Source organism: Staurois parvus, unplaced genomic scaffold (assembly GCF_062004578.1).
Source record: "Staurois parvus isolate SC_StPar_1 unplaced genomic scaffold, SC_StPar_1.0 ptg001747l, whole genome shotgun sequence".
Classification (NCBI taxonomy): domain Eukaryota; kingdom Metazoa; phylum Chordata; class Amphibia; order Anura; family Ranidae; genus Staurois; species Staurois parvus.
The window spans coordinates 117,952-190,040 of NW_028319543.1; the positions used below are offsets into that span (position 1 = coordinate 117,952).

Below are 72,089 nucleotides of genomic sequence, written 5' to 3' on the forward strand. Positions count from 1 at the left end.
TCCCACTGACACCAATGATGGGGCACTATTCCTCCCAATGACACTAATGATGGGACACTATTCCTCCCACTGATACCAATGACGGGACACTATTCCTCCCACTGACACCAATGACGGGACACTATTCCTCCCACTGATACCAATGATGGGGCACTATACCTCCCACTGACACCAATGACGGGACACTATTCCTCCCACTGACACCAATGACGGGACACTATTTCTCCCACTGATACCAATGATAGGGGACTATTCCTCCCAATGACACCAATGATGGGGCACTATTCCTCCCACTGACACCAATGATGGGGCACTATTCCTCCCACTGATACCAATGATGGGGCACTATTCCTTCCACTGACACCAAAGATGGGGCACTATTCCTCTCACTGATACCAATGATGGGGCACTATTCCTCCGACTGACACCAATGATGGGGCACCATTTCTTCCACTGATACCAATGATGGGGCACTATTCCTTCCACTGACACCAATGATGGGGCACTATTCCTCCCACTGATACCAATGATGGGGCACTATTCCTCCCACTGACACCAATGATGGGGCACTATTCCTCCCACTGATACCAATGATGGGGCACTATTCCTCCCACTGATACCAATGATGGGGCACTATTCCTCCCACTGACACCAATGATGGGGCACTATTCCTCCCACTGACACCAATGATGGGGCACTATTCCTCCCATTAAAACCAATGATGGGACACTATTCCTCCCACTGACACCAATGATGGGGCACACTATTCCTTCCACTGACACCAATGATGGGGCACTATTCTTTCCACTGACATCAATGATGGGGCAATATTCCTTCCACTGACACCAACAATGGGGCAGTATTCCTTCCACTAATGACAATGATGGGGCACTATTCCTCCCACTGACACTAATGATGGGACACTATTCCTTCCACTGACACCAATGATGGAGCACTATTCCTCCCACTGATACCAATGATGGGGCACTATTCCTCCCACTGACACCAATGATGGGGCACTATTCCTCCCACTGATACCAATGATGGGGCACTATTCCTCCCACTGATACCAATGATGGGGCACTATTCCTCCCACTGACACCAATGATGGGGCACTATTCCTCCCACTGACACCAATGATGGGGCACTATTCCTCCCATTAAAACCAATGATGGGACACTATTCCTCCCACTGACACCAATGATGGGACACTATTCCTCCCACTGATACCAATGATGGGACACTATTCCTCCCACTTAAACTAATGATGGGGCACTATTCCTTCCACTGACACCAATGATGGGGCACTATTCCTCCCACTGACACCAATGATGGGGCACTATTCCTCCCACTGATACCAATGATGGGGCACTATTCCTCCCACCGACACCAATGATGGGGCACTATTCCTCTCACTTAAACTAATGATGGGGCACTATTCCTTCCACTGACACCAATGATGGGGCACACTATTCCTTCCACTGACACCAATGATGGGGCACTATTCTTTCCACTGACATCAATGATGGGGCAATATTCCTTCCACTGACACCAACAATGGGGCAGTATTCCTTCCACTAATGACAATGATGGGGCACTATTCCTCCCACTGACACTAATGATGGGACACTATTCCTTCCACTGATACCAATGATGGGGCACTATTCCTCCCACTGACACCAATGATGGAGCACTATTCCTCCCACTGATACCAATGATGGGGCACTATTCCTCCCACTGATACCAATGATGGGGCACTATTCCTCCCACTGACATCAATGATGGGGCACTATTCCTCCCACTGATACCAATGATCGGGCACTATTCCTCCCACTGACACCAATGATGGGGCACTATTCCTCCCACTGACACCAATGATGGGGCACTATTCCTCCCACTGATACCAATGATGGGGCACTATTCCTCCCACTGATACCAATGATGGGGCACTATTCCTCCCACTGACACCAATGATGGGGCACTATTCCTCCCACTGACACCAATGATGGGGCACTATTCCTCCCATTAAAACCAATGATGGGACACTATTCCTCCCACTGACACCAATGATGGGACACTATTCCTCCCACTGATACCAATGATGGGACACTATTCCTTCCACTGACACCAATGATGGGGCACTATTCCTCCCACTGACACCAATGATGGGGCACGATTCCTCCCACTGACACCAATGATGGGGCACGATTCCTCCCACTGACACCAATGATGAGGCACTATTCCTCCCACTGACACCAATGATGGGGCACAATTCCTTCCACTGACACCAATGATGGGGCACTATTCCTCCCACTGACACCAATGATGGGGCACTATTCCTCCCACTGACACCAATGATGGGGCACTATTCCTCCCACTGACACCAATGATGGGGCACAATTCCTCCCACTGACACCAATGATGGGGCACTATTCCTCCCACTGACACCAATGATGAGGCACTATTCTTCCCACTGACACCAATGATGGGGCACAATTCCTCCCACTGACACCAATGATGGGGCAGTATTCCTCCCACTGACACCAATGATGGGGCACTATTCCTCCCACTGACACCAATGATGGGGCACTATTCCTCCCACTGACACCAATGATGGGGCACTATTCCTCCCACTGACACCAATGATGGGGCACTATTCCCTCCACTGACACCAATGATGAGGCACTATTCTTCCCACTGACACCAATGATGGGGCACAATTCCTCCCACTGACACCAATGATGGGGCACTATTCCTCCCACTGACACCAATGATGAGGCACTATTCTTCCCACTGACACCAATGATGGGGCACAATTCCTTCCACTGACACCAATGATGGGGCACTATTCCTCCCACTGATACCAATGATGGGGCACTATTCCTCCCACTGACACCAATGATGGGGCACTATTCCTCCCATTAAAACCAATGATTGGGTATCGCTTACTTCCATTGATGGCATGACATTTTCTACACCCACCAGCCACAGTCTGACCCCCTTAAGCCTGAAGGACAGTAAAATGGTCCTTTGTTTAGATGGGGTGGAAACATCTGGCAGGTTTTCTTTAGCCCCTTGTCTACTAAGGTATGTTCATAAATGTCCTGGTATTCAAGGGCCTAAAACAAGCTGCAGCAATGGCTGAGAGCTTGGTATCATTGGTTTCATCCAGTTCTCTCCTTTCATATAAAAGTGATCTGGGTGGCTATAGAACCAAAAAGCGCTGCAGTCCCCCCCCCCCCCCCCCACCACCACCACCACACCATACCTCCTGCCATGGTTCCTGGGCTCTCCTGCTCCCTCAGGGGGCCCGGATCACAGTGTTGAGAGTGATCTCCTCTGAACACGGAAGTGCTAAGCTGTGAGCATTTCCAGGTTCAGGGCTGTCAATCTCCCATCTCAAATGCCGGGTAAAAAGACTTTGGGGATCTAATAGACCCCGGATGTCTCTGGAAAGAGAATCACCTGCCCAATGATATCACATAGGAGGCTACAGAATAGAAAGAAAGTCAAATGAAGAAGAAAAAAAAAAAGAAATTAAATTGTAAATTATGGTTAGGGTCCATCATTCACGGCCAAAACTTCTTATTTTTTAACATTTAACTTTTTTTTTCTCCATTCTAATTGTATAAAGTCACGATTCATTCAATGCCAGACTTCTATGGAAAAACAAAATTCTCCAAAATGCCTCGATGACTAATATGGTTGGATGGTGCAAATACCAACTTTTGTAAATTGATTCCAGTAATTTGAAACTCAAATATTTTTCTAGAAAAAAATGCAGATTATAACATGGGTGCAAAAAGTGTAAAAATGGCCCCAGTGGACAAATGGTTAGAGCCCTGACCACACTCGTACACTGGAGATCTAGTTGTGATCCGATCCCAATTAACCTTTGATTGTGTTGTTGGAGGAACTCCGCAAAAGTATACCCAACAAACTCCATGCAGATAGTTCTTTGATGGGAGGACAGAAATATGAAACAGTTGCCAAGTATTTATCACCATGCAGTCCTACTGGAAATATGTTGGGCTGGGGAGCCATCTCATAGGGGCTGCTTGTCCTCCAGAAGTATTGACCCACCATGGACCCATCCAGGGGCGGACTGACAACTCATGGGGCCCCCGGGCAATAGGGGATCATGGGGCCCCTGTGTCCTTGCCCAAACTCAAAAAAGCCCATGAAAAAGGTACCAGGGGCATCTCATGGGGGCCCCCTACTGACCCCGGGCCCTCGGGCAGTCCCTGAGATTCCAAATGGTCAGTCCACCCCTGGACCCATCTCTCCCCAACCAGTACAGGAGGGAAAGGATTGTTAGAAGCTAAATAACATGAGTGCAAAAAGTGTAAAAATGGCCCCAGTGGACAAATGGTTAGAGCCCTGACCACACTCGTACACTGGAGATCTAGTTGTGATCCGATCCCAATTAACCTTTGATTGTGTTGTTGGAGGAACTCCGCAAAAGTATACCCAACAAACTCCATGCAGATAGTTCTTTGATGGGAGGACAGAAATATGAAACAGTTGCCAAGTATTTATCACCATGCAGTCCTACTGGAAATATGTTGGGCTGGGGAGCCATCTCATAGGGGCTGCTTGTCCTCCAGAAGTATTGACCCACCATGGACCCATCCAGGGGCGGACTGACAACTCATGGGGCCCCCGGGCAATAGGGGATCATGGGGCCCCTGTGTCCTTGCCCAAACTCAAAAAAGCCCATGAAAAAGGTACCAGGGGCATCTCATGGGGGCCCCCTACTGACCCCGGGCCCTCGGGCAGTCCCTGAGATTCCAAATGGTCAGTCCACCCCTGGACCCATCTCTCCCCAACCAGTACAGGAGGGAAAGGATTGTTAGAAGCTAAATAACATGAGTGCAAAAAGTGTAAAAATGGCCCCAGTGGACAAATGGTTAGAGCCCTGACCACACTCTGGACACTGAAGATCTAGTTGTGATCCGATGCCAATTAACCTATGATTGTGTTGTTGGAGGAACTCTGCAAAAGTATACCCAACAAGCTCCATGCAGATATTTCTTTGCTGGGAAGACAGAAATATAAAACAGTTACCAAGTATGTATCACCATGTACTCCTACTGGAAATATGTTGGGCTGGGGAGCCATCTCATAGGGGCCGGTTGTCCTCCAGAGGTATTGACCCACCATGGACCCATCTCTCCCCAACCAGTACAGGAGGGAAAGCTAAATAAAGTTCTGGTAGGTTTTCTTCTTTTCGTAGCCCTTTACCACCCACCCCAGTGTCCCTTTAAAAGGGTTTGAATGCCTGGGGAAGGAGGGGCAGGAGATGAGAAGGACTGTCAATCATATGACCACTACGACATGCTCAGGGGTCAGTCCTGCAGGCTACCCATCATAAATGGGGACAGAGAGCTGTTGCTGATAGCTTGGTCTCTGTGGTGGGAGGGTGCAGTGAGCCCATTCTCGGCCCAGAAACATTGGCCATCCAGTGACGTGTATAAGCAGGTGCTTCCAAAAGGTTCAGTGTGTTTAACGTTTTTTTGCTTCCATGTCCATGCTCTGAGGTTAATGTAGAATTGTTTCACTTCGGTGTCCTTAGGTTGGGACCTGCTGAGCTGGTGGCTCTTGAGAAGGAAGGGTTAACACTTATGGACAGGTTTTCCCACTCTTTTCAGCAAGGTTACCACTCTCTGCAGGTCATACCATATAAAAAGGGTCTCAATAGTTCCATAAGAAGTCACCTAGACTGTCAGAATGTAGTTGTTCTTCTGCCAATCTGAGCCACCCCTTGAGGGGAGCCCAGCTGAGGTTCCCAGTGAGGTCTAGAACCTTTGGACTTATATAGACTTGCTCTACCTTAAGCTGGACCCTGATATGGATCGTTGCTATTTCTTGTGGATCTACTTGTGGTGTGGGTTTCCTGATGGTGACCACAGTGGACCATACCTGCCTAATGTGAGTTAACATTATTATTATTATTATTATACAGTATTTATAAAGCGCCGATCGTTCGCTCAGGGCTGTACATTACCAAGGGGGACAGAACATGTGACAGAACAACAATACAATGCAAAACATGAGGGGATCGAGGGCCCTGCTCCTTGGAGCTTACAATCTAGGAGGGAGGGGATGGTGGCACAGGAGGAGATAGCTGTGGGGGATGGAGTGGTAGGAAGAGTGGAGGAGGTCGGCAAGTTAGCAGGGGGTGGGGTAGGCTTCCCTGAAGAGATGGGTTTTCAGGGTGCGCCTAAAGGAGAAGAGAGTAGGTGATAATCTAATGGGTTGGGGCAGGGAGTTCCAGAGGATGGGTGACACCCTGGAGAAGTCCTGGAGGCGGGCATGGGAGGAGGAGACCAGGGAACTAGAGAGAAGGAGGTCTTGTGAGGAGCGGAGTGTGCATGTTGGATGGTACTTGGATATTAGGTCAGTGATGTAGTTCGGGGCAGTATGGTGGACGGCTTTGTATGTCAGTGTTAGGATTTTGAATTTGATCCGTTGCGCAATCGGAAGCCAGTGGAGGGATTGGCAGAGGGGGGGTGGAGGACACTGAGTGGAGACCAGTGGAGGGATTAGCAGAGGGGGGTGGCGGAAACGGAGCGGTTGGAAAGGTGAATGAGTCTGGCAGCCGTATTCAGGATCGACTGAAGCGGGGATAGCCAGCGGCGAGGCAGGCCAGTGAGGAGGGAGTTGCAGTAGTCCAGTCGTGATATGATGAGGGAGTGGATGAGCTGTTTAGTGGTTTCTGGGGTTAGGAACGTGCGGATTTTGGCGATGTTGCGGAGGTGGAGTCTGCATGTTGCGGAGGTGGAGTCTGCATGTTGCGGAGGTGGAGTCTGCATGTTGCGGAGGTGGAGTCTGCATGTTGCGGAGGTGGAGTCGCACGAGTTTGTTAAAGATTTACTTGGGGCTGGAAGGATAGGTTGGAGTCCAGAATGACACCAAGTACTCTGGCCTGCGGGGCGGGTTTGATGGTAGCATTGTTGGATGTGATGGAGAAGTCAGTGGGGGGTGGTGTCCGGGCTGGGGGAGGGAAGACAAGAAACTCAGTTTTGGAGAGGTTCAGTTTAAAGAAGTGGAGTGACATCAAGTCTGATATGTCGCTCAGTAGGTGTGTGATTCGGGCGGAGACCGAGGGGGTGAGGTGGGGGGTTGAGAGATAGATTTGTGTGTCGTCGGCATAGAGGTGGTAGTTGAAGCCGTGAGAGTGTATGAGTTGGCCACTTGTAATCCCCCTCTGAAGCCCATGTGACAGGGTGACAACGCAAGAGCACAAGTGGAGAAATGACTCAAAGCGTTGCCACAATTTAATAGGAAGTACCTGAAGAAGGACAGCCATGGTACAATTATTTTAATGCGAGCTGTGGATTTAAAAATATTAAAAATGAGATCTCAGTGATTGGGTTTACATCTAGTTTCATTAAAAATAAATATTGCTTATATCAATCATTTTAATTTTATAAAGTGATGACTCATTCAGTGGCAGACTTCTATGGAAAACCAAATCGGGTATTACCTTCTCCAAAATGCCTCGGTGACTAAGCTGATGGTGCAAATAGCAACTTCTGTAAAATGATTTCAGTAATTTGAAGTTAATCTCCGGGCAAAAATTAACCCTCCACTTTCTCCCCAACAACTGGCCTGCCCTTTTTTTTTCTTAGCTTGTAAAGCAAGATAAATCCATTAAATCCATTATATAATCTTGTAAATCCATTATCTAAGGCCCTCACCAGTGCCTGGATGCAGATTCTTGATGAGGTTGACTACTAACCTAGAGTTGGTGATGTCTCCTGACACTAAAGTTACTACTGCAGACATGTCTTCTGGATACCGAGAGGACTCCACTGGTGGACAGCCAATAGGAACAGTGCCTTGAAAAAGTCTTCCTTCCCCTTGAAATGTTCCCCATGTTGTCATGTTACAACCAAAACCGTCAATGTTTTTTATTGGGATTGGATGTGATAGACCGACACAAAGTGGCACATCATTGTGAAGTGGAAGGAAAATGAGAAATGGTTTCCAACATTTTTGACCAATAAATCTGTAAAAAGTGTGGCGGCATTTGTATTCAGCCCCCCAGAGTCAATACTTTGTAGGACCCCCTTTGGCTGCAATTCCAGCTGTAAGTCTATTTGGGGATGTCTCTTTGCACATCTAGAGAGGGACATTTCTGCCCGTTCTTCTTTGCAGAATTGCTTAAGCTCCGTCAGATTGGATGGAGAGCGTCTGGGAACAGCAATTTTCAGGTCTGGCCACAGATTCTCCATTGGATTTGGGTCTGGACTGTGACTGGGCCATTCTAACACATGAATATGCTTTGATCTGAACCATTCCATTGTAGCTCTGGCTGGATGTTTCGGGTCGTTGTCCTGCTGGAAGGGGAACCTCCTCCCCGGTCTCAAGTCTTCTATAGAGTCTAACAGGTTTTCCTCTAAGATTGCCCTGTATTTGGCTCCATCCATCTTTCCATCAACTCTGACCAGCTTCCCTGTCCCTGCTGGAGAAAAGCATCCCCACAACATGATGCTGCCACCACCATGTTTCACAGTGGGGATGGTGTGTTCAGGGGGGATGGGTAGTGTTAGTTTTCCTCCACACATAGCGTTTTTCTTTTAGGCCAAAAAGTTCCATTTTGGTCTCATCTGACCAGAGCCCCTTCTTCCACATGTTTGCTGTGTCCGCAACATGGCATCTCGCAAACTGAATACGGGACTTCTTATGGCTTTCTTCCAACAATGGCTTTCTTCTTGTCCCTCTTCCATAAAGGCCAGATTTGTGGAGCGCACGACTAATAGTTGTCCTGAGGACAGATTCTCCCATCTGAGCTGTGGATTTCTGCAGCTCCTCCAGAGTTCCCATGGGCCTCTTGGCTGCTTCTCTGATGAATGCTCTCCTTGCCCGGCCTGTCAGTTTAGGTGGACGGCCATGTCTTGGTAGGTTTGCAGTTGTGCCATACACTTTCCATTTTCGGATGATAGATTGAACAGTGCTCCATGAGATGGTCAAACCTTGGAACAACTGGAACATCGACCACAGCTTTAGGTGAGTAAAAATAGACTCTCTTTTTTTTGGTATGCCAGTGATCAGTTATAGGGGGATGGGGAGGGACAGAGATCTGATTTAATGTGAATCCAAACCCAAAACCAAAAATGTAATATATTGCAGCTTCCTAGTCCTTGGTGCGGTGTCTTCATTCTTTCAGTTTTTTTCCCCTTTATGTTCACCTGGTAAACCTGCAGATAACACACTTCCTGTCCCTGGGTGACTACCTTACTCATCCTCTGTATCTATGGAGGGAGCAATGGTTGTCACCCTAGGTTGCTCTCTTGATATGGACTGCAAATATTGCTGTAGTTCTTCATTTCCATTTCATGGGGGGGTTCTCCTGGTCCTGTTTCTGTCTCCTGCTCCGGAGCCAAGCTGTTCCAGCATCCTGTGCCGAGGACTGTGACTACCAGCTCTACCCACTTACAGAATGGACATCACCAACCAGCTACTACGGCACTCCTTGCCCTTACACTGTCTGTTTCCACCTTCAGGAGTGTTGGGCAAGAGGTGCAAGAGAGGCTTCTGCAACATTCCAGTCTTCACCAGGTACGTGATAAATAGTCCCATTACTGGTTTTCTATGCATATCCCAAAAACAGAAGGTATTCGTGTCTAGTTCAATAACCTATCCTACACCGCATGCAGCCTCATGTCTAGTTCCATAACCTATCCTACACCGCATGCAGCCTCATGTCTAGTTCCATAACCTATCCTACACCGCATGCAGCCTCATGTCTAGTTCCATAACCTATCCTACACCACATGCAACCTCAAGTCTAGTTCCATAACCTATCCTACACCGCATGCAGCCTCATGTCTAGTTCCATAACCTATCCTACACCACATGCAGCCTCATGTCTAGTTCCATAACCTATCCTACACCACATGCAGCCTTTTTAGGTGTTTGTTTTGCCCGTCATCACTTGTATGGTTATACTGACTCAGTGGGTCTCGAGCCCTACTCCATAGAAGTCATGTCTAGTTCCATATCCTATCCTACACCGCATGCAGCCTCATGTCTAGTTCCATAACCTATCCTACACCGCATGCAGCCTCATGTCTAGTTCCATAACCTATCCTGCACCGCATGCAGCCTCATGTCTAGTTCCATAACCTATCCTGCACCGCATGCAGCCTCATGTCTAGTTCCATAACCTATCCTACACCACATGCAGCCTTTTTAGGTGTTTGTTTTGCCCGTCATCACTTGTATGGTTATACTGACTCAGTGGGTCTCGAGCCCTACTCCATAGAAGTCATGGTTTCCATAAAGTGCACTGATGGTGGCCAAAAAATCCTGAAACAGCTGCATGTAGTTTATTTAGGACTTTGCTGGTACCAACATGGCACCATACTACCACATGTATGGCCCCATGCAGTGGCGCCAAGAAAGGAAAATTATGATAAGTATTTGATGCAATTTTCCTGACACCAACATGGCAGCATACCAGTGGTAGTATGTTGCCATAGATTGGTGCCAAGAAAGGAAAAGTATGGCGAGTATTTGATACAATTTTCCATTTCCCTGGTGCCGACATGGCAGTAAACATGTGATAGTATGTTGCCATAGACTGGTGCCAGGGAAGGAAAGTATGGTACGTATTTGATACAATTTTCCTTTATCAATGCCGATGTTTCTGGATGTACATCTGGCCAATTGGGTGACAAGCAATGAAATGAGGACCAATAATCTCAATTTTGGCACGTGTGATGGTAATGAGACACGTGAATACCTTTTGTTTTAAGAAAACTCTACTGTGCTACACGTGGTAGAGAAATGAGAGGGTTTGTGGTCATTGGCACGGCAGGCATAAAAAGGAACCAAAGTTTCAGAAGAAATGGCAGGAAGTGTGTGAGGTGTGCGGAATTTACAAAGAAAAGTGAACTCTACATTAATATCACTATAAAGTTGTCACGTACCCAACAAGAACAAGAACAGGGCACCCAATGGTAAGCCAACAGACCCGATCGAGGCTTGCAATGACTAACAATGGAAGGAGAGATTTGCATCAACAAAATTTCAGAAACAAGTGTTAGGGTGAGTCATAGGAGCTTTTCCCGACAAGAGAGCCCCCACCTACCACCGCTCAACCTCTAAAAGAAAAACATCTGCATTGACTTCCAAAATGAGATGAAGAAAGGAAAATTCAGCACACCCATCCATCATGCAACCAAGTATGGGGCTACATGGTCTCTGCCAAAGCAGAGGATCTCCATTTTGAGATGTCCTAATAATGGATTGCTCCCTCTACTGGCGGGATGATGAGGAATTCTAGAAGAGATGGCATTTTTCTATCTTGACCACCTTGGTTCACCTATGCAACCTACAGTTTTGGGGTGCACAATATTACCGTACAATACTTTTGTAATAATACACATGCAATAAACAAATGAGCTGAATACCCATAGGGGTTTATTTACTAAAGCTGGAGAGTCCAAAATCAGACTCCCTTCTGCATAGAAACCAATCAGCTTCCAGGTTTCATTGCCAAAGCTTCATTGAACAAGCTGAGGTTAGAAGCTGATTGGTTTCTATGCAGAAGGGAGTCTGATTTTGGACTCTCCAGCTTTAGTAAATAAACCCCATAGAGTCTGTACCTGTGTCTAAAACATGATCCTTTTTTGTATCTTTTTGCACTAGCATTAAAAATGAACTGAAATTCCTCCAGTATGCAGCTAGGTTGAGTCATGTGAGCTTATCCCACTGAAATAATGCCTTCAAAAATATATTGCAGACTTCCAAAATTAGAGGGAGAAAGGGAAATTCTGCATATATATCACATGACTGGTCACATGGTCTCTGCCAATGCAGAGGATCTGCTGGGTCTGTTTCAAGGTGCCTAAATTGGGGGTTGCTCCCTCTACTGGTGGTCTTCATGACTAGCTCTAGGAGCAGTAGCATGTTTCCATCCTGAGCACCTTGGCACTCATGGGACCTACCCTGTTCCATCAGGGGCCCCCGTGACCATATGGGTATCCTGGGCATGATGTATGAATTCAACCCAACAGCAATAACACAAAATTGAAATACTGTTTCCTGTTGGGTTGAGGCTTTCAGAATTTGCTGGAAGCACCTTCATCATGATGAAAGGAGGGGGTGTGCTGCAACACACCGACAGCAATCCATGGTGTCAGAGGCCAGGAAATGGCTGATGTACCAACAGGAAACCAACCCTGCACATGACCCATACACAGCATCGTTCAGGCACCGATGAACAAAAAGAGTCAATGGGGGGGATTTACTAAAACGTGAGCTCTCAGAATCTGGGGCAGCTGTGCATGGCAGCCAATCAGCTTCTCACATCAGCTCGTTCAATGAAGCTTTGAGAATAAAACCTGGAAGCTGATTGGTTTCTATGCAGAGGTGCACCAGATTCTGTCTGCTCCAGTTTTAGTAAATCTCCCCCCATGTTACTTGCCGGTGCTAGACTATTTGGTGCACCCCCCCAAAAAAAAGAAAACTTCACCTATAGTTCTAATTCCCCCCCCCCCCCAAGCAAACATCCTCTTTCCTCTTGAATTTTCAACCCTAGCACAAATCCTCTCCCTCAAATCCCCCCCCAGTGTAAATCCTCCCAATCCTACCTCCGAGCACAACCCTATCTAAGTTACCCTTCCTCCCCACCCAAATCTTCCCTCCTAGCACAAATCCCCCCCCCCCCTCCTAGCACATCTGCTCCTAGTACAATCCCCCCCCCGCAAATCCCCCCTCCTAGCACACCCCTTTATTCCCCCCTCCTACCACAAATCCCCCCAATCCTCCCTTCTGGCACAACCCCCTGACCAATGCCATCTCCTGGCAGAAAATCCCGCAATCTCCCCTCCTAACACACATCCCCCCAATCCTATCACCTAACACAACCCCCCCCAATCCCTTTTCCTAACACAGATACCCCCAAACCCCTCTCCTACCATCACTCCTCTTCCTTTAATCCCTCCACTTAGGACAAACTCCCTCAAATCCCTCCTCTAGCTAAACCCCCTCCGAATTACCCTTCCCAGCATAGGAAGGGACCTCTCAGACAGAAGCTGCTGCCCAATGCTTGATGTAAACCACCAAAGAAATACAACTTTGAGCACAACTGTATATATTATTATTATTATTATTATTATACAGTATTTATATAGCGCCAAAAGGTTTGCTCAGCGCTGTACATTGTAGTGGGGGACAGAACATGAGACAAGACAGTAACAATACAATAAATGAGGGGATTGAGGGCCCTGCTCCTTGGAGCTTACAATCTAGGAGGGAGGGGATAGTGGTACAGGAGGAAGAGGCTGTGGGGGATGGAGTGGTAGGAGGAGGGTGGGGTAGGCTTCCCTGAAGAGATGGGTTTTCAGGGTGCGCCTAAAGGTGAGGAGGGTAGGCGACAGTCTGATGGATTGGGGTAGTGAGTTCCAGAGGGTGGGGGAAGACCTGGAGAAGTCCTGCAGTCAGCGTGGGAGGAGGAGACCAGGGAGCTGGAGAGTAGGAGGTCCTGTGAGGAGCGAAGGGCACGGGTAGGGTGGTATTTGGGTATCAGGTCTGTGTTAGTAGTTTGAATTGAATGCGTTGGGCAATCGGGAGCCAGTGAAGGGAATATATATATATACTGGATTTCCCTTTTAGTACTCGTGGTCTTGACCATGGTGACCCTGAGCACATCTGGATCATTGATGTGACTTGTTGGTGGAACACTCGGCTATATACACCCTCCCATGCCAGGCGCAGATAGAACACAAGTCCCATTACCTTGTTACGCAGGTCTTTTGACAGTTCTTTTCTACTCCCCGTGGCTCAGTATCTAGCCTGCTCAGTGCATCCACAGGAGAGCAAACTCATTGACTATTTACACACAGAAATTGCAATTTAAAAAGCCACAGATGTGGGAAATGAACCTTTAATTGCCATTGTACCCCGTGTGTGTATCCATATAGCACAACTGTATCTATATATATATATATATATACTGGATTTCCCTATTAGTACTTGTGGTCTTGACTTGGGTGACCTTGAGCACATCTGGATCATTCATGTGGCGTGTTGGTGGGGGGGCTGTTAGTAGAAGTGCTGACCAGCTCTGGCAAGTGACGAGAGAGGCGGTTGCGCATGTGCAATCTTGATTGAAATAAGCAGGACTGGTAGATCGGAGAACACTCGGCTACATACACCCTCCCATGCCAGGCGCAGACAGAACACAAGTCCCATTACCTTGTTACGCAGGTTTTTTGACAGTTCTTTTCTGCTCCCCATGGCTCAGTATCCAGCCTGCTCAGTGCATCCACAGGAGAGCTAACGAACTCCTTGACTATTTACAAACAGAAATTGCAATTTAAAAAGCCACAGATGTGGGAAATTAACCTTTTCTGCTCCCCATGGCTCAGTATCCAGCCTGCTCAGTGCATCCACAGGAGAACTAACAAACTCATTGACTATTTACACACAGAAATTGCAATTTAAAAAGCCACAAACGTGGGAAATGAACCTTTAACTGCCATTGTACCCTGTGCGTGTCTATATATATATATACTGGATTTCCCTTTTAGTACTTGTGGTCTTGACTTGGGTGACCTTGAGCACATCTGGATCATTGATGTGACGTGTTGGTGGGGGGGGGGGGGGGTGTTAGTGGAAGTGATGAGCATCTCTGACAAGTGACGAGAGAGGCGGTTGCACACGTGCAATCTTGGTGAATGTTGAAATAAATAGGGCTGGTAGATTGGAGATCACTCGGCTACATACTCCCTCCCATGCCAGGCACTCAGCACTCACAGACAGAACTCACAGCACTCAGTACTCACAGCACTCAGCACTCACAGACAGAACTCACAGCACTCAGCACTCACACAGACAGACAGACACAACCCAGGAGGACTTTTTCTGCAAGACATCCAAGCTTTACACTTCTCTGCAAATACTAGAGAAGATTGGGAACCATCTGGACCGCACGGCACGGGACTGTACAGCACAGCACAGGACGGGACTTGCCGCCACATTTTACTGGATTCTTCTGCGAGATCCTGAGTTAACCCTCCGAGGGCAGCCACTGGCACGATGGAACCCAAAAAGGTACACGCCGTACTTCTGACTCTCATGACAGAACGTTTTAAAGCCAATTAGGGCCACGGCATGCTGCCGAACCGCATGGCAGGGCGACCGCAAAGACCGGCGTGGCTCATTTATTCGTTGTTACATTTTAAATGAAGCTGGACGCGTTCACTTTTATTTCGTTTTTTTTTTGTCGTGGGCCAGATCCGGACTATTGCAAGATTTTATCTGGCCCTCTGATGTTAAAAGGGGGGGGGGGGGCTCTGATGGGGATTCTGACTTAAGGGGGGATTCTGATAGGGATCCTGATGCAGGGGGGGCTTTGATGGTGATGATGTAAGGGGAGACTCTTGATGGGAATCTTGGTGTAAGGGGTGACTCTGTTGGTGACCCTGGTGTTAGGGGAGACTGACCCTTATGCAAGGTGGACTGTAATGGTGACCCTGATATCTGGGGGACTCTGTTGGGAACCCTGATATAAGGGGGGGGGGGCTTATGGTAGGGGAGACTCTGATGTAAGGTGGACTGTAATGGACATTCTTCCCACTGACACCAATGTAAAGGGCATTCTTCCCACTGACCCCCAATGTAAGGGACATTCTTCCCACTGATCACCAATGTAAGGGACATTCTTCCCACTGACCCCCAATGTAAGGAACATTCTTCCCACTGACCCCCAATGTAAGGGACATTCTTCCCACTGACCACCAATGTAAGGGGCATTCTTCTCACTGACCCTCAATGTAAGGGACATTCTTCCCACTGACCACCAATGTAAGGGACATTCTTCCCACTGACCCCCAATGTAAGGGACATTCTTCCCACTGATCACCAATGTAAGGGACATTCTTCCCACTGACCCCCAATGTAAGGAACATTCTTCCCACTGACCCCCAATGTAAGGGACATTCTTCCCACTGACCACCAATGTAAGGGGCATTCTTCTCACTGACCCTCAATGTAAGGGACATTCTTCCCACTGACCACCAATGTAAAGGGCATTCTTCCCACTGACCCCCAATGTAAGGGACATTCTTCCCACTGATCACCAATGTAAGGGACATTCTTCCCACTGACCCCCAATGTAAGGAACATTCTTCCCACTGACCCCCAATGTAAGGGACATTCTTCCCACTGACCACCAATGTAAGGGACATTCTTCCCACTGACCACCAATGTAAGGGGCATTCTTCCCACTGACCCTCAATGTAAGGGACATTCTTCTCACTGACCCCCAATGTAAGGGACATTCTTCCCACTGACCCCCAATGTAAGGGATATTCTTCCCACTGACCACCAATGTAAGGGACATTCTTCCCACTGACCATCAATGTAAGGGACATTCTTCCCACTGACCACCAATGTAAGGGACATTCTTCCCACTGATCACCAATGTAAGGGACATTCTTCCCACTGATCACCAATGTAAGGGACATTCTTCTCACTGATCACCAATGTAAGGGACATTCTTCCCACTGATCACCAATGTAAGGGACATTCTTCCCACTGACCACCAATGTAAGGGACATTCTTCCCACTGACCACCAATGTAAGGGGCATTCTTCCCACTGACCACCAATGTAAGGGGCATTATTCCCACTGACTCCCAATGTAAGGGACATTCTTCCCACTGATTACCAATGTAAGGGACATTCTTCCCACTGATCACCAATGTAAGGGACATTCTTCCCACTGACCACCAATGTAAGGGACATTCTTCCCACTGACCACCAATGTAAGGGACATTCTTCCCACTGACCACCAATGTAAGGGACATTCTTCCCACTGACCACCAATGTAAGGGGCATTATTCCCACTGACCACCAATGCAAGGGACATTCTTCCCATTGACCACCAATGTAAGGGACATTCTTCCCACTGACCCCCAATGTACGGGACATTCTTCCCACTGATCACCAATGCAAGGGACATTCTTCCCATTTACCACCAATGTAAGGGACATTCTTCCCACTGACCCCCAATGTAAGGGACATTCTTCCCACTGACCACCAATGTAAGGGGCATTCTTCCCACTGATCACCAATGTAAGGGGCATTCTTCCCATTGTCCCCCAATGTAAGGGACATTCTTCCCACTGACCCCCAATCTAAGGAGCATTCTTCCCACTGACCCCCAATGTAAGGGGCATTCTTCCCACTGTCCCCCAATGTAAGGGACATTCTTCCCACTGACCCCCAATGTAAGGGACATTCTTCCCACTGACCCCCAATATAAGGGACATTCTTCCCATTGATCATCAATGTAAGGAGCATTCTTCGCACTGACCACCAATGTAAGGGACGTTTTTCCCACTGACCCCCCAATGTAAGGGACATTCTTCCCACTGATCACCACTGTAAGGGACATTCTTCCCACGGACCACCAATGTAAGGAACATTCTTCCCACTGACCACCAATGTAAGGGGCATTCTTCCCACTGTCCCCCAATGTAAGGGACATTCTTCCCACTGTCCCCCAATGTAAGGGACATTCTTCCCACTGATCACCAATGTAAGGGACATTTTTCCCACTGACCCCCAATGTAAGGGACATTCTTCCCACTGTCCCCCAATGTAAGGGACATTCTTCCCACTGATCACCAATGTAAGGGACATTCTTCCCACTGTCCCCCAATGTAAGGGACATTCTTCCCACTGTCCCCCAATGTAAGGGACATTCTTCCCACTGATCACCAATGTAAGGGACATTTTTCCCACTGACTCCCAATCTAAGGAGCATTCTTCCCACTGATCACCAATGTAAGGGACGTTTTTCCCACTGATCACCAACATAAGGGACATTCTTCCCACTGACCCCCAATGTAAGGGACATTCTTCCCACTGACCCCCAATGTAAGGGACATTCTTCCCACTGATCACCAATGTAAGGGACATTTTTCCCACTGACCCCCAATGTAAGGGACATTCTTCCCACTGACCCCCAATGTAAGGGACATTCTTCTCACTGACCACCAATGTAAGGAACATTCTGGCAATGACCACCATACCATCCCCCATGCTGTGTACGAGGGTTATACTGTCTACAGTTTCACTTCAAAGTGGTCAGCAACTGAGACATCCCGTGACAGTCACAGGATGAGAGAAGTTATTTATCACAAGGTCCACTCATGTGTGTATCAGGAGCACTAATCAAAGACTTCTGAAGGAATGGAATCCGAGTGACAGGTCCTCTTTGTTGTTTAGGAATGAAAGCCAACACATTTCAGGGGTCCTTCATCAGGGCTCACCTTGTGGAAACACTTGTATTGGTTTTGGGGTTCTGCAGTGAATGTCGTGAAGAACTCACAGAAATATATTTGAGGACCAATAGGGAGCTTGTATATACAATATGGGCAGCATTAGCAACTCGGCCAAGTGATTGCATGCAAGGGGTCCTGGGATCAATTCCCACCAATTCCCTCCTGTGTAGGGTTTGGAAGGTGAACTGGCAGCTACCCCCAAAACTGGGTAGCAAGCACTCCCTATGTGTAGCTAGCAGTGCATTAGATTGTCAGCTCCTTTGCACTGATGTAACATTGTCGGTGTCAGGGCTTCATAAATGAGTAATAGAAGGTAAATACGGGTGACAATGGGGCATGTAGCAAGGTTCTCGTTGGTTCCAGAAACATGCCCATGCTGCTAATGGCAACACTTGGAAGGTTGTGAACAAAACAAATATTTAATTGTAATCCTAATAGACTTTCAGATTCTTCGCCAAAATTCTCAACGCCAGCAAGAGCTGAAATGTACACCTACAGCTCCACCTACTGGTGGGAATGCATTTTATGAACCTGCGTGATTGCTGTTGAAATGATTGGACTGGTGACAGGGTCTCTTTAACAGCTTCTGTTCTGCTCTTCTAATAGTTCAGTCCATCCATGGACATTGCTGTAGATTGTAGGTCAAAGTCTATGCAGACAGACACTATGTTGCCGAAAAGTATTGGGTCGCCAGCCTTTCCACACGCATGACCTTTAATGTCCCCCCAGTCTTAGTCCGTAGGGTTCAGTATTGAGTTGGCCCCGCCCTTTCCACACGCATGACCTTTAATGTCCCCCCAGTCTTAGTCCGTAGGGTTCAGTATTGAGTTGGCCCCGCCCTTTCCACACACATGACCCTTAATGGCCTCCCAGTCTTAGTCCGTAGGGTTCAATATTGAGTTGGCCCCGCCCTTTCCACACACATGACCTTTAATGTCCCCCCAGTCTTAGTCCGTAGGGTTCAGTATTGAGTTGGCCCCGCCCTTTCCACACACATGACCTTTAATGGCCCCCCAGTCTTAGTCCGTAGGGTTCAATATTGAGTTGGCCCCGCTCTTTGCAGCTATAACAGCTTCAACTCTTCTGGGAAGGCCGTCCACAAGGTTTAGGAGGGTGTCTATGGGAAGGTTGGACCATTCTTCCAGAAGCACATTTGTCAGGTCAGGCACTGATGTCGGGGGAGGAGGCCTGGCTCGCAGTCTCCGCTCTAATTCATCCCAAAGGTGTTCTATGGGGTTGAGGTCAGGACTCTGTGCAGGACAGTCAAGTTCCTCCACCCCAAACTGGCTCCTCCATGTCTTTATGGACCTTGCTTTGTGCACTGGTGTGCAGTCATGTTGGAACAGGAAGGGGCCATCCCCAAACTCTTCCCACAAAGTTGGGAGCATGAAATTGTCCAAAATGTCACCTTAAGAGTTCCCTTCACTGCAACTAGGGGGCCAAGCCCAACCCCTGAAGAACAACCCCACACCATAATCCCCCCTCCACCAAACTTTACACTTGGCACAATGCAGTCAGGCAAGTACCGTTTTCCTGGCAACTGCCAAACCCAGAATGTCCATCATATTGCCAGACAGAGAAGTGTGATTGGTCACTCCAGAGAACACGCCTCCACTGCTCTAGAGTCCAGTGGCGGCGTGCTTTACACCACGGCATCCAACGCTTTGCATTACACTTGGTGATGGAAGGCTTGGATGCAGCTGCTCGGCCATGGAAACCCATTCCATGAAGCTCTCTACGCTCTGTTGTTGGGCTCATCTGAAGGCCACACCAAGTTTGGAGGTCTTTAGCTATTGACTCTGCAGACAGTTGGTGACTTCTGCGCACTGTGCGCTTCAGCATGCGCTGACCCCGCCCTGTCATTTGACGTGGCCTACCACTTGGTGGCTGAGTGGCTGTTGTTCCCAGTTGCTTCCCCTTTGTTATAATCCCACTAACAGTTGAGCGTGGAATATTTAGTAGCCAGGAAATGTCACGGATGGACTTATTGCCCAGGTGGCCACCTATCACGGGACCACGCTTGGAGTCACTGAGCTCCTGAGAGCGACCCATTCTTTCACCAATGTTTGTAGAAGCAGTCTGCATGCCTAGGGGCTTGATTGTATACACCTGTGTCCATGGAGGGGATTGGAACACCTGAATCACATGATATGGAGGGGATTGGAACACCTGAATCACATGATATGGAGGGGATTGGAACACCTGCATCACATGATTGGGAGGGTGGGGCCAATACTTTGGGCAATATAGCGTATATGAAAAGCAGATTTTTTAAAAAAAGTTCCCCTTAGCACGTATTGAAATACCCTCCCCCCACCCCCTCTACAACAAGGCTGCCCCCTGCAGACTCACCAGATTAGGGATCCAGCACCTTTTGTCTTCCAAGCTGAAGAAAGCCCAACATCATTCAACTTACTACCTGTGAGCCCAGGTTGTCAGAGACACGTCCTTTGGCGGCACCCTAGAGGAAGGCAGTAGAGAGAATAATGAGGTGACGCTGCCCCCTGTGGCTTTTTAGACTCCACCCCCTCCTAGAGGAAGAAGTGGAGGAAGGGGAACCATGACATCATGTGATACCCCTGCAAAAATATACCTAGGAAGAATTTTTTTTATTAAAAGGGTGCTCCAAGGGGAGTGGAGGGTCTCAAGCGGGGAAAGAGCTGAAGTAACATTTTATTCTCAACTGCTTATTGGCTCATAAAAAAAACATTTTCTAAAACTAAAACAAAGAACAAAGTCTATTGGAAGTAGAAATGATGTCTATGGGGAGATTGGTCCTTCTTTTCTTCTCTCTCTGTAGGTATAACTGTGAACAAAAGTCGCATTGAAGATAATTAGGGAGTCTTAAAAATATTCTGGCGCCATCTAATGGTCAAAATGCAGTATTTTCCAGACTGCAATATTTTGGGAAAATACTGCATTATGGCCACTGGATGGCGGTGACGTTCATAGGAAATACACAACTAAAAGGCATTATGGAGAGTCATCGCGACGGCTGTGCACATGATGAGGCGATTTATTAAAAATATAAATAGAATCCTAAATGTCTTGTCTCTTCTATTGGTCTCTACAGGGCAGGCTTACGTGCTCGCTGGTCTTCCCAGTCCTGGTGGTGACCATTGGCTCCCTGCAGTTCGGGTACAACACCGGAGTGATCAATGCCCCCGAAAAGGTGATGATTTCTGTATATTCCTTCTTTAAAAGCTACTATATTGCAGTAAGGAGTGTGAGGGACCTGAGGAGTCTATGTGTGTGTCTGATGGCAGCAACATCCCGGGTATAGGCAGTACATAGACAAGAAATATGGATGTAAGGGGACATTGGGATGGGGACATCTGACGTATGGGGGGACTCTGATGGGGATACCTGATGTAAGGAGGTACACTGATGGGGATACCTGATGTAAAGGGGGACTCTGCTGGGGACATCTGATGTAAAGGGGCACTCTGATGGGGACGTCTGATGTAAAGGGGCACTCTGATGGGGACACCTGATGTAACGAGGGACTGTGCTGGGGACATCTGATGTAAGGAGGGACTCTGGGGGAGCACATGATATATGGGGGCACTCTGATGAGAACACCTGATGTAAGGGGGCACTCTGATGGGGACACCTGATGTAAGGAGGGACTCTGGGGTGGGGGCAGGTGATATAAGGGGGCACTCTGAGGAGAACACCTGATGTAATGGGGCACTCTGATGGGGATACCTGATGTAAAGGGGGACTCTGGGGGGGGCACCTGATATAAGGGGGTACTCTGATATGAACACCTGATGTAAGGGGGCACTCTGATGGGGACACCTAATGTAAGGGGGCACTCTGATGGGGACACCTGATGTAAGGGGGCACTCTGATGGGGACACCTGATGTAAGGAGGGACTCTGGGGTGGAGGCAGGTGATATAAGGGGGCACTCTGATGGGGACACCTGATGTAAGGAGGGACTCTGGGGTGGGGGCAGGTGATATAAGGGGGCACTCTGAGGAGAACACTTGATGTAAGGAGGGACTCTGATGGGGACATCTGATGTAAGGAGGGACTCTGGGGGAGCACATGATATAAGGGGGCAATTCCCCCCTCCCCCCAAAATATTGCCCCTTGTAGAACAAATTCCTACCCCCCGCCCTACCATTTTACCCTCTCTAGCACAACCCCCCCCTCAAATCCCCCCTCTTAGCTCAAATTATCTTCCCCCATCCCCCCTCCCAGCACAAATTTCCCTAAATCAAATCACCACTCCTCAAATTTCCCCTCCTAGAACAATTCCTTCCCCCTGCCACTCCCAAATTCCCCCTTCCAACATAAATCCCCCCCCCCAATTTCCCCCTCCTAGAACAAATTATTTGCCCCTCAAATTTCCCTTCTGAGTACAAACCCTCCTCCCCCAGCTCCAAATCCCCCCTCCTAGCAAAAATTTCCCTTCCCCCAATCCTTCATCCTAGCACAAATCCCTGCTAATCATCCCTACTGGCACCCCCCCCCCCAAGAAAGTCCCCACCCCCCCATTCTACCATATTACTTTCTCTAGCACAAACCCCCCAAATCCCCCACGTAGCACAAATACTCTTCCTCCATCCCCCCTCCCAGCACAAATTCCCCTAAATCGTTTCAAATTTCCCCTCCTAGAACAATTCCTCCCCCCTGCCACCCCCCAAATTCCCCCTTCCAACATAAATCCACCCCCCCAAAAAAACAAAATCCCCCCTCCTAGCACAAATCCTCTACCCCTCAAATTTCCCTTCTGAGTACAAACCCTCCTCCCCCCTCTCCAAATCCCCCCTCCTAGAAAAAATGTCCCCTCTCCCAATCCCCCATCCTAGCATAAGTCCCTGCCATTCATCTCTACTAGCACAATCCCCCCCAAAAAAAGTCCCCTTTTGAAAAATTCCCCACCCCCACCCTAACATATTACTTTCTCCAGCGCAAACCCCCCAAATCACCCCGCCTAGCGCAAATGCTCTTCCGCCATCCCCCCTCTCAGCACAAATTCCCCCAAATCACCACTCCCCAAATTTAACCCCCTGCCACCCCCCAAATTCCCCCTCTAGCATAAATCCCCTCCCCCATCTCCTCATGATTCCCCCCCTTCCTCACATGGCAGCTGCCCCTCCTGCCCACTCCTTGTCCCGGACCTACTTGGGGATATGGGATTGTACCCCTTATAGGGGCAGTTAGCATCCAATGAGCCTATATAGCTTCTTTATACCATCCTTTATAGAAGGGTGCAAGGAACGATCCTAAACTACTATAGGGGGGTGGAGGGGAGCCCCCAAGAGATATGAGCTGGCAAAAATAAACCCCATCGCTCGTGGGGTCGGAATTGAATCCCCCCAGACTTGTCCTGGAATGAAGGCACATTTGGCGTCTATGACTTGCTGCGCGTTGGAAGAAATAAGAAAACCTCCGTACTATAGATCCACACTGACTGATGGGCCCCTATCTACGTGCTGAGCCATACATACCACAGGTGGACGTGCTGCAGCATGTTCCCGAACATTTCCCTTCTGTATCCCATCCGAGACTCTGACATTCCCTGAGTTACAGCAACATTCCTGTTTGCTAAAAGGGAAACAAAGCTTCATCATTTCTGACGTTTTTAGTAAAAAAGAAAAAAAATGGCGTAGAACGCTGGAATTTGGTCTACAAATGTAAAGTTGTTAATACCCCAGGGCCCAACCGACAGCCCAAAGGAGACATGTGGCCCTTTGGTAGTTGTTGGGTGGCCCTCGGTCCCTAGGAGTCTATAGTGGGAACATTGATTTGTAAAAGGGATTTTATACCAGTGATCTCTACTAGCCTCATGTAGTGTCCCCAGTCTCTGACTCAGGTCTCCATTTTCCAACCAAACCTGTAGAATGCCCCCAGTCTCCAACCAAATCTGTAGCATGTCCCCAGTCTCCAACCAAACTTGTAGCATGCCCCCAGTCTCCAACCAAATCTGTAGCATGTTCCCAGTCTCCTGCCAAACCTGTAGCATGCCCCCAGTCTCCTGCCAAACCTGTAGCATGTTCCCAGTCTCCTGCCAAATCTGTAGCATACCCCCAGTCTCCAACCAAACCTGTAGCATGTCCCCAGTCTCCTGCCAAACCTGTAGCATGTTCCCAGTCCCCTGCCAAATCTGTAGCATGCCCCCAGTCTCCTGCCAAATCTGTAGCATGCCCCCAGTCTCCTATCAAACCTGTAGCATGACACAAATCTCCAACCAAACCTGCAGCATGCCCACAGTCTCCTATCAAACCTGTAGCATGTCCCCAATCTCCAACCAAACCTTTTGCATGCCCCAAATCTCCAACTAAACCTGTAGCATGTCCCCAGTCTCCAACCAAACCTGTAGAATTCCCCAGTCTCCAACCAAACCTGTAGCATGTCCCCAGTCTCCAACCAAACCTGTAGCATGCCCCAGTCTCCAACCAAACCTGTAGCATGTCCCCAGTCTCCAACCAAACCTGTAGCATGTCCCCAGTCTCCAACCAAACCTGTAGCATATCCCCAGTCTCCAACCAAACCTGTAGCATGTCCCCAGTCTCCAACCAAACCTGTAGCATGTCCCCAGTCTCCAACCAAACCTGTAGCATGTCCCCAGTCTCCAACCAAACCTGTAGCATGTCCCCAGTCTCCAACCAAACCTGTAGCATATCCCCAGTCTCGAATCAAACCTGTAGCATGTCCCCAGTCTCCAACCAAACCTGTAGCATGTCCCCAGTCTCCAACCAAACCTGTAGCATGTCCCCAGTCTCCAACCAAACCTGTAGCATATCCCCAGTCTCGAATCAAACCTGTAGCATGTCCCCAGTCTCCTACCAATCCTGTAGCATGCCCCAGTCTCCAACCAAACCTGTAGCATGCCCCAGTCTCCAACCCAACCTGTAGCATGTCCCCAGTCTCCTACCAATCCTGTAGCATGCCCCAGTCTCCAACCAAACCTGTAGCATGCCCCAGTCTCCAACCCAACCTGTAGCATGTCCCCAGTCTCCAACCAAACCTGTAGCATGCCCCAGTCTCCAACCAAACCTGTTGCATGCCCCCAGTCTCCAACCAAACCTGTAGCATGCCCCCAGTCTACAACCAAATCTGCAGCATTTCCCCAGTCTCCTATCAAACCTTTAGCATTTCCCCAGTCTCCTACCAAACCTGCAGTACGCCCCCAGTCTCCTACAATTCACTATGACCATGACTAACATTGCATATGCTGAGCATTATGTGTATATCTGAGTATTTTGTTGCAGATTGTTTCTGGGAGAATCTAATGCTGCAGGGGGGGGGGGGGGTCTGTTGATGTTGGAAAGTATTTTGTTGCAGGGGGCCTATTGCTGCTGGGAGAATCTTAGGTTGCTGGGGGGTCTGTTGTTGCTTGGGAGATCTATTGTTTCTGGGGAGAGCTATTGTTGCTGGGGGGTCTATAGTTACTGGCTGCAGAGGAACTATTATATTGTTTTTCTTGTTATTAACCAATTCCACACAAATCACAAATGAGAAATTTTAGGGGGGTTCTAGGTGATTTCTTAGCAATATAAAGCATTAAGACATAGCTGGATGGGGGAGATTTCTTTGCATATAATAAAATTGAATTAAATTGCGTTTTTGGTTCGTGTTGCTCAGATACACTGTAGTTCCACTTTAAAACTCAGACTTGATATCTGAACAAAGCACATCCCTCTATAGTGTGTACTTGTCACAATCCAGAGCACTAAGTGCCATTTCTGTCTGCTGCCTCCGTCCTCTGCTATAAGCATGAGTCTCTTCTGATAAGTTTTCCTGACACCAAGATAAAAATGGTGACGGGGAGGGACCTCCAGCAGATTGACAGCCTTATCTCTGTTCCTGTGTGCTGTGTGAAGGGGGGGGTCCCTTCCCTCCAATCAGCTCTCAGAGCTCTACTCACTGATGTAACTTCAGCTCCCCGCCCCCTGCTTTTACGGGTCTGAGAGATCCTGTGTAAATGTTGCGCTTTGGGTGGATGTAGGGGAAAGACGGTTACAGATAAACAGGTACAACTTATGTAGATGTTTCATCTGTGTGTATCACCTGAGGCCAGTCACTACACTGGGCATATGGAAGGGTTTACAAGAACTTTTTAAGTCCTGTAACATAATCATTCTGCTATACAGACCACCCAACGCATTTTAATCAGTCAGGAATTTAATTATCGGGACCCTATGATTAAACTCCTGGACAAGTGAAATGCGTTGGAGTGGCTGTATGGAGGATGTTGGAGAACTTGCCAAACTTTTCGGAGGCTGGATTAGGAGGATGTTGGAGGACTTGCCAAAATTTTCGGAGGCTGGATTAGGAGGATGTTGGAGGACTTGCCAAACTTTACGGAGGCTGGATTTTGAGGATGTTGGAGGACTTGCCAAACTTTCCTGAGGTTTTATATAGTTCCCCATCCTTTTTGGGACTCATGAACTGTGATAGCAGCCAGGAACGGGAACCATTTCCCAGTGCCGGTGGTAGCTTGGGGATCCGATGCTTGAATGGAATATCTAATTCTCTTTACAAACAGGTTTCATCTTCCCTTCACAAAGAAAGTGACAGAAGGAGCCTAGATGTCATGGACAACAGCTTCACTGTTTCAGATTTCTTTGCTCCAGTCTATAAACCATTTACTGATAATGATTGTCTCCATCTCATACGAAGCGAAGAACTGGTGTTGGCTGCCAAAGACAAACATAAGCATCCACGTCTATTAGAAATCTAACATTGTACGGGGTTGGCAACTTGAGAACCTCAGTAGTTTCTTTTCCTCAACAGTTATACAACCCTCCAGGTCAGCCATTTTCAACCAGGGTTGCGTAGAACTTTAGGGTTCCTCCAGAGGTTGCTAGGAGTCCCTTGGGCTGTGGCTGATTGACCTCTCATTTGGTGGTCCCCTCAAAGTGCTGGGGCCAATGCCAGCATCAGGACACCACTGATCTTTTTAGCTGTCTGGAAGGTCACTGTAAGGAGGTAATTTCTGCCACTGACCACCAAAGGTCTTAGCTGGGGTTCCCCGAGACCCAAAATGTATTTCAAGATTACCTACGGGGTAAAAACATTGAGAAAGGCTTCTCCAAGTATTGCTTTGTTTTACTAAACTGTGCAACTGCCATTTACTTTTTTCAGATCATCAGGTCGTTCTATAATGACACGTACATCCATCGTTACAACAAGTCAATTTCTGAAAGCCTCCTGACATCACTCTGGTCCCTCTCTGTGGCCATATTCTCCGTAGGTGGGATGGTGGGCTCCCTCTCCGTAGGGTACTTCGCCAACCGTTTTGGCAGGTAAGGATATAGCATTCTCTTTCTAGGTTATAATTTGCAGACAATCTACCGTGTTTTTAGGCCTCACATGAGGCCATATACCATAAATTGTGCATATTTCTGCACCTCGGATACACAGCTGCCATGTATACCCAACCATAGGAATGAATGGCTTAATGCCGCTATGTGTCTACTTACAGTACATAAACCCATGTATGTGTGAAGCTATACTCCCCTGGATGCAGACTATCTGCAACCAGGGTTGTAGGCAGGGGTGTATTTACCACAAGGTAAACAAGGCATTTGCCTAGGGTGGCATTATTTAGGGGGCAGCACTTCCCCCTGGAAGAAGGGACATATACAGTATGGGGACCAGGTAGGATCTGAGAGAGGCATTGGGCTGCTTGATGGTGCATGCAGAGCCCAACTGTTGTTCCTGGGGATGTTCAAAGCTGTGAACATCTCTCTGTCGCCGTTGGTGGGGGGGGGTGTTAATGGAAGGCTCTCTCGGGTGGGGTGGAGGGGGAGGATGGGGCAGGGGTGTTGGTCACTGTCAGGCTCTCTCCAAGGGGCAGGGTGGTGTATGGTGTTGGTTGGTGTGAGACTCCCTCTCTGCCGGGGGGGTGTTCCGATTTTTGTGTTGCCTACGGCAGCACAAAACCTCAATACACCACTGGTTGTAGGCCAGTACCCATGCATGGATTAGGCAAGTAACACCATAAACCCGCATACAGCCACAACCAGCCATTGCTATGGTTCCTTGCGTGTGGTTAGCTGTGTATCCTGGACATGGAAATACGCCCACAAATTACATTATACAGCCTCATGTGCTTGAGTGTCTGAGGACATGAAGTTCTTCGGATACATATGTGGCTGTGATCAGTGATTATTAAGGTGTGTTCATGAATTAGAAATCTTGATAGTAGTTAGGAAATGTATAATACATACTGTATTTACTCATGGGTTGGGTTTACCATTAGACACAGTAGGCTTGTGCCTATAGTCAACGAAAGGAAAGAACTGGCTTTTACTTGGAAATTTATTAGCCGCAATATTTGTTTAGAAATGGTAGAAGTACCATCATCTTCTACTATCGTAATATTCTACGTCAGCAGAGGACCTCAATAGAAAATGCTCCAGGTAAAAGAGGAGATCCTTCCAGAGGGTTGAGGGTTTGGGCAGGGCTGTCATAATCCATGAGCACCTCTGGGCACTGCCCAGGGGCTCCAGGTGCATGGGGGGCCCCGATAATCTTTTACATCATACTTGCCAGCTGTCCCGGATTTGCTGGGACAGTCACGCCTATTACTAAGCTGTCCCGGCATGGCCCGGGTAGCATCCCAGAATCTGTACTGTGCCCTCCTGATCCCAGTATTGTGTCCTCCTGACCCCCCCTGTACTGTGCCCTCCTAATCCCAGTATTGTGCCCTCCTGACCCCCCCTGTACTGTGCCCTCCTAATCCCAGTATTGTGCCCTCCTGACTCCCCTTGTACTGTGCCCTAATCCCAGTATTGTGCCCTCCTGACTCCCCCTGTACTGTGCCCTCCTGATCCCAGTATTGTGCCCTCCTGACCCCCCCTGTACTGTGCCCTCCTGATCCCAGTATTGTGCCCTCCTGATCCTAGTATTGTGCCCTCCTGACTTCCAGTATTGTGCCCTCCTGACTCCCCCTGTACTGTGCCCCCCTGATCCCAGTATTGTGCCCTCCTGACTCCCCCTGTACTGTGCCCCCCTGATCCAGTATTGTGCCCTCCTGACTCCCCCTGTATTGTGCCCTCCTGATCCCAGTATTGTGCCCTCCTGACTCCCCCTGTATTGTGCCCCTCTGATCCCAGTATTGTGCCCTCCTGACTCCCCTTGTACTGTGCCCCCCTGATCCCAGTATTGTGCCCTCCTGGCTCCCCTTGTACCACGCCTTTCTGCCTCACCCCCCTCCCATACTGTAAGCTTTTATGTTGATTAGTCTTTTATTTATGGAATGTTTTCTTATTGTTTAAAATCAATTTTATTGAAAGTAGAGGTCCCCAGTGCATCACTTTGCCCAGATGCTCATGATGCTATTAAGACGGCCCTGGGTTTGGGTACCAAAAATGTTGTGCCTAGAGGTTGCAGGTATGGAGATCCGGCCCTGAGGATGCTGCCCGTGCTTCCTACTTAATAGTTGCTAATTTGTCATAGCTATGTTAAATGCCAAGGGGAGAAATCAGGGGAGCACAGCATAGGTTTTGTGGAGTCCCAGGGTTCCTCTAGAGAAGGGGTCTCTAAGCTTTGTATACAAAGGACGAGTTTACTGCCCTTCAGGCTTTAGGGGGGTTGAACTGTAACCAGTGGGATTAGAAAATGGTGTCAGTGGGGAGAATAGTGGCCCTTCGTTGGTGTCAGAGAAAGAATAGTGCCTCATTGTTGGGGTTAGTGAGAGAATTAGTGCCTCATTGTTGGGATTAGTGGGAAATTAGTGCCTCATTGTTGGTGTCATTAGGAGGAATAGTGCCCCATCATTCATGTCAGTGGGAGATATTGTCCCTCATCTTTGGAAACAGTGCAAGGAATAGTGCTCCATCTTTGGTGTCAGTGGAAGGGACGGTGCTCCATCATTGGTTTCAATGGGAGGAATAGTGCCCAAGTTTTTATGTCAGTTGGAGGAATAGTGTTCCATTATATATATTGGCGGGATAAATTATGAACCGTTGTTGGAGGCACTGGAAAGGATAGTGCCCCAAGGACTTTGATAAAGGCAAGTGAAGGGCCACATCCGCATCAGTTTGAAGACCACTGCTCTGGAGGTTGCTAGGGGTTCCTTGAGCAATGAGCAATGCTGGATCTTGATTTCCCACCTACACTGACCGTCAATGTTAGGGGCCAATTATCCACTGGCATCCAATGTAAGAGTTTGCTTCTACCAGCCGACCAGCAATGAAAGAGGGAACTTTTCAATTGACCACTAACGTTAGAGGGTTCTTCTCAAAAGTCTCTAGTATTAGGGGACTCTACACTTTTTCTGTAAATTATAATTATTCAATTGGTTTGATATTTATATATAACCAGGGTTCTCATTTGCCCTTTTCCAGGAGGAATGCCATGCTACTGGTCAATGTTTTTGCTCTGGTGGGAGGAGCCTTAATGGCACTTTCTAAGGTTGCTTGGTCCATCGAGATGCTGATTATTGGAAGATTCATTATTGGAGTTTTCTCTGGGTTCTGCACTGGTCTAGTGCCGATGTACATTGGAGAACTGGCGCCCACTGCTTACCGAGGAGCTTTGGGGACACTCAACCAGCTTGGCATCGTGGTTGGAATATTGATAGCACAAGTGAGTACTTGAAATGTGTTGCGTCAGACAAAGTATACTTTATTGGATAAAGAAAGGGAGTGTAATGGTACATCTAGCAGTAGTTGGTCACATTCAACTGGGCTTGTTCTGTAATGTTGAAAACAACTCCAAGCTGGTCTTCAGTTCTAATGAACGTCAGGAACATACCCCAACATTTATACCCATGGAGGTAGCACCAATACTTTAATCTGGTCACCATGGGTTATTCTCCAAGATCAGAATAGGAGATGTGGAAGCACCCTGTTCTAGTTCCGTATCCCCACGCTTGGTGAAACATACAGCAGTTTTCACAAATAGTAAACGTGTGTTAGGTTTTTGTATTTTTACCTTTTTTAATACTGTGTACAAATAAAAAAGTGAATTGAATTTCATGGTGGGGTACCTTGAAACTCTTATTAGTTTTTTCATTAGGGATTTATTATCATTCAGCAAAATGACGAAAAGCGGGTGAGGAGGGTGAAGCTCCACTTTAATGATGGTGGCACAAACGTATCCCATGTAGCGCCAAAAAAGCAAACCACTTATTGTTGCCACATCACACGTCTCCTTACCACTGAATCAATTCATGGTTTCTTTTTGGTGCTACAGTTCAGTGCAGTGCTCATCTATGTATTCTGTTGCCTCAGTCTACATCGGTCTTTCTCAACTTTTTACCCCAGAAGAACCCTTGAAATAATTTTCGGGTTTCTGGGAACCCCTGCTAGGATTAGTCCATGGAGGGCTCATAAGAAAAATGCTCCTTGTGGTCAATGGAAAATAAGATCCTCTACAGTGCTGGTTAGAATGCCACACTTAGAGTCAGCTAAAATATCATCGGTGCCATTGGCTCTGCCAAGTGGTAATGGACCTGGAGCTATGAAGGCACCATCAGATGGAAGGTCAATCAGCCACAGCGCAAAGAACCCCTAGCAACTCAAGGGTTCCACAAAACCCTAGTTGAGAATGCCTGGTCTACATAATTAAAAACACCAGCCTTAATAAAGGCTTTCCATTGAAGGCTTTCCATTGGTGTGTATGTTGGATGGGTCTCAGAACGCATACATTTTCAGGATATTGGCTGTACGGTGCTGGATAGGTTGCACAATCGTGATCTCGGAGGAGTGGGGTTTGAAGTAAGAATATCCCCTAATGGTGGTGGTAGAGCTGGGGAGCAGAATATCCTTGTTATTCCGTTTAACTGACGCTCATTCCTTGCTACTGTTTCCAGATTTTTGGTCTCAACATTATCTTGGGTTCAGTGACCTTCTGGCCCCTGTTGTTGGGTATCACAGTCCTCCTGGCGATCATCCAGTGTGTCCTTTTGCCATTCTGCCCTGAAAGCCCCCGCTTCCTGCTGATCATCAAGCATGAACAGGACAGAGCTGAAAAAAGTGAGTATTGTTCAATTATTAATATTACAGGAGGTACTGAGGAGTCCACTGTCCTGGGGCCCATATGAGGTCAGGGCACCAAATCATGACTGCTCCTCACCTTTATCCACCAGCAGAATATATCCCAGAGTACATCTCCACTCTAGACTTTCTTCATTCCTTTATCTACCGATTGGCAACTCCCTGGCTTCATGGAGAAATTTCACCTACATTGCTAAAAAGTGTTCATACAGTGCAATATTTCAGATATTAAAAATTATATCTAAGCAATTTTTTTTTTTCGTTTTGGATAGAGTGTTGAAGAGTTAGAACTTCTGTTTTTTTTTTCACTTTCCCAGGATCCCCATTGGGGAGATTCACCCTGGTCTTGGTGGCCATTGTCAACAGAAAGCGTTGGGAGATCCAAAATGTTACATGTGTTAACCATGAAGGAATAAAGGGGAAAACATCCAATGGGGACACCTGTTCCAGTGACAAATTCCTCTCACTTTGGAAAAGTGTCTTCCCACTTCCTTTGTCGGGTCAACAACCTGGCTCTGCTGTTTGGCGTATACATATATATATATATCATATATATATACTGTATATATACACTCACCGGCCACTTTATTAGATACACCTTGCTAGTGCCAAGAAAATCTCCCTCCACACCATGACACCACCACCACTAGCCTGAACCATTGATACAAGGCGGGATGGATCCACCACACCATGACACCACCACCACTAGCCTGAACCGTTGATACAAGGCAGGATGGATCCACCACACCATGACACCACCACCACCAGCCTGAACCGTTGATACAAGGCAGGATGGATCCACCACACCATGACACCACCACCACTAGCCTGAACCATTGATACAAGGCGGGATGGATCCACCACACCATGACACCACCACCACCAGCCTGAACCGTTGATACAAGGCAGGATGGATCCACCACACCATGACACCACCACCACCAGCCTGAACCGTTGATACAAGGCAGGATGGATCCACCACACCATGACACCACCACCACTAGCCTGAACCATTGATACAAGGCGGGATGGATCCACCACACCATGACACCACCACCACCAGCCTGAACCGTTGATACAAGGCAGGATGGATCCACCACACCATGACACCACCACCACTAGCCTGAACCATTGATACAAGGCGGGATGGATCCACCACACCATGACACCACCACCACCAGCCTGAACCGTTGATACAAGGCAGGATGGATCCACCACACCATGACACCACCACCACCAGCCTGAACCGTTGATACAAGGCAGGATGGATCCACCACACCATGACACCACCACCACTAGCCTGAACCATTGATACAAGGTTGATGGATCCATGCTTTCATGTTGTTTACGCCAAATTCTGACCCCACCATCTGAATGTTGCAGCAACCATTCTCCTCTGACATCAACAAGGCATTTTCCTCCACACAACTGCCACTCACTGGATATTTTCTCTTTTTTGGACCATTCTCTGTAAACCCTAGAGATGGTTGTGTGTGAAAATTCCAGTAGATCAGCAGTTTTTGAAATACTCAGACCAGCTTGTCTGGCACCAACAACCATGTCAGGTTCAAAGTCACTTAAATCTCCTTTTATTCCCCATTCTGATGCTCGTTTTGAACTTCAGCAAGTCGTCTTCACCACGTTTAGATGCCTAAATGCGTTTAGCTGCTGCCATATGATTGGCTGATTAGCAATTTGTGTTACCAGAGGGGTACCAAATAAAGTGGCCGTTGAGCGTATATACTGTATATTTCAACTGTCTATTTAACTATTTGCGAGGCCTGAGCTTTAAAGAATTCTCCCTTCCATTTTTATTATTGTGTCCTGCTCCATGTAGTACTTTGTCCTGTCTTCCTATGGGACGACTAAGGCTAGCTACAAACTGGAAACGGGTACCCCTCTTCCCTCCTGTCCAACCACGCAGCTAGCAAGGAGATGGCAGCTTTTAATAATAGCCCTTTCCTCCATCTCCAAGCACTTGCAGTTCAGCTCGCAGGTCTGCCTCTCCGTGAGCTCCTCATGAGATGCTTCTCTTAGGCAAGAACTTGGGAGATGGAAAAAAGTGCTGTTTGTCAAAGCAGCCAACTCCTTGCTACCCACATGGAAGAAAAACATATTTGAAATATATTTTAAAAATATTCTTCCCAAAATATATTGACATATATTTGAAATACTACAATTTTAGCCGTTTTCAATATATTTCCATAAATAAATAAATATATATTGGTTGTCCAGTGGTGGGGTCCTCTCAGGATAGAAAGGGGAGCCTGCAACGGTGATATCAGGACTGAGAGGGACTGGCCGTGCATTACAGCGTCAACACATCCTAAATGAAGAATTATGATACTGCCTTAAATACACCGGAAAAAAAAAAAAACTTCAACAAATGAAAAAAAAAAATTTGTTTTTTTCTCCAAGAAAATTTCACCCAAGCATTTTATTGAGTGGAATTTACAAAATAACTTCCCACATGGAAGAAAAATATATTTGAAATATACTGTATGTCTTTAAAAAACACAAATCTACATTTTTGGAATGCATTTACAAATATATGTAAAAATATATGTTAAAAATGACTTTTTTTATATGTTAAAAAAAATCTGAAGAATATATTTAAAAAATATATATTTTTAATAAATATTTTTCATATAGTTTGTAATATATAAAAAACGCATTTCAACATGCAGTGTGTATATATATATATATATATATATATATATATATATGTGTGTGTGTATTGAGATATATTGAATACGGCCAAAATTGTAGTATTTCAAATATATCAATTTATTTGGGAATAATATTTTTGAATATATTTCAAATATATTTTTCTTCCATGTGGGGAGCTACGTTGTTGGACAAGAAGGAAGAGGGGTGGGAGGGAAGGACTTATTAAAAATATCAGTGAGACTTCTTTCGTTTCCCTCTTGTGAATTACGTAACGGACCACAAACAGTCTACGGAAAAAGTGGTTGCCCCCGGAGGGTTAAAGCCCTAGGCCTATTAGCCAGATTAGCCCATCGCAAACCGCCACTGCCTTGTGTTATTTGTGAGCCCAGTTGACTCTCCGGCTTTTTTTACACAATATTTGGTTTTAGTCTTACAGAACCTTCGACAATCCCACGATGTGTCCGGTGAAATGGCAGAAATGAAGGAGGAAGGAGAACGCATGGCGCAGGAGAAACCCGTGTCCTTCATTGAATTATTCCGCTCCAGGCAGTATCGCCAGCCCATCTTTATCGCCATCATTCTTCAGCTGTCGCAGCAACTGTCCGGGATCAATGCAGTGCGTAACCTCCCTGTCTATCTTCTGAGCCTTTTCTCCGTTTCCTCCAGCTACCTCTTACTATGCAGGCTGGTCAAGCTAAAACGGGAGATGGGGCAGATCAGAGCGGGGTAACTGTTTAGGGCTGCAGTAAGGGGAAGACTGGTAATATTTGACCTGCGGGCAGATACAATCAACTGGACCTTCCATAGTGGGGAGTTTTATGGGGGCCTTTGAGCTGTCCATCTATCATTGGGCCACTGCTGATTGGGCAGGATGCTGTAGACTCCCGGGGGGGGGGGGAGACTGCATGTGTTGTGTCCGCACATTGTGAAGTGTGCACACTGACAGGCAAAAGCCAGGAAAACTATTTGCAGGCAGCATGGGTCAGCTGCTTTGGGCCCCCCAACAATGACTGAGACCTGGGCAGCTGCCCCGTGTTAAAGACGGCTCTGGTACTGGACAGGGGGACCAACGTTCCTCAGTTCTTCCTTTCTGGACAGGTACTGGTGAACCAATGGCCCTCAGCTCTTCCTTTCTGGACAGGAACTGGTGGACCAACGTTCCAAAGCTCTTCCTTTCTGGACAGGTACTGGTGTACCAACAGTCCTCAGCTCTTCCTTTCTGGACAGGTACTGGTGAACCAATGGTCCTCGGCTCTTTCTTTCTGGACAGGAACAGGTGGACCAACGTTCCTCAGCTCTTCCTTTCTGGACAGGTACTGGTGGAAAAATGTTCTTCAGATGTTCCTTTCTGGACAGGTACTGGTGGACAAATGTTCCTCAGCTCTTCATTTCTGGACAGGTACTGGTGGACCAACGGTCCTCAGCTCTTCCTTTCTGGACAGGTAATGGTGTACAAACGTTCCTCAGCTCGTCCTTTCTGGACAGGTACTGGTGGACCAACGGTCCTCAGCTCTTCCTTTCTGGACAGGTACTGGTGGACCAACGGTCCTCAGCTCTTCCTGTCTGGACAGGTACTGGTGGACCAACGGTCCTCAGCTCTTCCTTTCTGGACAGGTACTGGTGGACCAACGGTCCTCAGCTCTTCCTTTCTGGACAGGAACTGGTGGACCAATGTTCCTCAGCTCTTCCTTTCTCTCCTACTACTGAAGATTGCACTTTCCTAAATAAACAGAATAAAAACGATACCTTCTACTGGAGTGCGGAGGAAACTCAGGGGAGGCTCACATGCACTAAAACAAAAATAGACCTTGATTATGTTCCATAGAACTGCGCTAGTTGCAGCGTTTGATAGGTTGCTATTCTACTGCTCACCTTTATATTTCTCCTCTTGCCCTTTCCTATTGAACTGAATGTGTCATCTTCTCCTTGCAGGTCTTCTATTACTCTACCAGCATTTTCGAGCGTGCCAAAGTCCCCAATCCAATCGCCGCTACCATCGGCGCTGGTATTGTGAATGTGGTGTTTACAGTTGTATCGGTGAGTATGTAACACACGACATAGGCTGTCTGCTATGGTAAAATGTTTTTTTCCTCGGTAGCACTACAGCTCAAGGACAGTTCTGGCCTCTTCCATAGTTCTAGCCTATTATACTCTCTCCGTTGACATTAAAGCCATTTTTTCTAGTCTTGGATGAAGAAGGTCAATGGGTTAGTCTTGTATGGATGAAGGGGATCGCTGCTCTCCCATCCAGCCTGTGCAAATAAAGAATTAGGCTCAGCCTACATATCTCTGCTAAACCACGCCCACTGATGCATTTTGCCCCACCCACCAGGGGCTTACTCATGAGTTCCTCTTCATACATACAAGGCTTACTCTCTGGATTAGTATATGGATGCCAGCACCCCGCTTTCTTGAGGATTTGAGGGAGATGCTCCTCTCCTGCTTACGAGCGGCGCCATAAGTATTACCATTTGGTCGCAAGGTTAAAGGGTTCCTTCACTTTTTTCACAAAAAATTAAGAGGTGAACTAACTCACCACACCCCGGATCCTGCTGCACTTGGCTTCTTTGATGATTATCTCCTGCCACATACCAACCAGGGTGGCAGTCGGGGCTACTAACAAATACAATTCACAACCCATAGGCTACTTAGCATCATAATGCTAGCAATGGTGAATGGGCATTGGTCAGCACCGACTCATGACCACGCTGACCAATAAGAAACTTTCTGAGCTTTTTTCGTTCCAGGGCAGCGTCCGAGAAAAAAAAAGGGTACAGAAGAGTGAGGCTTTCAAATGCCCAGACTGCACCTGGGTCCCGTGGTACAGATTTCCCTTTTCCTTTCTATTGTTGGGGCCCAAGAGGAAGGGAAGGGAAATTTCCCTAAAGTGAGAAACGTTTTTACCAGGACAGTTGTCTTAGATAGATGATTTCCACTTCCTGCCATGGTGACAACTTTAACATTTTGAGCGTCCTCTTACTTACTGTCCAGGTGACAAGGGTCATCAGGAAAATTAGGGTGAATCTCCTTATTAGGGACATAGAAAGCAATAAACAGCTAGTGTGTAAATGAAGCAGCACTGTAAGTCATAGAGTCCCAAAAAACCCAAGAAAAAGTCAAAGAGTCCAAAAACAAAAAACTGTTTCTCTATTTTATTGTGAATAGGTGAATTCCCAGGAAATGATTAACCAAATGAATTCTCTTGATTTCTGTCTCTTACAGCTGTTGGTTGTAGACCGGGCTGGACGGCGCACGCTACACCTCACCGGCCTCGGTGGAATGGCCGTATTTGCTATCATATTGACAATTGCTCTTAAGCTTACAGTAAGAACTGGATATTTTATGTTTCTTAGTGGAATTATCTTATTTATTCTGCTTCATCTTTTACTCTTTTCCATTTTCACCTTATCGTCACCTGCCAGACTCATCCAACTTACTAACCGTTCCATATCTGCCATCCATCTCTGCCAATCCCTCCACTGGCCTCCACTCAGTGTCCTCCATCCCTCTCTGCCAATCCCTCCACTGGCCTCCACTCAGTGTCCTCCATCCCTCTCTGCCAATCACTCCACTGGCCTCCACTCAGTGTCCTCCATCCCTCTCTGCCAATCCCTCCACTGGCCTCCACTCAGTGTCCTCCATCCCTCTCTGCCAATCCCTCCACTGGCCTCCACTCAGTGTCCTCCATCCCTCTCTGCCAATCACTCCACTGGCTTCCTCTCAGTGTCCTCCATCCCTCTCTGCCAATCCCTCCACTGACCTCCACTCAGTGTCCTCCATCCCTCTCTGCCTATCCCTCCACTGACCTCCACTCAGTGTCCTCCATCACTCTCTGCCAACCCCTCCACTGACCTCCACTCATTGTTCTCCATCCCTCTCTGCCAATCCCTCCACTGACCTCCACTCAGTGTCCTCCATCCCTCTCTGCCAATCCCTCCACTGACCTCCACTCAGTGTCCTCCATCACTCTCTGCCAATCCCTCCACTGACCTCCACTCATTGTCCTCCATCCCTCTCTGCCAATCCCTTCACTGACCTCCACTCAGTGTCCTCCATCACTCTCTGCCAATCCCTCCACTGACCTCCACTCAGTGTCCTTTATCCCTCTCTGCCAATCCCTCCACTGACCTCCACTCAGTGTCCTCCATCCCTCTCTGCCAATCCCTCCACTGGCCTCCACTCAGTGTCCTCCATCCCTCTCTGCAAATCCCTCCACTGACCTCCACTCAGTGTCCTCCATCCCTCTCTGAAAGCTGGCTTCTTCTCCTCCCCCTCTTGCTGGCTGCAGAGAGAGCCGTACAGGGGATCGGTTCCAGTAATTGTTCCTCCCCCCCCCCCCCCGTCGTGCTGATCCCTGTCCCTGTGCACCAAATGTGTCCCCCTACTGCTCAGGCTCCCCTGTGTGTCCCTTCCCCTGCAGTGCTGCCGGCTTACCCACCACCAACTGCAAGCACTCTATAGGATCCTTCAGGACGGAGGGTGGAGAAAGGGTCTTGTATATATGTCACATTTACCAGGTCCCTCTTTTCCTGAATGAACACAATGAGTAATCGGTACCAATCACTGTGTTCATTCATAACTGAAGCATAGTAAACTGTTTTTTTTGTTTTGGTGGGGGGGGCCCTCAGGTTGGCTGTATGGAGCCCCCGTGGTTTCTAACAGCAGCCCTGAACAAAGCCATGTGATCAAAATGCAGTGGTGACATGGTGACCCTATGATAGACAGGGTAATGGTTAGTGAGCATTAAGGTTAGCAATTCTTCTGATTCTCAATATCTAACGCCATGTTTCTAGGGCTGCACAAAACGTACATACACCACTGGTTACCTCAGGACAGGCTGGGAGGCTCTAACAGGTCAGGGCTTCTGGAGCCCTCCCACCTCTCCAGAAACCTGAGAGCTTTCTGGAGGAGGGGAGGAGGCCCGGATCTGCATGTTTGAGGGACCCTTACCAATCCCCCAACAGGAGGCTGTGTATGGTGACTAGGGCAACCCTCAAATGTTGCAGAAACTGGGGGGAGATGGAATAGATTGAGGAAGGCTGGAATGTGGAGCCTGGGAGGGGACCAGAGGATGGGGCCTACCTACAGACCATTGCAGGAAAAGAAGATCTCTACTGTGACACTCTCTACTGGGTAGGACATCCTGAGCAGCAGTCAAGGCCTGAAGGCAGACACCTACCCACTAAGCTGACAAAAAAGGACAGTGTAAGTTCTCTTACACTCCCTGGTCCGGATAAGGGGAGAGGGCATTAAGGTGCAAGACCCAGTAGCTCCTCATCTGGGACTGCTTGTACTAAATTGGCAGCTTCTTGGGCCCCCTTCCCCAGAGAATACCCTCAGTGCAGCTGTCTGAAGAGTAATAATAATCCAGGGTGGTAGGAGGTACACGCGGAAGAGTCTTTGGAGCTTTTCAAGGACAGAAACTGTTGCTATCCATATTTTTTGTACATAGTTGCTAAGGAATTTGTCCTGAGGTTCTGCAGATCCTCGGGCATCCTACCCCTAGACCCCATCCAAGTTCTTAACTCCTTAAACAAATTACAAAACCAAGCTCAAGGACTGTTCTTTGACTCCAGTGTGCAAAGTGTGGGAAATGCATGTTGCCTGGCCATGCAGAGCATAGGGGGACCCAAATCAAATCAAGCAGCCCTTCGGAGAGTAGTGGTACATTTCTTCTAGTCTGAACCCTGAATACTTCTGACCACGTTTCCACTTTTTTGTGTCTAACCCTTATCTCGGTTTATGGTTCTCTTTAGGAACAGGCCATCGGATGGAGTTATGTGAGCATTGTGTCCATCTACCTGTTTGTGGCTTTCTTTGAGATCGGCCCAGGACCTATCCCTTGGTTCATCGTGGCTGAGCTTTTCAGCCAAGGACCACGTCCAGCAGCTATGGCCGTATCCGGCTGCTCAAACTGGACAGCCAACTTCCTTGTTGGGATGTTATTCCCCTATGCAGAGGTAAGTGAAACGGGATTATGCATGAATCGGTTTGAGGGGAAGCATGCTAATTATCGTAGTCAGCTATATTTGCTAGGGTCATGCCTCTTTCTTGAGTTGTGGAGGTCCACATCTCAACATCGTGTTATTTACTTTAGATCAGTTATAACAGCTCATTTCATTACACACTATGTTAATCATTGTTTTCTTTTTTTTCTGTTTTTGTTTTATTCTATTATTCTGCACTTTTTCACAAAAAGAGAGGATGTGGTCCATACGTCTTCCTCATCTTTGCGATACTTCTGATATTGTTCTTCATCTTCACGTTCTTCAAAGTTCCCGAAACTCGAGGACGGACATTCGAGGACATTGCCAAGAGTTTCCAAAAGTCTAAGGGCCTGGGTCATGGCAGCCGGCGTAACAGTGTGGAGTTGACTGGAGTGAAAGTGCCTCCAGGACAGATGGGGTAGGGGAGAAGTGATGGACGTGCACAAAAACTATACTGTACACAACAGAGAGGACCTTACCCTGGGGACAGCTGGAGCATCAGAGATTAGCAGCAAGTTTCAATGAGCACACAAAGCTGGATTCTCAAATGTTATTGTCAGCTTTTCTTTCATTATGAAGCAACTTTCTGATGTATTTGGATAAAAGAACTGTGATTAGGAATGGCTTGGGAAGATGGTGGACCAAAACCCTGAGAACTTTTATAAACAGTTTCACATATTTAAACTTTTTTGAACTTTGGATAACACAAACCAAGCCTTTGAAAGAACCTCTCTTGTGCTTGACAGTAGCTGGTTTCCTCACCACTCCTAGACTGTGTGGCATAATAGGTGGGACTTTGATACCAGGCAAAGTTAGGGGTGTAATCAGTCCAGTAACAGGCCTAGCCAAGGCTACGGTTTTCTCAAATTTAGATGTTTTCTTAAGTAGCCTACAAAAACGAATCATAGTCATGAGTCAACATATTATAGTTCCAATCAAACATGCTTTATTAGGTCAGAGAGGTATAACAAATTAAACCCACTGGAGGGCTACTGGACATTGTGGTGCAACAACATGCTACGATAAAAGAATGTGGGTCAAAAGACTGTCCATACTGGTGGCATTGGTGTATTTAGATTTTGTGCTGCCCTAGGCAACACAAAAATTGTCTGCCCCCACGGACACCGACCAACAACTCCTCCACCACCCAACCCCTCCCATGGAAGGAACCCCTGCCACCTACCTGGGAGAGCCTTACACTACCCCTCCCCCGGCAATAGAGAGAAAGACATTCATCTTCATCTCCGGACATCCCCGGGAAGGAGATTCAGGCTCTACATACACCATCAAGCAGACCGCAACCTTAGATCCCACCTGGTTCCCGTGGAGCACGTGCCCCTTATTTCATCCCTTCTTCTGGGGGGAGGTGCTGCCCCCCTGAAAAATGCCGCCCTAGGAAAGTGCCTTGTTTGCCTTGTGGTAAATACGCCCCTGACTGGTGGTATGGTACGTTTGGACAAGTGCTCCATCACTGTTTATGAGAAGTTTGCATGACTTCATGATGCTATGGGTTTATACAGTGAGACATTGATGGCATGACAGATGAAGTAACCCATACCCTCACACCAGGGGTGTCAAACTCAATTTCATTGTGGGCCGCTTCAGCATTATTGTTGCCCTTAAAGAGCTGGTTTTATCTGTAAGACTAGATGTCCAGAGCACCCTCCCCACCCCCCCCCTTTACATCAGATGTCAGGAGCCTCCACATCATCTGAAATCAAGAGCTCCCCACCCTCCCTTAGCTCACAGTGCACCCCACCTTGTGGTCGGAGGAAGCTGGGGGGCAAAGCTGGGAAGCAGAAACTGCAGGGTCTGGAGGAAGAGCAGAGGAGGGCTGGATTCTGCTGAATGCTGAGACCAGGGAAAGGGGGGACAAGGGGGGGGGGTGTCAGATGCACAGAGGGGTGCAGGAACAGTAGGAGGAGTTCTGTCCTCCTTTCTGCTGCTGACTGCTGGGATGGGGGGGGGGGGGGGTCTCCGTGGATGCACGGAGAAGCGCAGAATCTAGCAGAGAAGTTCTGTCTTCTTTGCTGAGAAAAGGTGGGGGAAGCAAGGAGGAGGGGTGCTGCAGCTGCAGGAAAAGTTCGAGGGCCACATGAAACGTCTTGGTGGGCCGAATTCAGCCTTACGTTTGGCACGTGTCCTACGCCAGGGCTTAAAATTTCAAGTCTAGACTTACCAGCCAGGCAAAAACCTTACTCTCCACCAGTTGCCCCACCAAACCTTGCCCAGGTCCGCCTCCAACCCTTTTAAAATATTTAGGCCCCAGAGAGCAGCACTAAAACGGCATTGTCGGTTTTATTTAAGGTTGTTTTTTTTTTTTACTCTTTTTGAAATCATTTTGCCCCCAGAGCGCAGCACAAAAAATGTCATTTACAGTTGCAAGAAAAAGTATGTGAACCCCTTGGGATTACGTGGAGTTTTGCATGAATTGGGCATAAAATGTGCTCTGAACGTCATCTAAGTCACAACAATAGAAGAACACAGTCTGCTGAACATAATACTACACAAACATTAGATGTTGCCATGGTTTAATTGCACATAACATGTAAACATTCACAATGCAGGGAGGAAAAAGTATGTGAACCTTTGGACTTAATAACTGGTTGACCCTCCTTTGGCAGCAATAACCTCAACCAAACATTTCCTGTAGTTGCAGATCAGACTTGCACAACGATCTGGAGTAATTTTGGACCACTCCTCTTCACAAAACTGTTTCAGTGTAGCAATATTCTTGGGATGTCTGGTGTGAATCGCTCTCTTAAGGTCATGCCACAGCATTTCAATCGGGTTGAGGTCAGGACTCTGACTGGGCCACTCCAGAAGGCGTATTCTGTGCTGTTGCAGCCATTGTTTTGTTGAATTACTTGTATGCTTTGGGTCATTGTCCTGTTGCATCACCCATCCTCTGTGGAGCTTCAGTTGGCGGACAGATGGTCGTACGTTTTCCTGCAAAATGTCTTGATAAACTCTGGAATTCATTTTCCCATCAATGACAACAATCCATCCAGACCCTGAGGCAGCAAAGCAGCCCCAAACTATGATGCTCCCTCCGCCATGTTTCACAGTGGGGATGAGGTTTTGATGTTGGTGTGCTGTGCCTTTTTTTCTCCACACATAGTGTTGTGTGTTCTTCCCAAACAACTCAATCTTGGTTTCATCTGTCCTCAGTATATTTTGCCAGTAGTGCTGTGGAACATCCAGGTGCTCTTTTGCAAACTTCAAACGTGCTGCAATATTCTTTTTGGACAGCAATGGCTTCCTCCGTGGTGTCCTCCCATGTACTCCATTCTTGTTTAATGTTTTCCTTCTTGTAGATGTGTCAACAAAAATGTTAGCATGTGCCAGAAATTTCTGTAGGTCTTTAGCTGACACTCTGGGATTCTTCTTTACCTCATGCAGCATTCTGCTCTGTGCTATTACAGTCATTTTTACAGGACGACCACGCCTAGGGAGAGTAGCAACAGTGCTAAACTTTCTCCATTTGTAGACAGTCTGTCTTACCGTGGACACATGAACATCAAGGCTTTTGGAGATGCTTTTGTAACCCTTTCCAGCTTCATGCAAGTCAACAATTCTTGATCGTAGGTCTTCTGAGAGCTCTTTTCTGCGAGGCATGGTTCACATCAGGCAGTGCTTCTTGAAACCAGTAAACCCAAAACAGATGTGTGTTTTTTAAGGGCAGTGGGGCTGTCAGCAACACATCCAATATCATCACACTGATTGGAGTCGAGGTTGGCTCACTCCTGGCTCCAATTAGCTCTGGGAGAAGTCATTAAGCTGGGGCCTCACATACTTTTTCCTCCCTGCACTGTGAATGTTTACATGTTATGTTCAATTAAACCATGGCAACATCTAATGTTTGTGTAGTATTATGTTCAGCAGACTGTGTTCTTCTATTGTTGTGACTTAGATGACGTTCAGAGCACATTTTAGGCCCAATTCATGCAAAAATCCACGTAATCCCAAGGGGTTCACATACTTTTTCTTGCAACTGTACCTTAAAATGGTGGGTGTAGGGATGTGCATTGTTGGCAGGTCTCTCCTTCACGTGTCCCCCACGGCAGTGGAGAGCGAGCCTCTCCTCGTGTGCCCCATGGCAGTGGAGAGCGAGCCTCTCCTCGTGTCTCCCTCAGCGGAGGAGAGCGGACCTCTCCTGTACCTGTCCCTCCAGTGTAATGGCGGTGCCAAACAAGTAGCCGGAAGTCGGAAACCGGAAATCGGCTTCAAAACGAGGCTTGGAGCGCAAGTGTCCGCCACCCCCCCTCTGCCAATCCCTTCACTGGCTTCCGATTGCCCAATTCAAAATGCTAACATTGATGTATAAAGCTGTTCATAATACTGCCCCAGACTACATCACCGATATGGTATCCAAATACCAACCAAAACGTACTCTCCGCTCCTCACAGGACCTCCTTCTCTCTAGTTCCCTGGTCTCCTCCTCCCATGCCCGTCTCCAGGGCCTCCCCATCCTCTGGAACTCCCTACCTCAATCCATCAGACTGTCACCTACTCTCCTCACCTTTAGGCGCACCCTGAAAACCCATCTCTTCAGGGAAGCCTACACCACCCCCTGCTAATTGCCGATCTCCTCCACTCTTCCTACCACTCCATCCCCCACAGCTATCTCCTCCTGTACCACCATCCCCTCCCTCCTAGATTGTAAGCTCCAAGGATCAGGGCCCTCAAACCCATCGTGTATTGAATTGTATTGTTACTGTACTGTCTCCCATTATAATGTAAAGCGCTGAGAAAACTATTGGCGCTTTATAAATCCTGTATAATAATAAAAAAAAAAAGTGGAACGCAAATCGATCCCCGGGGCCTGGGGATCGCATTGCAAGCCACCAGCTCCATCAATAAATGTGCAGGGCATATCTGTGCTCACCAGAAAGGAATTTCCCCTCGCATTTGGCGAGCGGGCGAGCGGAATTTTTAAGCCCCGTCCTACGCCATCCAATCAGAATTTGTCTGTCGCTGATTTGACTGCTACAAACCAAAAAGGAGTTCCTGTCTGCCCATCATTAATGGTTCTTCTGCTGAATACCACAGTTAGTGTTCTATGGAATTGTGGAAAACCCCCTTCAAGATTGTCCTGGCTGCGGTGACATCATCGAACGTGACTGTATCATGCGTGAATGTGCACTATAGTTTTGTAAGTCAAAAGGTAAAGTGCAGTAGCCCGTATCAACCAATCAACAATCGTTTTTCATTATTTGCAGTCCTTACAATCTGAAAGCTGGTTGGTACAGGGAACTGCACACCACATGTGTTTTCATTCTATTTAATAAGTCTATATATTGTATATAATGCCGTAAAGTTGAAGAGAATCAGGTTCTTTACTAATAAAAAGGGATATATTAATATATTTATTACAGGTGTAATGTTAAAATATATTTTTCTACATTTTCAATGCTATTAGGTCACTAAAGATCCCTTTGTTACATGGTCTTAATCTATTTCTTTTCCACCTCTCACATGTCCTATGTGTTGTGTATTTTTGTAAAGAGTACCTGTCTCTATGACCACTTGCTATGTAATACTTTCCCAATCCTGGGGTCATTTACTGAGTAAGGGTAATTATGCATATAGAGGGAATTTCTATGGACCTTGTGTTGGCTGCACTATAGTTGGCAATTCGTGGATTTGTTATCTAGAATGATGGGAGAAGAGAGGACAGTCTATACGTCCTTCTGAAAATTAAAGAGCACTATAGTTGCCAATTGGTGGATTTGTTATCTAGAATGCTATGGAGAAGAGAGGACAGTCCATACGTCCTTCTGCGTGGAGATACGACAGTCCATACGTCCTTCTGTGTATGGATGAAAGTCCATACGTCCTTCTGCAAAGTAAAGTGCACTATAGTTGCCAATTGGTGGATATGTTATCTAGAATGATGGGAGAAGAGAGGACAGTCTATACGTCCTTCTGCATAGTAAGGGGCACTATAGTTGCCAATTGGTGGATTTGTTATCTAGAATGATGGGAGAAGAGAGGACAGTCTATACGTCCTTCTGCAAAGTAAAGGGCACTGTAGTTCTCAATTGGTGGATTTGTTGTCTAGAATGCTAGAAGAGAGGACAGTCTATACGTCCTTCTGTAAAGTAAAGGGCACTATAGTTGCCAATTGGTGGATTTGTCATCTAGAATGATGGGAGAAGAGAGGACAGTCCATATGTCCTTCTGCATAGTAAGGGGCACTATAGTTGCCAATTGGTGGATTTGTTATCTAGAATGCTGGGAGAAGAGAGGACAGTCTATACGTCCTTCTGCAAAGTAAAGGGCACTATAGTTGCCAATTGGTGGATTTGTTATCTAGAGTGCTGGGAGAAGAAAGGACAGTCTATACGTCCTTCTGCAAAGTAAAGGGTTAATAATGACCTTGCCGATACCCAATGTCTTCTGCAGGCTAAAAAAGCCATGGCACCTGACACTTCTGGAAGTGTCAGATTCCTGTCCCTTCCCAACTCTGCATTCTGGTCCCTTCCACCGCCCCCCTACATTGCTGCAGGACACCATGGTGATGTAAGGGCCTGAGGAAGGAACCACAGCATGCAGCAGGGGACCAGGCAAGTGTCAGGGGCATGGGCACTGGGTGGAGTAAATATTAATCCTTTACTTTGGAGGTACGATTAAGCTTTCGATGACTGACTTCCAGTATTACGCCTTTGGCAGGACTGGGCATTGATCAAATGCAAAAAAGTTTAAAGCTATGACGCTGCTGGGTCCCCAAGAAAGGAGAAGGTAGTGAAAAAAGGGGGTGTAGGGAATAAATACAGCTGTTTGCAGCCCCTTGAACCAGGTCCTGAGCAAACCTAATGCACATATAGAAGGAAACGAGAAACTAGCCCGTGATCCCTTTAGCTGGGCCCTTAGCTGACTAGTGGACAGCAGAGGGGGGTCAACAGCACCAGATCCCTGAGATCCCACAATGTGTGTATTCACAGTCACTTGTTGAACAACCGGCAGGCTCTCTCAGTGATACCGATCCTAAGCGGCCTCCCTCTCAGTCAGCTTTTAAGAGAACGAGGGCCACTCGTCAGTTCCAGGTGCAAGTCCTCAGGTTGCCCACCTGAGGCCACTTGGCAGCAGGTGCCAGGGGAGGCAAGCCTACCTTGACCCTGGAATGGTGAAATCCACTCCAGGAAGGACACTGAGCCCATGTGCTCCTAGAATATAAATACCAGCTCTCAGCATGCAATTGGGCCATCCTCCCCTGGGATTGGCCAGTGCTGTATGCTGTTCATTTGCCTAGTTCCCATCTAGGTTCTGGAAAGCTCTATTGGCTTCCAGAAGGCAGGAGGAGCTCAAGGCAAACTCAACAGCACCACGGCATCATGAGCAGTCCTGAGTAATAGATTGCAGCACTCTGTTAAGCAGAATTCCAGGGATAAATGTACCTACTAGCTGCCCTGTTAGTCAGAAGAGCAAACCACACTAACTATGTACTTCCTAGCACCTATACTAGGAGGTCGCTACACTATTGGTATCGGCAAGTTATCGGTGAAGTGGCCTTGTGTTGAAGGGTTCAGCAGGCAAGCTGTCTGTGGTGCAGACTTAGGCCAGGAAGCGGCTGGATGCAGAAAGATAAGAGACCGCTGTGATGTGTTGAGCTGCAACACAAGGCCACTCCACAGATGACTTCCGTTACATCGATGACATATTGATTCCATCTATCATCCAGCGGGTGCATTATCTGATTTTGATTTTATAAATACAAACAACTTACACTTAGATGGTGGCGCCCTCTCTTGTTTCCTTCCAAGTTGATGTAATGCAGCCTTTCTCAACTTTTTCCCTAGAGAAACTCCTAAAATGATTTTCAGGTCCATAGTTACATAGTTAGTCTGGCTGAAAAAAGACAAAAGTCCATCCAGTTCAACCATTAAAAAAAAAAGTTATAATCCTATACCCGCAATTGATCCAGAGGAAGGCAAAAAACCCAGCAAAGCACGATCCAATTTGCTGCTGCAGGGGAAATAATTCCTTCTTGATCCCCCAAGAGGCAATCGGATATTGTTTGGCAGGGGCGGACTGACAACTCAAGGGGCCCCCCAGGCAATAGGGGATCATGGGGCCCATGTGTCCTTGCCCAAACTCAAAAAAGCCTATGAAAAAGCCAATGAAAGGTACCAGGGGCATCTCATGGGGCCCCCTACTGAGCCGGGGCGCTCAAATGGTCAGTCTGCCCTGTTCTCTGGATCAACTTTACCTATAAATGTTAGTATCCAGTTATATTCTGTGTATCCAAGAAAGAATCCAGGACTTTCCTACAGCAATCCACTGAGCTGGCCACAACCAAGGTCTCGATGAACCTTTGCTTAAACCAATTCATCAGAGGGCTATGGAAAGAATGTTCCTCACACTGGGGGTCAATAGGAAGAATGCCCCTTAAGCTGGAGATCAATGTCCTACAGACAGCTAAAAAGATAGTTTGTGTCTTGCTGCCGGCACTGCCAAATAGCAATGGTACTAGATCTATGCAATTACCACCAAATGGAAGGTCAATCAGCCACAGCTCAAGGAACCCTTAGAAACTTCTTGAGGAACCCTAGTGTTCCACAGAACCCTTGTTGAGAATAGCTGATCCAATGTCTATGGAGCACCTACAGTCATTGATGGCAGATGTTCAGATTGAGGAAAAGTTATTGGACTGGATGAAACCCCTTTCCAATTGCTATTGCCCCCCCCCCCCCCCCAGTAAGGTGCATTGGTTGGAAGTATTTGTCTTTCCTGCTTATAAGTCTAAAGAAAATTAGTTTTACAGCATGACCATTCCTGTTCAGCCAAACACAACCCAATGGACAGTCGGATCATGCCTACGGGTGGGATCACTTATGATGCAGAGGTAGGCAACATTCAGAACTCCAGTTGTGGTGAAACAACCAATCCCATCACGCCTCTGGGAATCCTGGCAGTGGCTGCATTGGAGTCTTGCAATGCCTCTTGGGACTTGAAGCTCCACAACAGCCGGAGGTCTCAAGGCTGCCAAGGCCTGCTCTAGTGTCTGTGAATTATGCATGACTGTTCAAACCAACTCCAGAGTCTATGTACAAGGAAAGGACCACCAACAGATATTGGAGTGTCTATGGACAGCGTACGTTCTACCAACCGTGCTGCATTATTAGCCATTTTAGACTAAAAGTCTTTATTTATGAGCTGAAGACTTTCAAAATGCCACATCCGAAGAAATAGAACAACAAAAAAAAAAAAAGTAACTGCTACTAGAGGATAATACTAGTCTCAATAATGGATGTTATAGGCGCATCACAATACATAGACAAAATTCAATAAAGTTGATTACAAATACAAATCCTACATAAAAAACATGAAACTGTACATTTTGTGGTAAAGCGTTGCGTAAACTGTTGACACTATATAAATCCTGTATAATGATTGTAACGGAACCAGGGGCGGACTGACCATTTGGAAACACGGGCACTGCCCGAGGGCCCAGGGTCAGTAGGGGGTCCCATGAGATGCCCCTGGTACCTTTATCATAGGCTTTTTTGAGTTTGGGCAAGGACACAGGGGCCCCATGATCCCCTATTGCCCGGGGGCCCCATGAGTTGTCAGTCCGCCCCTGAACGAAACCGACCCCAGACTGCACTAGGGTACTACCATTAGACTACCGCTTCCCCGTCCGAACACCGACCACAGACACCACAGCCGACCATACAAGACGAGACGACACCGGTCTTGAAGTAAACCAGAAGATAGACTAGTTTATTTTAACACAGATACAAGATATATACATTCAAGGGAACAACCCCCCCCCCGCATAGTGACACAGGGTGGGGCAATCTACATTTAGTAACAAGAGATACACCAGCAGACAGTCCCATCAGGGGGGAGGGCTGCTGGAGACACCCCCCACCAAGCCAATACACATAAACACATACATCCCATAATAGTTTGCTCCCAAGCAAGATGCACAATAGAACAATGGGATGCAACCCCCTGGCATTAAACAATCCACAACCCCCCACCCCAATATTAGGACAGATCACCCTGTACCCCTAACAGGCACAGGGTGACTTACACATAATAGGGAGATGGGGAGCTGAGACAGGGGTCTCCCCACCTCTCCAAAGTGAGCCGGGTTCCATGGGGCCCCCACCCAAAGTGACTCCAGTCACTAATAATATCGAAATATCCTCTACTGGATTGCTATACCAGCTAGCCTGAAATTATCAGCACACTAATATATAATGTAACATGTATAGGTGCAGGCATGCTCGTCCAAATCCAGATACATGCAGCAATGCGTTTCGCAACTAATCCCTTCCTCGGGACAGCGAGGGTATGTAGACACAAACCAGAGTGCAATGTAGCACCAAGTAGTCTGGCAGGCGGACACAGAGGCAGAGCAGAGGTGAAGGAATGGGAAGCAGAGGGCTCCTCGTCACTGGTGTACTATCTGCAAGGATACTCAGTGTGCACCCCCGCCGAATGGGTCACCATAAGAAAGGGATATCTCCGTATTCAAAATATATTTGCTGAAGTCCAAATACAAAGATATATACACCAAGATCTTTGATGGTTATACCCAAAGTACCCAAGGGGCACTAGAGATCATTTACTGCTTCAAGTTCAGATTGGAATATACACGATGACAACCAGCAAGCTGAAGGATCCTGAAAGCCATATGTATTCAATACATACAGTACATTGCTAAAAGTATTGGGCCCACCCTCCAAATCATGTGATTCAGGTGTTCCAATCCCCTCCAAATCATGTTATTCAGGTGTTCCAATCCCCTCCAAATCATGTGATTCAGGTGTTCCAATCTCCTGAATCACACCAATGGTCACTATACAGTACTCCTGATCCTCGACCTCTCTGCGGCTTTTGACACGGTTGACCACCCCCTCCTCCTCAAAAAACTACACTCTCTTGGCCTCAGAGACTCCGCCCTCTCCTGGATCTCCTCCTATCACAGCGCTCCTTCAGTGTTACCTATAACGCTGCCTCCTCCTCTTCACTCCCCCTCTCTGTAGGGGTCCCTCAAGGTTCTGTCCTCGGACCCCTTCTCTTCTCCATCTACACCTCCTCCCTTGGCCAACTCATACACTCTCATGGCTTCAACTATCATCTCTACGCCGATGACACACAAATCTATTTCTCTACCCCTCACCTCACCCCTTCAGTCTCCTCTCGTATTGCAAGCCTACTAAGTGGCATATCGGCATGGATGTCACTCCACTTCCTCAAACTCAATCTTTCCAAAACTTAGTATTCCCCCCAGCCCGCGCCCCCACCCAACTTCTCCATCAAGACCAACAACACCACCATCAGTCCCTCCCCTCATACCAGGGTACTAGGTGTCATCCTAGACTCCAATCTGTCCTTTCAGCCCTAAATCCAATCACTGACCAACTCATGTAGACTTCACCTCCGCAACATCTCCAAGATACGCCCGTTCCTACTTCGGAAACCACTAAGCAACTCATTCACTCCCTTATTATATCACGCCTTGACTACTGTAACTCCCTCCTCACTGGCCGACCTCACCGCAGGCTATCCCCTCTTCAGTCTATCATGAATGCTGCTGCCAGACTCATTCACCTTACTAATCGTTCTGTATCTGCCACCCCTCTCTGCCAATCCCTCCACTGGCCTCCACTCAGTGTCCTCCATCCCTCTCTGCCAATCCCTCCACTGACCTCCATTCAGTGTCCTCCATCCCTCTCTGCCAATCCCTCCACTGGCCTCCACTCTGTGTCCTCCACTGCTCTCTGTCAATCCCTCCACTGGCCTCCACTCAGTGTCCTCCACCCCTCTCTGCCAATCCCTCCACTGGCCTCCACTCTGTGTCCTCCACCCCTCTCTGCCAATCCCTTCACTGGCCTCCACTCAGTGTCCTCCATCCCTCTCTGCCAATCCCTCCACTGGCTCCCAATTGCCCAATGGATAAAATTCAAAATGCTAACACTGACGTATAAAGCCGTTCATAACACTGCCCCAACTTACAAAACCGATCTGGTCTCCAAATATCACCCAAACCGTCCTCTCCGCTCCTCACAAGACCTCCTACTTTCTATCTCCCTTGTCTCCTCCTCCCATACTCGTCTCCAGGACTTCTCCAGGGCTTCCCCCATCCTCTGGAACTCCTTACCCCAATCTATCCGACTATCGCCTACTCTGCTCACTCTGAAAACCCATCTCTTCAAGGAAGCCTACCCCACCCTCAGCTAATACTGGAATCCTCTACTCTTCCAACCAGTCCCTCCCCCACAGTTATTACCTCCTGTATTATCTCCAAGATTGTAAGCTCCAAGGAGCAGGGCCCTCGAACCCCTCGTGTATTGTATTGTTACTGTACTGTCTTGTGTACTGTCTCCCTCCATAATGTAAAGCTCTGAGCAAACTGTCGGCGCTATATAAATCCTGTTTATTAATAATAATAATAATAATAATCCCCTCCATGGACACAGGTGTATACAATCATCCCCTAGGCATGCAGACTGCTTCTACAAACATTGGTGAAAGAATGGGTCGCTCTCAGTAGCTCAGTGACTCCAAGCGTGGTCCCGTGATAGGTGGCCACCTGGGCAATAAGTCCATCCGTGACATTTCCTGGCTACTAAATATTCCACGCTCAACTGTTAGTGGGATTATAACAAAGTGGAAGCAACTGGGAACAACAGCCACTCAGCCACCAAGTGATAGGCCACGTCACATGACAGGGCGGGGTCAGCGCATGCTGAAGCGCACAGTGCGCAGAAGTCGCCAACTGTCTGCAGAGTCAATAGCTAAAGACCTCCAAACTTGGTGTGGCCTTCAGATGAGCCCAACAACAGTGCGTAGAGAGCTTCATGGAATGGGTTTCCATGGCCGAGCAGCTGCATCCAAGCCTTCCATCACCAAGTGCAATGCAAAGCGTTGGGTGCCATGGTGTAAAGCACGCCGCCACTGGACTCTAAAGCTGGGGAAAGGTGTTCTCTGGAGTGACCATTCATGCTTCTCTGTCTGGCAATCCGATGGACGTGTCTGGGTTTGGCGGTTGCCAGGAGAACGGTACTTGCCTGACTGCATTGTGCCAAGTGTAGAGTTTGGTGGAGGGGGGATTATGGTGTGGGGTTGTTTTTCAGGGGTTGGGCTTGGCCCCCTAGTTCCAGTGAAGGGAACTCTTAAGGTGACATTTTGGACAATATCATGCTCCCAACTTTGTGGGAAGAGTTTGGGGATGGCCCCTTCCTGTTCCAACATGACTGCCCACCAGTGCGCAAAGCAAGGTCCATAAAGACATGGAGGAGCCAGTTTGGGGTGGAGGAACTTGACTGTCCTGGACAGAGTCCTGACCTCAACCCCATAGAACACCTTTGGGATGAATTAGAGCGGAGACTGTGAGCCAGGCCTCCTCCCCCGACATCAGTGCCTGACCTGACAAATGTGCTTCTGGAAGAATGGTCCAACCTTCCCATAGACACCCTCCTAAACCTTGTGGACGGCCTTCCCAGAGGAGTTGAAGCTGTTATAGCTGCAAAGGGCGGGGCCAACTCAATATTGAACCCTATGGACAAAGACTGGGAGGCCAATAAAGGTCATGTGTGTGGAAAGGGCGGGGCCAACTCAATACTGAACCCCACCGACTAAGACTGGGAGGCCAATAAAGGTCATGTGTGTGGAAAGGGCGGGGCCAACTCAATATTGAACCCTACCGACTAAGACTCGGGGGCCATTAAAGGTCATGTACTTGTACCAATACTTGGGGCAATATTGTGTATTTATATCCTTTGAACAGACTCACAGTTTGGTATTTCCACTTATACCCAGAAGTCAACAGGTCCAGTTACTCCGCCTGGCCCCTGAAAGTCTCCAACCAAAATGCCAACCTAAAAGTCTTATTGCCCCTTTATCTCATGGATGATATAATTCGGGTTTCCTGGTCCTTTATCAAAACTCAAAAACAAAAATGGAATACGTTGCATCCTACCAGTCCTTACATATGGTGGCTCCATTTATGTTCTTCTTTCAGGTTTTTTTTTCTTTTATTCTCCCCTGGTGATCCTGCCAGTAGTACACATCCTGTCCTAGGGTGACAACACTCACTGTACTGTATTTGTAGAGGAGTAATGTTGTCACCCTAGGCTGCTCTCCTGATTTGAACTACAACCACACCCTCCTCTCCTCCCTTACGTAGGGTCTTCTATAGCTCACACCACGTACCTAGGAAAGACGGTAACACCGCTTGATCTGTCCATTCAGTGCACACGAAGATACAGGGACACTGGATTTCTGGCAGGATCAACAGATGTCTTTATTTTGGGAAAAAAAAAAACAAATGTAGCCACCGTCTATTACATATTTGTTCTTGGGTGTAGATCTAGGCATTGGTCGGGCCTACTGCATGATAGCAATGTGCTCGGTGGAGTTATGGAGGTCCTCTTGTCCCATTGGATGGCATTAGAAAGCCTGCAGCTCCTAAAGGGGCTCATTCACCAGATGGGTTGCCATCAGGGCATTTTTTTCTCAGAAAATAGGTGCAGGAACTCCCCCTTTCTGAGTCACTTCTGGTCTCCGCCCCCCTACCCACCTCCCAGTACCGCCCCTTTTAGAGAATACAGAGCCAAGTATCTTTTTTTGGTGCCAAGTCATTTGTATAGAATTTGTTAATGTTAACAGGAAAAGCAGTAAATTAGATCCCCCACAGCCAGTAGCAAAAGGCCCCCCCCCCCAGCAACAATAGACCCCCTGGCAACAATAGACCCCTGGAAGCAAAAACCAATGTTCCAGCAGCCAGCATCATTAGACTCTCCAACAGCCAGCAACAATAGACCCCTCCCTCAACAGTAGATCCCTTTCAGCAATAATTGCCCCCCACAAAAAGAGGCCCTCCAGTAACAATTGGTCTCACAGCAGCCAGCGACAATAGACCCCTCCCTCAACAGTAGATCACTTTCAGCAATAATTGCCCTCCACCCAACAAAAAGAGGCCCTCCAGTAAAAATGGATCTCCCAGCAGCAAGCAACAATAGACCCCTCCCTCAGCAGTAGATCCCTTTCAGCAATAATTTCCCTCACCCAAAAAAAAGAGGCCCTCCAGTAACAACTGGTCTCACAGCAGCCAACAACAATAGACCCCTCCCTCAACAGTAGATCACTTTCAGCAATAATTGCCCTCCACCCAACAAAAAGAGGCCCTCCAGTAAAAATGGATCTCCCAGCAGCAAGCAACAATAGACCCCTACCTCAACAGTAGATCCCTTTCAGCAACAATTTCCCCCACCCAACAAAAAGAGGCCCTCCAGTAACAATTGGTCTCACAGCAGCCAACAACAATAGACCCCTCCCTCAACAGTAGATCACTTTCAGCAATAATTGCCCTCCCAGTCAACAAAAAGAGGCCCTCCAGTAACAATAGATCTCACAGCAGCTAGCAACAATAGACCCCTCCCTCAACAGTAGATCCCTTTCAGCAATATTTGTATTTGCCCCCCAAAACAATATAAGCCCCAGAGAAACAATAGCCCCCCCCCCCCCACCAACAACAGCAATAAACCTCCCCAGCAACAATAGACTGTCATGCAAAAAGAGATGCCCTTTAGCAACAATAGATCTCACAACAGCCAGCGACAATAGACCCTTCTCCCAACAGCAGATCCCATCCAGCAACATAATACCCCCCAGAAACAATAAACCTCCCCAGCAATAGACCCCCATGCAAAAATAGATCCCCTCCAGCAACAATAGATCCCCCAGCAGCCAGCATCAATAGACCCTCCAGCATGACTCAGCACTCCATGCCATTACATACATTCAGTGCTGGTTCTCCCATTGAAAAAAAGCATTTATACAGAATAGACTGAATCAGGAAAATACCACATTACAGCCACTAGATGGGGCTGATGATCATAAGAAATATGTATTTATTCCCTATGATCATCATCCCCATCTAGTGGCTGTAATGTGGTATTTTCCAGGCGTTTGGTGTAATTTAATAATGGTACAAAGCAGGGGCGGACTGACCATTTGGAAACTGGGGCAGTGCCCGAGGGCCCGGGGTCAGTAGGGGGCCCCATGAGATGCCCCTGGTACCTTTTTCATAGGCATTTTTGAGTTTGGGCAAGGACACAGGGGCCCCATGATCCCCTATTGCTCGGGGGCCCCATGAGTTGTCAGTCCGCCCCTGGTACAAAGGACACAATAACCCACAGCAATACCTTTTCATGTTCATGATTGGATGTCAGATTATTACAAGCTGCTGTTTGCGTATCATTATCTGGCACCAAGCCGTCAGTAGCAGGTCCTTTGAGTCCTGTAAGTTGGGAGGTGGGGCCTCCATGGATCGGACTTGTTTTTCCAGCACATCCCACAGATGCTCAATTGGATTGAATTCTGGAGAATTTGGAGGCCAAGTCAACACATTGAACTTCCTCAAACCATTCTTGAGTTCATCAGACCAGGCCACCTTCTTCCATGGCTCCGTGGTCCAGTTCTGATGCTCACGTCCCCATTGTAGGTACTTTTGGCGCAGCATGGGCACTACACAGCCCCGTACACAACAAACTGCGATGCTCTGTGTGTTCTGGCACCTTTCTATCAGAACCGGCATTCGCTTTTTTTTTTAGTAATTTGAGCTACAGGAGCTCTTCTATTGGATCGGACTACACGGCCCAGCCTTCACGCCTCCATCAATGAGCCCTTGCACACAGGACCATGTCTTTTGCCACACTGACTTATGAAGGTCGGTGTTCCCCGTGACTGTGCATGCAGCCCTGTGCTGCCATCTGTTGGCGTGTGTCTTGAAACTTTTAGATACCACCTTGTATAGGTCTATGGCTCAGTGCAGCTAACCTGGAGGAAAAGCCGCAGGTGCACTGCGCTGCACCCCTGCATCAGTGTGTGACTTACGAAGGTCAGTGTTCCCTGTGACTGTGCTGCCATCTGTTGGCGTGTAACAAAACTAGTCTTGAAGCTTTTAGATACACCTTGTATAAGTCTATGGCTCAGTGCAGCTAACCTGCAGGAAAGCCGCAGGTGCACGGCGCTGCACCCCTGCATCAGTGTGAGACTTATGAAGGTCGGTGATCTCCGTGACTGTGCATGCAGCCCTGTGCTGCCATCTGTTGGTGTGTTACAAAACTAGTCTTGAAACTTTTAGATACACCTTGTATACAGTTGTGTCCAAAATTATTCAACCCCCAATGCTGTAAAGGGGTTTAGGGACTATAGTGTACATTTGGAATTGTATTCAGAATCAAATCCTACAAGGACGTTGTAACTACCCAAATGCAACTAAAATGACATCAATTGTTTATGTAATACAGTAGTAAATGGTTCTTATGTGGTTTCTTCATTGCCACAATTATTCAACCCCTTAAAGACTACCACTCTGAAGAACAGAGGTTCATACAGGTGCTTTCCATCAGGTATTGAAAACACCTGTGGATGTCACCGAGCAGCAATCAAGCATAATAAGCACCAATTAGGCAGCTTTAAAATGACTGTGATACTCAGCTCCTTCTAGACATTTACTGGTGTGGTTACAAACATGGTGAAGGCAAGAGAATGGTCCAGGAAGACAAGAGAAGAGGTGATTTCTCTTCACAGGAAGGGCAATGGCTATAAGAAGATTGCAAAGATGTTAAACATACCAAGAGACACCTTAGGAAGCATCATTCGCAAATTCAAGGCAAAGGGCACTGTTGAAACGCTACCTGGTCGTGGCAGAAAGAAGATGCTGACTTCGACTGCTGTGCGCTACCTGAAGCGTAGAGTGGAGAGAAGTCCCCGTGTGACTGCTGAGGAACTGAGAAAAGATTTGTCAGATGTGGGTACAGAAGTTTCAGCCCAGACAATAAGACGCACACTGCGTAATGAAGGCCTCCGTGCCAGAACTCCCAGGCGTACCCCCTTGCTGTCTCCAAAGAATAAGAAGAGTCGACTGCAGTATGCCAAAAGCCATGTGGACAAACCACAAAAGTTGTGGGATAGTGTTCTGTGGACTGATGAAACAAAATTAGAACTGTTTGGGCCCATGGATCAACGCTATGTTTGGAGGAGGAAGAACAAGGCCTATGATGAAAAGAACACCTTGCCTACTGTGAAGCATGGTGGAGGGTCAATCATGCTTTGGGGCTGTTTTGCTTCTGCAGGTACAGGGAAGCTTCAGCGTGTGCAAGGTACCATGAATTCTCTTCAGTACCAGGAGATATTGGATGGAAACGTGATGCAGTCCGTCACACACCTGAGGCTTGGGAGACGTTGGACCTTTCAACAGGACAATGATCCCAAGCATACCTCCAAGTCCACTAGAGCATGGTTGCAGAGGAAAGGCTGGAACATTTTGGAGTGGCCATCGCAGTCACCAGACTTAAATCCGATTGAGAACCTCTGGTGGGACTTAAAGAAAGCAGTTGCAGTGCGCAAGCCTAAGAATGTGACTGAACTGGAGGCCTTTGCCCATGAAGAATGGGCGAAGATACCCGTAGATCGCTGCAAGACACTTGTGTCAAGCTATGCTTCACGTTTAAAAGCTGTTATAACTGTAAAAGGATGCTGTACTAAGTACTAAGATTGAATGTCACTTGGGGGTTGAATAAAACTGATAATGCTGTGAGCACAGAAAAGACATTTGTGGTTATTTCATTATAACTGTTATGTTATATTTGTCTGACCTACAAGTGCCTCTTTAATGTAAATGTAAGCAAGATGACTGAATGATCAAAAGCAATGTCAAACTGGCCAAAACACTCAATTTCAGTGGGGGTTGAATAATTTTGGACACAACTGTAAGTCTATGGCTCAGTGCGGCTAACCCACAGGTGCACGGTGCTGCACCCCTGAATCAGTGTGTGCCTTACGAAGGTCGGTGTTCCCCGTGACTGTGCATGCAGCCCTGTGCGGCCATCCGTTGGCGTGTATCTCAAAACTTTTAGATACCACCTTGTATAAGTCTATGGCTCAGTGCAGCTAACCTGGAGGAAAAGCCGCAGGTGCACCCCTGCATCAGTGTGTGACTTATGAAGGCCGGAGTACCCCGTGACTGTGCTGCCATCTGTTGGTGTGTAACAAAACTAGTCTTGAAACTTTTATATACCACCTTGTATAAGTCAATGGCTCAGTGCAGCTAACCCGCAGGTGCACGGTGCTGCACCCCTGCATCAGTGTGTGACTTACGAAGGTCGGTGTTCCCCGTGACTGTGCATGCAGCCCTGTGCGGCCATCCGTTGGCGTGTATCTCAAAACTTTTAGATACCACCTTGTATAAGTCTATGGCTCAGTGCGGCTAACCTGGAGGAAAAGCCGCAGGTGCACCCCTGCATCAGTGTGTGACTTATGAAGGCCGGAGTACCCCGTGACTGTGCTGCCATCTGTTGGTGTGTAACAAAACTAGTCTTGAAACTTTTATATACCACCTTGTATAAGTCAATGGCTCAGTGCAGCTAACCCGCAGGTGCACGGTGCTGCACCCCTGCATCAGTGTGTGACTTACGAAGGTCGGTGTTCCCCGTGACTGTGCATGCAGCCCTGTGCTGCCATCTGTTGACGTGTTACAAAACTAGTCTTGTAACTTTTAGATACCACCTTGTACAAGTCTATGGCTCACTGATGCCCTGGGATGGCGGACCCACAATCTGGGCTTGCCGACCCGCCATCCCGGAGCAGGAAGTTGCGGACCCCCCGGTTGGGTGCCCCCTGCTGCGCAACATCTAATTACAGTAAATCGATCATAAAACAAAAAATAATTAGACTCATTATAGATCGATTTTAATAAGTCCAGAGCTGAACTCCAGCCAAAATGTTTTTTTTAGAAGTTTTAGGGGAAGGCTTTACATTTCTTTGACCCCACTGGGGAGATTTCCCCTCACTTCCTGTCCCTGTGACCCCCAGAGAAGTTCTGATCCTTCCCCGCTCTATGAAAAATGTGTTTGTGTCCCCGTTAAAGAGACTTAAAAATAGAAAGAGTAAGTAGAACACAACCAAAGGATACTTTTGCAATGAAGTTGTATTCAATGTATATATATATATACTGTATATAGACGCATCATAGAGCAACTGATACAAATTGATACAAAAGTATATCATATGACAGCAAGCAACATACACCGAGAGCACACCAATCAGTGCAACTGATACCCACACAGGGGCGGACTGACCAATTGGAAACTCGGGCACTGCCCGAGGGCCCGGGGTCAGTAGGGGGCCCCATGAGATGCCCCTGTTACCTTTTTTCATAGGCTTTTTTGAGTTTGGGCAAGGACACAGGGGCCCCATGATCCCCTATTCCCGGGGGCCCCATGAGTTGTCAGTCCACCCCTGTATCCACAGAATACATGTGTGTACTTGGGAAAAGTGAGTACCAGTCATCAATATGGATCAGTTGATCAGCTAATTGATTAGCATCAACATGCTATTTAAAATATTAACTCCTCCCCCTCCAGAGGATTCCCCCTCCCCCCTCGTCCTCCAGAGGATTCCCCCCCCCCTTCGCCCTCCAGAGGATTGCAATGCAGGCAGATCATGGCTGGTGGGAGGGGCCTAAAAACATTACAGCGCCCTGTCTCAATACTCCTTTCAAAAGCCCTCAGTCCTGATGCAATCAGCCAGATGGCTGTTGGGAGGAGCTATGCAAATATCGAAACGCCTTGACGGGGGGCGTGGACGTTCCTAGGCAGGCTGTATTTTGCATGCAGACGGATTGTACAGGGACGCACTGGACACCCAGCGAACGCGCAATGGCCCTTGGAGGTATCCAGTGCGTCCCGCACCAATTCACCAGCCGTACAAACGAATGGCAACCAACCCCGACCTATAACTGGCTCTTGCAGCAAGAAGCAAATGGAAAGAGGTCAAAAAAACAAACAGAAATTCCCGGCTTACTTACCAACCAGCCTGCAACAAACCGAATTAAACCGAATTAAAACAAGGGGTTTGGTTTGCGCACATTTGCAAATATATGCGGAAGCTGCAGGGGCCACGTCACGGCACCCCCAGTGCCCTGCAGTCTGAAGTCTATCATTTTGAGAGCCTCCCAACTTGGAGAACATATACAGTAGTGTATAGTATTGGATAGATTAGGGGCAGGTATGCCTGGAGGGAGCCCACCAGGGGCGGACTGACAACTCATGGGGCCCCCGGGCAATAGGGGATCGTGGGGCCCCTGTGTCCTTGCCCAAACTCAAAAAAGCCTATGTAAAAAGGTACCAGGGGCATCTCATGGGGCCCCCTACTGACCCTGGGCCCTCGGGCAGTGCCCGAGTTTCCAAATGGTCAGTCCACCCCTGGAGCCCACCCCACAATGGCAGCTGAGGGTATCTAGTTTGTCCCCGTATTTGCATGCAGACCACCCTAGGCAACGCCCCCACGTGGTGCCATACCTCTATAAATGAAAATATTGAAATCCAATGAATGAAATGGGGAAGCCAGGGACTGTTAGGATGGGGGGGAAAGGGTTAAGCTGGCCATACATGAGCCAATTCCCCATCCACACATTTGATTTGGATGGGGTAGGGGCGGACTGACAACTCATGAGGCCCCCGGGCAATAGGGGATCATGGGGCCCCTGTGTCCTCACCCACACTCAAACCACACCCAAAAAAAGCCTATGAAAGGTACTAGGGGCATCTCATGGGGCCCCTTACTGACCCTGGGGCAGTGCCCAAATAGTCAGTCCTACCCTGGATGGGGGAATCCTTCCCACTGTCAGAAAACAATAGTCATTTTAGTGGCTATAGCCACTGAACTGATCGTTCAACAAAAATGACAGATCATCGATAGATCACTTTTGAACATGACTCGAAATTTGGCCGGTCCAGCGGATGAATTTTGATCCATGTATGGTCAGTTTTAGATGATGCTGGACGTCCTCCAGCCAGGAAATGAGGCGGGGCTCTAACTGACTTGGTGCCACTTCTAACAAACACTGTGAGGAGCTCAAAGCATTTTCAATACAGAAAAGGAGTCCGTATAAAGGGTGCAAGACTGAAGGGACGTCTGGAGCTCAGCTTTGGTTGAAGGCATTTTCAATGAGGTCACGAATAGGCCTTCTCACCTTGCTCTTCACATCCTTCCCCATGAAGGCGTACAGTATTGGGTTGATGCAACTATTGAAATAGGCCATGGACTGTGCAGGATCGTACAGAGCAACCACCACTTTATCCTGAGTATACAGGAGAAGGGTTCCAAATACATGGAAGGGAGTCCAGGTGATGAAGAACGCCATGATGATGGCAAGGGACACTCTGGCGGTCTTTCTGGCGGCCTTCGAAAATTGGATGTTTTGGGCTTTACAAGCCAGGCGGATGTAACAGCACAAAATGATGAGGAGAGGAATCAGAAATCCAAAAACCATTCGAGTAAGAGTGATGGGAACCCTATACTCTTCGATGTAGACACACTCAGTAACGTTGTTGACCGTTTCCGTTTTTCGGTAGATGGCAGAAGGTAGACCCAACGCAACTGACACAATCCAGACAACCAAGCAGACGTTCCACGTTGTCCTTAAGCGGCGGTGATTTTGGGCCCACACAGGCCAGACCACCAGGATGCATCGGTCAATGCTGATGGCCACCAGGGTGAAGACGCTGGAGAACATATTGAGAATGATGATGAAGGGTAAAATCTTGCACAAAGCGCTACCGTAGGGCCATTCGGAAGCGAAGAGATTAATTATGACAAGGGGGGCTAATGAGCAACAGATGATGTCGGCCAGAGCAAGGTTGCAAAACCAAACGGTGCTGACTCTGCGTTTCATCTTCACTCCAGTGACCCAAAGCACCAGAGCGTTGCCGGGGACCCCCACAAGGAACACGAAAAGTAGAACCAGGGTGGTGATCATTTTCTCACAGCTCAAAGATCTGGTCGTGTCTGTCAAGTTGCTGATGTTGGACATCTTTATTCCCTGTAAAGACGTGGAGAACTATTAGTTGTGTGAGATCAGTATATCTTTTTTTGAGGGGAACAATGTGTTCATCCCTATGAATACAGGACACAATGGAGATCTACAAAGCTGCCAGGAAAGGTTCTCCCTTTGCTCTTCACCCCATCTTCACTCTCTTTTCATTTCCCCTTTTGTCTCTCTGCCTGCCCACCATGTTTTCTCCTCCATCCCTCTGTCTCCCTCATTTTTATCTTTCTACTCCTCACCTCTATCACTCTCTCTGTGTCCCCCTCGCTACCTCTTTGTTCATCTCTCCTATTTTGTCCTCCTTTCTCTCCCTCTCTCTCTGTCCACCTTTCTTTATTCTTCTCTTCCTTCTCTGTCTCCTTCTTCTCTCTCCAACTTTTCTCTTTTCATTTCTTTCAACTTCTTGTTTCACTTGTCTGTCCTCTTCCTCTCCTTTACCCCTCATTGTTCTGCTTCCTCTCTCTCATTCTTCTTCTCTCGCTCACTCCATCTCCCATTCATCTCTTTTCCTTTCCACCTCTTCCTTATCTCCTTTCTCCTCTCTGTGCTCTTCTCCATCTTCTTCATAGCTCATTGTTCTCCTTCTTTCTCTATCCTTCTTCTTCTCTTGCTGTCACCATCTCCCATTCATCTTTTCCTTTCTCTCCACCTCTTTTCTTTTGTTTCACCTCTAGGTTCTCCTGTCCCTCTTCTTTACCTCTTATTGTTCTCCTTTCTTTCTCTGTCTTTCTTCTTCTCTCGCTCTCACCATGTTCCATTCATCTCTTTCCCTTTCTCTCCACCTTTTTCTTCTTCTCTTTCTTTTCACCTCTCGGTCCTCTTCTTCCTTTTCTTCACCTCTCAGTGCTGTACTTTCTCTCGCTCTTTCTTCTGCTCTCTTTTCACCTCTTTTACCTCCTTTCCCATTTCTTCACCTCTCATCGATTTCCTTCTCTCTCATTTTTCTCTTGCTCTCACCATCACCCATCTCTTTCCCTTCTCTCCACCTCTTTACTCTCTCTTTTCACTTCTCTGTCCTCCTCTCCCTCTTTTTCATCTCATTGTTCTTCTTTCTTCTCTCATTCATCTTTCTCTCTGTCCTCCTCTACCCGTTCCTCACTGCTCATTGTTCCTTCTCTCTCTCCCTCACTATTCCTCATTCATCTCATTCCCTTCTCTCCACCTTTCTTCCTCTGTCTCTTTTCACTTCTCTGTCCTCCTCTCCCTCTTCGTCATATCTCATTCGTTCTCTCACACACATTTTTCTCTCTCTCACCATCTCCTATTCATCTCTTTGTCCTTCTTTCCACCTTTTTCTTCTTTACGTTCACCCCTCTGACCTCTTATTCTTCACTTCTCATTGTTCTCCTTTTTCTCTCTCATACCTTCTCTCTTTTTCCCTCCATCTCCCATTTGTCTCTTTTCCTTTCCAGCTCTTCCTTTTCTTTTCACCTCTCTGTCCTCCTCTCCCTCTTCTTCACTTTTCATTGTTCACCTTTTTCTTTCTCATACTTCTCTTGCTCCCTTTATCCTTTACCCCTCATTGTTCTGCTTCCTCTCTCTCATTCTTCTTCTCTCGCTCACTCCATCTCCCATTCATCTCTTTTCCTTTCCACCTCTTTCTTCTCTCTTTTCACCTCTCTGTCCTCCTCTCCATCTTCTTCATATCTCATTGTTCTCCTTCTTTCTCTATCCTTCTTCTTCTCTCACTGTCACCATCTCCCATTCAACTCTTTTCCTTTCTCTCCACCTCTTTTCTTTTGTTTCACCTTTAGGTTCTCCTGTCCCTCTTCTATACCTCTTATTGTTCTCCTTTCTTTCGCTGTCTCTTTTTTCTTCTCTCACTCTCACCATGTTCCATTCATCTCTTTCCCTTTCTCTCCACCTCATTCTTCTCTCTCTTGTTCACCTCTCTGTGCTCCTCTACCTCTTCCTCACCTCTCAGTGTTCTACTTTCTCTCACTCTTTCTTCTTCTCTCTCTTTTCACCTCTTTTACCTCCTTTCCCACTTCTTCGCCTCTCATCGATCTCCTTCTTTCTGTCTTTCTCATTCTTCTCTCTCTTGTTCACCTCTGTCCTCTACCTCTTCCTCACCTCTCATTCCTCTCACTCTCACCATCTTCCATTCATCTCTTTTCCTTTCTCTCCACCTTTTTCTTCTCTTTATTTTCCCCTCTCAGTCCTCATCTTCCTTTTCTTCACCTCTTAGTGTTCTACTTTCTCTCACTCTTTCTTCTTCTCTCTTTTCACCTCTTTTCCCACTTCTTCGCTTCTCATCAATCTCCTTCTTTCTGTCTTTCTCATTCTTCTCTCGCTCTCACCATCACCCATTCATCTCTTTCCCTTCTCTCCACCTCTGTCCTCCTCTCCCTCTTCTTCATATTTTATTGTTCTTATTTCTCTCTCTCATTCTTCTCTCACTCACTCCATCTCCCATTCATTTTGTTTCTGTTTTCTCCACCTCTTTTTCACCTTTCTGTCCTCCTCGACCTGTTCCTCACTGCTCCTTGTTCCTTCTCTCTCTCCTTCTCTTGCTCTGACTATTCCTCGTTCATCTCTTTCCCTTCTCTCCAACTTTCTTCCTCTGTCTCTTTTCACTTCTCTGCCCTCCTACCTCTTCTTCATATCTCATTGTTCTTCTTTCTCCCTCTCATTCTTCTTCTTTCACTCACTCCATCTCCCATTCATTTTGCTTTTGTTTTCTCCACATTTCTTCTTCTCTCTCTTTTTCACCTCTCTGTCCTCCTCTACCTGTTCCTCACTGCTCATTGTTCCTTCTCTCTCTCCTTCTTCTCTCGCTCTCACTATTCCTCATTCATCTCTTTCCACCTTTCTTCCTTTTCTCTTTTCACTTCTCTGTCTTCCTCTCCCTCTTCTTCATATCTCAATAATTCTCTCTCTAACCATCTCCCATTCATCTCTTTGCCTTTCTTTTCACCTTTTTCTTCTTCTCATTCCATTCACCCGTGTCCTCCTCTCCCTCTTCTTCACTTCTCATTGTTCTCCTTTGTCTCTCTCATACTTATTCTCTCGCTCCCTCCATCTCCCATTCGTCTCTTTTTCATTCTCTCCAACTCTTTCTTTTCTCTCTTTTCACCTCTCTGTCCTCCTCCACCCTTCTTCACCTCTCATCGTTCTCCTTTCTCTCTCTCTCTCACTCTAACCATCTCCAATTCAACTCTTTTCCTTTCCACCTCTTCCTTCTCTCCTTTCACCTCTCCCTCTTCTTTTCTCACTCTCACCATCTCCCATTCATCTTTTTTCCCCTTCTCTCCACCTCTTTTTTCTTCTCTCTCTTTTCAGCTGTCTTCCTCCCCATTTTTTGCCTCTCATTGTTCTTCTCTCTCTCTCTCTATCTGTCTATCTTCTCTCGCTCCCACCATGTCACAGTCATCACTTTTCCTTTCCACATCTTCCTTCTCTCCTTTCACCTCTCTGTCCTCCTCTCCCTCTTCTTTTCTGGCTCTCACCATCTCCCATTCATCTCTTTCCCCTTCTCTCCACCTTTCTTCTTCTCTCTCTTTTCACCTCTCTGTCCTCCTCCACATTTCTTCACCTCTCATTGTTCTCCTTCTCTCTCTCTCTCATTCCTCTTCTTCTCTCGCTCCCACCATGTCCCAGCCATCTCTTTTCCTTTTTCTCTTCCTCTAACTCCTCTATAGAATCCTATTGTCTTGAGAATTAAAGCAAGAAACCCAAATGGGCATGAAGCATTAGACGATGGGGTCCATCAAAAGTTGAACGACTTCTCCATGGTTGGGTCTTACCTCCACCAGGCTGCAGCAGATGCGAACCGGTCTTCACTTCGTCACCACCTTGGATTATTTCAGGTTGACCGACAGTTACAAAAGTTGTTCTGTTTCATACTTACCTTACATAACTTCCTTCCTGTGGAATTCTTTGTAAAACCATAACAAAGCAGGTAAAAAGCTGTCCCTTAACTACACTAAACCCAACAAATGAAATGGGCTTGCAAATAAAATAGCCGCGCCCAGAGATCTTTTACTGTGCAGTCAAAATGTACTTGTACTCTTCTGTCTTTCCAGTATATGAAAAGAATAAAAATTCCCATGCCATAGGACAATTTAAAACCATAGGGGTAGAATAGTAATTGTTCTCATGGTAAATACAGTACAGTGCCTTGAAAAAGTCTTCACACCCCTTGAAATCTTCCACATGTTGACATGTTAGAACCAAAAACGTAAAGGTATTTTATTGGGATTGGATGTGATAGACCAACACAAAGTGCCACATAATTGTGACTTGGAGGGAAAATGAGAAATGTTTTTCATAATAATTTGTTACAAATAAATATCTGAAAAGTGTGGCGGCATTTGTATTTAGCCCCCCAAAGTCAATACAGTGTAGGACCCCCTTTCGCTGCAATTCCAGCAGCAAATCTTTTTGGGGATGTCTCTTTGCACATCTAGAGAGGGACATTTCTGCCCATTCTTCTTTGCAGAATCGCTCAAGCTCTGTCAGATTGGATGGAGAGTGTCTGGGAACAGCAATTTTCAAGTCTGGCCACAGATTCTCCATTGGATTTGGGTCTGGACTGTGACTGGGCCATTCTAACACATGAAGATACTTTGATCTAAACCATTCCATTGTAGCTCTGGCTGGATGTTTCGGGTTGTTGTCCTGCTGGAAGGTGACCCTCCGCCCCGATCTCAAGTCTTTTGCAGACTCTAACAGGTTTTCTTCTAAGATTGCCCTGTATTTGGCTCCATCCATCTTCCCATCAACTCTGACCAGCTTCCCTGTCCCTGCTGAAGAAAAGCATCCCCACCACATGATGCTGCCACCACCATGTTTCACGGTGGGGATGGTGTGTTCAGGGTGATGTGCAGTGTTAGTTTTCCACCACACATAGTGTGTTGATTCCATTTTTGTCCCATCTGACCAGAGCCCCTTCTTCCACATTTGCTCTGTCCCCCACATGGCTTCTCGCAAACTGCAAATGGGATGTTTTATGGCTTTCGTTTAACAATGGCTTTCTTCTTGCCACTCATCCATAAAGGCCAGATTTGTGGAGTGCACGACTAATAGTTGTCCTGAGGACACCTAAGCTGTGGATCTCTGCAGCACCTCCAGAGTTCCCATGGGCCTCTTGGCTGCTTCTCTGATGAATGCTCTCCTTGCCCGGCCTGTCAGTTTAGGTGGACGACCATGTCTTGGTAGGTTGGCAGTTGTGCCGTACTCTTTCCATTTTCGGATGATGGATTGAACAGTGTTCAAAGTTTTGGGATTTTTTTCTTATAACCTATCCATGCTTTAAACTTCTCCACAACTTTATCCCTGACCTGTCTGGTGTGTTCCTCGGCCTTCATTATGCTGTTTGTTCACTAATGTTCTCTAACAAACCTCTGAGAGCTTCACAGAACAGCTGGATTTATACTGAGATCACATGACACACAGGTGGACTCTATTTACTAATTAGGTGACTTCTGAAGGAAATTGGTTAGACTAGATTTTAGTTAGGGGTATCAGAGTAAAGGGCGCTGAATACAAATGCACGCAACACTTTTCAGATATTTATTTGTAATAAAAAATTGAACACCATTTTTTTTCCTTCCACTTCACAAATATGTGCCACTTTTTGTTGGTCCATCACATAAAATCCCAAAAAAAAATACATTGACGTTTTTGGCTGTAACATGACAAAATATGGAAATATTCAATGGGTATGAATACTTTTTCAAGGCACTGTACTTGGTTGTGCTATCTGCAATGGGTGCAACTGACACTTTCCACCTGCTGTTAGCAAGATCTCATCTCTCTCGGGAGAATTTGGCTTGGTGAATTTGTTGAGAAAAATTGTATTCACGCTTCTTTCAAAAACACCTGAGGGCAAATTTACTGAAGATTGAAAAAGGGGTTTTGCCCTATAGGTCCTATAGGATGGAAAGCCCAATACGTCCTCTAGGATGGAAAGCCCAACAGGTCCTCTAGGATGGAAAGCCCAACAGGTCCTCTAGGATGGAAAGCCCAACAAGACCCTCACAGTTAGTAGGATTTGTACTGTAAGTCAGTAAAGGAGTGGCCCACAATATTGATCAGTGACTCAAGAAACATGGCTTCCTGCAGGAGCTTTGTATATTCTTCTCTATCCTTCACCAAAGTCCATCATTTCCTGACTGATTTCATGCAGCCATTTAGTTCTAGGTTGCCCAATAAATCTTTTTTTTCCCCATAAAATCATGCTTCCAGGGTTCTCTTTGGACTTCAATTTTTGGTCAGCCAAGTTGAGACAAGCAATGAATGTTATTGATGCTAGTTCCAACACCCTCAGGTTGTCATCTCCATACTTTTGACAGAAATGCAAATGTCCCTGCAACAATCTGTTGGCAATCATTGACCAGGACTTGTACCCCTGATAATCCAGTTATAATTGCATGGATCATGAGTTCACGTCCCGACCCAGGTATATCCACCTGATCTAAGGATAGTGGTCCCAGTCTTTCCTACTGCCTGTGCTGTGTGCTCCTTGTGCCTGTGAGGCTCCCAGACTGATGTCGGGCCTCCAGGAGTGACCCTTGGCCTCCCAATACCCAGCTGCCACTGTGCCTGAACCTCCTCTCCCTCCCTAGATCCAGCACCAGCCCAAAACACTGCCTCCACAGACCCATCAGGACAAGCCACCCAGAACCCAGACCATCTCGCCAACAGCTGCGGGCCGAATGGCGTCCCTGTACCCTCCCACCATCCTTCGCTCTGCCCTATTATTGTTCCCTGGACTGCTTACCTTGGCTGTGTCCGATTACTGCCCGGAGGATCATCACCCTTGCCGTGCCCTCTTACCCACCGCTCCAAGGATCTGTTTTCCGCCTTGTAATGCCTTCCTGTGGCCCTGTGAACTGTTTCCTACTTCTCTGTGCCATATTTCCTCTTCCCGGACACTTAACCCTTGTTGTGTTGTAATACATTGGTGCTGGTGGACTGGTTCTTAATGTTGTATCTCATTGCCCCTCCTGTACACCCACGCTCCCCCAATAAACACCTGATGGTCTGGGTTCTGGGTGGCTTGTCCTGATGTGAACCACCCCTGTGTGCTCTCTCTCTGCGCTCCTAGCTCGTCACAGGGGGAGTGAGAATTTTCTGCTTTAGTATGTAGTGAATTTCACCCGGCGCACTTTTCAGGCCTCTGACCCTCAGTTCACGCTATTGCGGGCCATAAGAATGGGTTGCTGTGCCGCCCTTCTAAAAAAACAAGGCCGCAGGGAAACCACATGGGCTTTTTGACCATGCAGTTTCCCTGTGGTTCCCACGCCTGCAATTGTGCTGTGGGCTGAGATGCGTGGGGGTGCCATTCAGAACAAATGGTAGCCCCACACGCCTTGCAAGAGCAGTGCGATTCAGCTGCGGGTGCAGGAACAGGTGCGATTCCTGACCCAGCAACCAGCCTGTGGACTAGAGTGAACCAAGTATTATACCAGTAATCCAGCGTACAGATCCTATTTTCACGGTGTGCTTTGTGCACCCAATCGCACATCTCAGTCACCAAGGGACCAGGCCCTCCAAGTCCAAAACACTGCCCCAAATTATTTTCAACCAGCATGCAGCCACAGCCATGATTGCATGTGGTCTCCCCTCCAGTTGACGGAGCTCAGGTGTCTCCAGTGAAGGGTCCATTATACAAAGACATTGTAGTCAATTGTGCTCGTTCTTGCAAATTTGTAGGGACAGTTTGGTGAAGACCCTGATCCGTTCCAACATGACTGTGCCCTGTGTACAAAGCCAGCTTCATGAAGACTTGGTTTGGCCAATTCGGTGTGGAGGAAATTGAGGGTCCTGCACAAAGCCCTGACCTCAGCCCTACTGGAAACCGATTTCATGACAGGTCTTCGCATCCAACGTCAAAATGTTCACAAACTTTTGCCCATATAGAGCAATTTCTGTATTATTTAACCATTTGCAGGCCAACGTTGTGCGTTCGCCTCCGGGGTTGGGGCGTGCATGCGCAGGGACCCACACTGTGGTTGGACGCAGGGTTCAGTAATTATTTATGGCTGAGATCTGCTGATCAGCTGTGTCCAATCACAGCAGAGTCCTGTGTTTACACACAGAACTCTGTACATGGAGCAGCAATCTGGCTATTTCTTCTCCCTGCTAAGCAGGGAAAACAAAAAACCACAACATCCAGATCTCTAAGGCCTCATGGACAGAGCTGCTCCGAAACGTAACTTTAGGAGCTATTGGCTTTTTTTTTTTTTTGTGCCAAAGCCGCTGAACTCAACTCAGCAAAAGCCTAATGTGTCCATGTGAACGCAAGAAAGAACAGCAAAACCAGCATTCCATAAACGTCCTAGGAAATTCAGGACTGTGAAA

The 72,089-nt window shown here is 47.4% G+C and overlaps 2 protein-coding genes across 2 annotated transcripts; one reads left to right on the forward strand and one right to left on the reverse strand.

The window, feature by feature from the left end:
* The first annotated feature begins 14,747 nt into the window (after positions 1-14,747).
* LOC149434522 (solute carrier family 2, facilitated glucose transporter member 3-like) lies at positions 14,748-42,791 on the forward strand. The gene is made up of 10 exons (XM_089663683.1): positions 14,748-15,069; positions 21,381-21,479; positions 27,409-27,569; positions 30,618-30,858; positions 32,087-32,249; positions 35,369-35,556; positions 36,873-36,977; positions 38,163-38,264; positions 40,697-40,900; positions 41,140-42,791. The coding sequence occupies exons 1-10, from the start codon at positions 15,055-15,057 to the stop codon at positions 41,347-41,349; spliced, it is 1,488 nt and encodes a 495-aa protein (XP_089519809.1). The 5' UTR covers positions 14,748-15,054; the 3' UTR covers positions 41,350-42,791.
* Positions 42,792-62,370: 19,579 nt separating this feature from the next.
* LOC149434523 (C3a anaphylatoxin chemotactic receptor-like) lies at positions 62,371-63,837 on the reverse strand. The gene has a single exon (XM_089663682.1). It carries the CDS (start codon positions 63,765-63,767, stop codon positions 62,877-62,879), a length of 891 nt encoding a protein of 296 aa, XP_089519808.1. The 5' UTR covers positions 63,768-63,837; the 3' UTR covers positions 62,371-62,876.
* Between the last annotated feature and the right edge of the window lie 8,252 nt (positions 63,838-72,089).

Excerpts from the sequence above, each read along its gene's own strand:
- LOC149434522 (XM_089663683.1), top strand. Across the intron at positions 38,265-40,696 it reads CAATTGCTCTTAAGCTTACA|GAACAGGCCATCGGATGGAG; the intron begins GTAAGAACTGGA and ends GGTTCTCTTTAG. Across the intron at positions 40,901-41,139 it reads TGTTATTCCCCTATGCAGAG|AGAGGATGTGGTCCATACGT; the intron begins GTAAGTGAAACG and ends TTTCACAAAAAG.
- LOC149434523 (XM_089663682.1), bottom strand. The coding sequence starts at position 63,767 with ATGTCCAACATCAGCAACTTGACAGACACGACCAGATCTTTGAGCTGT.